Source organism: Pholcus phalangioides, unplaced genomic scaffold (assembly GCF_987345545.1).
Source record: "Pholcus phalangioides strain wild (caught in Gottingen) unplaced genomic scaffold, Ppha-v1.0 ptg000014l_1, whole genome shotgun sequence".
NCBI classification, from domain to species: Eukaryota; Metazoa; Arthropoda; class Arachnida; order Araneae; family Pholcidae; genus Pholcus; species Pholcus phalangioides.
The window spans coordinates 6,114,799-6,185,975 of NW_028301607.1; the positions used below are offsets into that span (position 1 = coordinate 6,114,799).

The 71,177-nt window shown below is 37.7% G+C and overlaps 2 protein-coding genes across 2 annotated transcripts; one reads left to right on the top strand and one right to left on the bottom strand.

Moving 5' to 3' along the window:
• Nucleotides 1-1,260: 1,260 nt before the first annotated feature.
• Nucleotides 1,261-21,334, top strand: LOC149078036 (uncharacterized). The gene is made up of 2 exons (XM_089241605.1): nt 1,261-1,672; nt 18,709-21,334. The coding sequence occupies exons 1-2, from the start codon at nt 1,628-1,630 to the stop codon at nt 20,608-20,610; spliced, it is 1,947 nt and encodes a 648-aa protein (XP_089097731.1). The 5' UTR covers nt 1,261-1,627; the 3' UTR covers nt 20,611-21,334.
• Nucleotides 21,335-27,350: 6,016 nt separating this feature from the next.
• Dhx15 (DEAH-box helicase 15) lies at nt 27,351-52,398 on the bottom strand. Its single transcript, XM_089241604.1, has 13 exons — nt 52,248-52,398; nt 48,558-48,795; nt 45,434-45,604; nt 45,080-45,270; nt 44,756-44,957; nt 41,893-42,069; nt 39,391-39,645; nt 38,828-39,086; nt 37,418-37,609; nt 32,592-32,714; nt 32,228-32,418; nt 31,540-31,709; nt 27,351-27,734 (listed from the first exon to the last, which is right to left on the bottom strand). The coding sequence occupies exons 1-13, from the start codon at nt 52,310-52,312 to the stop codon at nt 27,614-27,616; spliced, it is 2,355 nt and encodes a 784-aa protein (XP_089097730.1). The 5' UTR covers nt 52,313-52,398; the 3' UTR covers nt 27,351-27,613.
• Nucleotides 52,399-71,177: the final 18,779 nt, after the last annotated feature.

Sequence of the window (71,177 nt, forward strand, 5' to 3'; positions counted from 1 at the left end):
AATCATTTCTTTTATCAGGACAAATCGATTCCTCGATAAATTACAGAATACTTGGCCTATTTTATTAGTTTACGCCCACTCATAAAATAACCGGATGTAGTGAAATATCGGTTAATACGATGTCTCTCCTGCCTTCATGAGAGCCTCAACCACTGAAAATTACGTTTTAAAACTTAGTTGCACAAGTCAACGGTTGCAGAGATATCTGCTGCGCAAACAATTTGCAACATCCTGTGCATCTAGTAGTGCTCATTAGTTTGTTTTGCGATACTTTCAATAAATTTATAATTAAAATGAAGCATCAGTTTTTTACCCGTGTTTACTGGAAATGTATATATCCCATATACTGTATTAACTTACTCAATTTAATCTGTTAAACTTACTCCCGAAAATCATAGTACCAAATCTCATTATTACGAGGCAGCCTATTCACTTGAGGCCCCAGGGCCGTGTCAGGGTTGATTTTTGCTTGAGTCATACCACTTCTCCCCCAGAATATCGCAGGGCCACTTGACCTTCGGTTTAGAAAATTACTAAGCTAATTGGAATCTTTACATCAGCTGTGATGATGGATATGAGCTTCCTAATCTATGGCAGGGGGTCTTCAACCATTCTGACATTGAGGGCCAAAAAAAAAAAATTTGTTCATGAAGCCCTAGGACCAACTGGTCATTTGTGGTATTCACAGAGTGGCGTCGCAATGGATGGGCTCGTTGAAATTATTTCTCTCATTAGTTCTGAAAATGTTTTCTATAAAGGTAATTCAGAAATTACTCCTTTTACCAAAGCTGCAATAAATTTCGTCATTTGGGTTTTTTTCTCGGTTGTTTGTACGAGTTCTATAATATGGAAAGTGTTTTCGTCGGCGGGCCACTGCGAAATGTTTCGAGGGCCCACGCGCTGACTAATCAATAGGGATATAAACCACACGTAATCGTCGGATTCGCTTTCAATGGGAAAGAGATCATCGGAGACAGCGTGGCCCATCATGGCTCCTTCTTTCCTCCACCGGAGCCCCGATATTGAGAAATTAAAAACGAAAAGTGAATACATATAAAAGTCCTCTTTAAGGGGGAAAAAGTAACAGCAAAAAAGTGGTCCGTCGTTTGCTGGTTTTTCCGTCTTCTTGAACAAGAAAGAACTGGGGCTCGGGTCACTGGCAGTTGAGCCGTTGTTCCACATTTTCACCTGTTTTCTTGATGCAGCAAAGAAACCTAGCTCCAGGCTATAAGAACAATAATACACTCACGAGGAAGCCCGAACACAAGAAGGTGGCGGTGAAAAAGCTAGACCGTAGTGTGCCCGAGATCTCGTTTTATTTTATTTTTCTCTCTCCCTCTTTCTCTCAACAAAACACACATCATCATTTACCGAAAGTGGAGAGAGAGAGAGAGAGAGTGAGTGACTGAGTAACAAGTGAGCCATAGCACACGAATAACATACTCTAGGACCGAGCCCGTCTTGGAAAGTTTCTCTTCTTTTTATCGATCTATCAGAGAGAAATTAGGAGAAAAGAATTGTCTTCGAGAAAAGAAGTCTCAGTGACTATATCAATAGTGTCGAAAAGAAATGGAAAAGGTTCGTCGGTGAAATATGGTGCAACATCGATTTGGTACATGGATATGAAATGCGGTGGTTCGAATTCGTAAAGCGGCAAAGGAAGAAGAGACAGGTATGATTTTTCTGTGAATTTCGGTAAATTTGTACGACCGACGTTCATTTAGAATCGATTGACCAAGATATTACGGTGAAAAGACGGTAGTATTGATTGGACTGAGCTATTCTAGTTAGAAGTCTACTTTCTTGGTAAATCGATGAAACCAAACTAGTATCAATGATTTTGATGTTTGGTACATGGCCGTTCTCATCAAATGTCTATAATAGGTGAATTCATTTGGCTGAAAAAGTCTGTATTTGGTGGATCGGTTTGATAGGAACAGTCTGTAGTCTGGCCCACCGATGAAAGCGCTTACAAAGATTCAGGGCCGCCCTTACAGACGCTGGGCCCCAGTGGCGTCTCAACAATTTCTAGCCACCAAAAATTGTTTGGGACCCCCCCCCCTTGTCCGGATTTTATATGTTTTTTGAGCTGATTAGCGGAAAAAAAACGAAAATTCCGAGAATAATGAAAATTTTAGAATTTATGAATCAAAAGATGAAATAAATAATTCCATCACCAACGAAAAATTCAGAATTTACGGGAGAAAAAGTTCCAGAGTTGATGAAAATTCAGAATTAATGCAACAAGTAATTTCAGAATGTGGGTGAAAGCTGCCAATCATTTACCGTGAGTGTGGGACCTAACAGAACGTAGGGTACAGCGCGACCGCACCTGAATTGGTTTGCTAGAAATAGTTGACATTCGATACATTGATTTGGCCAATAAGATGTGTACCAGTGAAACCTCCCAACAACGGGATCGAGAAAACGTCACCATCAGTAAAGATTCAGTATTTCTGAAGAAAAATAAATTACTATACGTTTTCGATTCCGTGTGAAACTAAAATAATCCATTCTATGCAACACGACCTTTATTTTGCATTGGATATGCGTCAATTTCATCGTCAGCAATCACTTACGAAACCCCGAGGCATGGATTGTATTTAAGAAACCACAGTAACGGTGCCAACAGGGCCGTCTTAAAAGCATCGTGGGCCCCCGGGCCGAGTGATTTTTCTGAGGCCCCCCCACCATTAGGCTCGTTTACATGCATACTCTCGAAAATTTCAACCAGATCTCCTTTTTGTGAGGCCATCCTCTTCTCTTGAGGCCCGGATGGGCCCAGTTAATGAGACGGCACTGGATGCCAAATCAGTGGTAAAAGAGAAATATAAATTGCAAAAAGAAGAAAAAAAAATGTTTTGCCTGTGACATTTCAAACTATGAATGTATTAGATTAGTGCTTCCCAACGTGGTCGTTAACGGCCCTTGGGGGGGGGGCGATGGAATGTTCCACGGGGGCGGTAGAAGCTACGGGTATAACATAGGATCCAATGGGTTGGATTGCGTTGGGGGCGATGGGAGAAAAAAATTTCTGAAGAAGGAGGCGATGGGAAAAAAAAAGGTTGGGAAACTATGTATTAGATGAAGTGATTCGTAGAGGAAATTGCAATTTTTGATGCATTTCATCTTGCTGGGAGTTTTCGTGGTCATTTACACTGATGCGACTTATACACCCGAGAGGCACCGGCACGATACCTCGCATGGGTCTTGAGCCGCCCCCCGTGACATAGGGGAGAACCCATACGTAATTTTTATGTTCGTAGGGTTTTAAGGAAGAAAAACCTCTCTTCATAGCAAATATTGAAGGCTATTTTTCCTGTGATATATTTATGTTCACGTCCGAAAAATGGTCATTATTCGGAAATCATTATTCGGAGGTTAACCTTAATGTTAATCCAATGGAATGCGTTCTGTTGCAAGAAAATGTGGGCGTTGTTTATAGGTTATTGTTTATAATTATAGGTTACTGTTATTATAAATTTTTTGCTGTTGCAACTCTAGAAAGCACAGGGTTATCATCTACACAAATTTAAGAATATTTTTATTTTTTCCTCTACACTTAGAGCTTTTCTTTTCAACTTGACTCGAAATGTGCTCGGCAACACTTTTATTGCTTCATTTTCCGAAATTTCAAAGGTCATGAAAGCATCGAATTGTGTGGCTGTTCTGTGAAGAATCAAATTCCAAGGAGTACAGTTGGGAAATCCGACTTTTCTTATCCGAAAAAGCCGCCTTTAAATAGTAGTTGATGCTGGCGTCTTAAAAATCTGTCATGTTGTTTATATTTTGTGTCCATGTCACTCTTTTTTACGGCTTGATTTTGTGTCAATAAATTCAGAAGTGGATGCGAAAGACTCACCGTTACTCCTTGACGTCGTCTAACACCACTACGGGAATAATTTTTTGGACGTCATTTTTTGGAATCGATCTAGCGCGGCAAATTTGAATAAGACCGCAGAGGAAAAAAAAAAATTAACCCCCTTCTCAGAACTTTCTAGTTCTTATCTGTTATATTCTCCCTGTTCAGTGACATGACTTTGATCACTCAGTTGTATGTGAACAGTGGCAAGGGCAGTTTACGCTCTGCACGCTATTGTTGGACGAAGTGTTTGTGCCGGAAACATAACGGACTTCCGAAAAGTCATTACAACAAAAAGCCCCCCCCCCTCCCCCACCCACCTTTAGTTTTCACATAATAGTTAATCACTGGCACATAAACACACACACCTTTTTTTTTTCTTTACCTATGAAAAAGGCGAAAAAGGACGCTGTTTTCAAGGGAGGAAAAAGCCCGATGTGTATTTTTCGAACGTTGTAAGCGGGAATAGCAAAAATTACAAACGTTGTATCCGGGGAAAATCAACATTATCAATATAGGAAAAAAAAATTAAATTCGCAAAAATTAGTCGTACTAAGCGGGAAAACGTTCTAAGTGGGAACGTTATGAGTAGAATCGACTGTACCAACGAAGTGCCGAATAAACCTCAGGACCCGACTCTTTTCGAATTACGAATCAAACTATTTGCAGCCTTTGGCGAATTCCAGATCGAATCTAGCGACATTCGACAAAAATGTTTTATGCATGACAACTCTTCCTGCTCTTTCTATTTTCGTTCTGTACTGTTTAAAACTTACTTATGCACCATGGCCCTCTGAATGTCCCAGAGCCTCAAGGTAGGACATACGTTCCCCAGATTGAATGCGCCCCAATAGGTACGTAGTATAAGATTTCTGCAGATTTCAATAGAGGAAATTGACCCGAAAATAAGGTGAAGGTGACCGCTAATTGCACAAGGGTAAGTGCTAATTGAAAAACCATCACTAAATCCGTATCAGGGATGAAGTGTGTCTTCTCGGTGCCTCGGGGCAAACTTTTCCTTGGTGGCCCCTCTTGAATAGGTATTATTATGCAAAATAAATGTCAACTTTTGTGGGCCCCAATTCGGCTTGAGGCCCAGGGGCAGTGCCCCGGTTGCCAAGCCTAGTTACGGCTCTGGTCCGTATGGTTCCCCATTGTGACGGAAGTTATCGCCACAATCTATAGTAGGAGCGCACAACCTTTTCAGGCCGCGGACCAGATATGCGGTACGTATTTCTGCCGCTCACAGGCCAGACTTTTATAAGTAAAAGGTGACCATATGACCCGTACTATACGGGGTATTCCAATAATTTTGTCCGTTACAACTTTTTTTTTTATAAAATGTCCCTTTTTCCCCCTATTTTCGACGAGACTTAGTTGAATTTCTAAGATCAATAATTAAGATTAATTTCATGACTAATATTTTATCAATTATATTATGATAATTATGACTTCACCATAATTACTTATAGTCAAATAAATGTATATTCATCGGACACAGTGTTTCCCAAAGTGGGCGATAGAATGGTTCAGGGGGGCGATAGAAGCTACGGGTATAACATGGGATTCCATGGGCTTTTTTGAGCTGGGGGCGATAAGAGAAAAAAAATTCTAAAGAAGGGGGCATGGTTCCCACACCCTAGAGCAGGGCCCCTAGGCTGGGATCTTTTGCGCCGGGCCCCCCCCCCGACCACACTTTCACTGGCCCCTTTATGATGAATTTATAGCGTGAAAAAGTTAAAAAATAGTAAAAATCGTCCCGGGCCCCAGGGCTGGAGCCTTGTCAGCCCACCTCTTGTGGGGGGCCATGGAAGGGGGTGATGGAACAAAAAAGTTTGGAAAACTATGATCTGACACATATTTGTCAAACCATACACTTTTTTTGGTGAATTAAATATTGCCTTGCACTACCCATTATTTTACATTATTTTTGCACCCGTATTTACGGTAGGTTGCCACCTACCGCTAAAATTGCTGAAAAATCGCAAATGGCGGAAAATCTCGGCAACTTTTCTGAACACTTTGCTTTCACTCGCCTTTATCAATTTTTTCGTCTGTAAATGGAAACTTGCATTTGGAACTTTTTTTAGTGATGTCCTGTATTTTTATGAAGGAAATATGGTTAGCTTAGGTATTTATCGCGTTGTATGTATTGATATACCGGGGAACAACTTTCGCTGGCCGGATGGAACCCTTTGGCAGGCCGCATTTGGCTCGCGGGCTCGAGGTTGTGCAGATGTGGTCCACTCGGGGGCCACAGCCCAATAGATTATCACAATCGAAGACAGAACATGACGCTGTATCGAGAGGGACTTCCCTAACCCCGTTAAATATCAGAATATTCGTCTCGATTACCTCTATCGGAATTTGCAGAAATCTTACACTGCGTACATATTGGGACACTCTGTACGTCTGGAGGATAGCTGCCATTCTTAATACATAAAAACAGGGTCACCGCTAATATCTTCTTGGCAACCCGCTAGATGTCATCACGCACACAACGGGAATAGTATAATTAATTATAGAAAACAATACACAAAAGAAGAGACCAATCTCTCTTCATGTTGTTACTGAATATAGGATATTGTTAATTCCCCCCTACAATATACAATGCAAAGAACAATAGCAACCAGAATAGGGTGGAATTAATTACGAGACGGACCTACGGAAAGCTATAAATACAGTACGAAAATGAAAGTAGGCCTATCCGTACTTTTATAAGGTCATTAATCTCACGGGTATCGAACATTGCGTAGGGCGAGGCCGGTTTCTTCGAGTCGTTTAATTAAGAAAAGACTTATTTTCTTGTAAGATGGAGGAAACCATGTCGCAGACATTTTACGACCGGCTTCTATACGTGAAAGGCTGACGGGAGAGAGGCCTAGAGACCCAGTGAATAGGCCTTTTAATTTTTTGATGTTTTAGGAAAAACAATGTAGTTTCCTCTATCTTTTAGGATCCTAGAAATTGTGGGGGCTACCAAACCTCTGGCCCACCAAAAAGCTCCATCCTGCCCGTGAGAGATGTTCTTGTAGAAAAGTATCAATACATTCCAACATTTAAAAAAAAATTGTTGAGTTGAAAATTGTAGCTAGAAAGATAGTTAAAAGCGAGTGAGTTGGCAGTTACAGGCAAAAAGTTTCAAAAGTTTGTGAAGTTGCAACTATAGCTAAATATCATCGAAAAAGCGGTAATAACGAGAAAACACAAGGGGCTACTGCGATTCGTAATGCGTTAAAATGTAATTCACCAAAGGAAAAAAAAAGCGTATATGTTTGTCAAAAATATGTGAATGTAATTAAAGAGAGTCAAAAAATGTAATTAAAGAGAGAGTCAAAATTTTGTCACAACTCATGAAATAATAAAGTCATGACTATAATAATTATAAGTCATGGAAATTACCTTAATTCTTGATTTCAGTAAAGGGTAGAAATTCAAGCGAGCCTCCATGAAAATACGGTGAAAAACGGCCTTTCATGCTACATAAACACAGATTTTTGGTGTTCGTATTTTTTACATGTAGTTCGTTTGTAGATTATTCATTAATGCTTAATTAAATTTTTAGGAGTAAAAAACAGTTAAAAGATATGAAAATATGCATTAAAATGATTAACAGGATTTGGTTTAATTAATAAGCAGTCAGTTAATTTTAATCAAAAAAATCAGATTTGTTCATATCCTGCTTTTTAAAATAGCCTATCGTTCAAGTCAAGTCGGGTCCCATTAGGTATATATGCAAAATTTTTAGTGACGGTCGATCTAAAATTGTAGATTTGCATAGAGAACACGCACACACACACACAGACAGAAAATCAATTTTATGTACATAGATTTCCTATATGTAATTCATTTCGAAAAATGTTATATAATCGATTTGCGGAGTCGATGACCCATATGTCAAATTGCGTTGTTAGAAACGCACGAGCAGTTTACAGACCGGAAAAAAAAAATCGATTTTTTGCACCAAGAGAATGAAATCTAGATTGATATCGACAAAAAATTAATGATTTTTTTCCCCCTTTATTCGAGAAAATTCCAATTTTTATATGTCCATTAATCTGGTTTTTTCGGTCACCATCACAGACAGGTATCTACCCTTAATTAACCCTCCTTTATAGGAGATTAGCTCAACTGCGGATTTATGGTTTTGCTGTGTGTGTGGGCTATAAAAAATTCTGCCACCCTTCTCTCATTCTAGTCTAACTGTCGTGTCTACTCATTTCCCAAATTTGGTGACCCTGCGCCATAGCACACTTAGCACCCCCCACCTCCCCTCCTTCCGCAAAATATACCTCAGTCTCTAAGTTACTCTTTCAGTCGCTCCGATACTTGCACACTCTCTCTCTCTCTCTAGGACAGTGTTTCTCAACCGCCGTGCCGCGGCACGCTACCGGGCCCTGACATCAATCCGGACCGTGAATGGTTAATCGTTTAATTTTTACCCATTTATTTCGTTATTAATTCCATGGCTTCCTAAGGTTGAGAACCATTGCTGTAGGACACTCTTTTGTTCCCACACCCACGCTTACACACTATTTTGTTCTCTCCCATGCTTATACACACTCTCTCTAGGACACGCTTTTGTTCCCACTCACATGCTTACATACACACTCTCTAGGTACACACTCTCCCATGCTTACACGCTCTCTCACTAATACACTCTTTTGTTTCCATTCCGAGCTTACATGCTCACTCTAGGGCACTCTTTTGTTCCTACTCTCACACTGAAGGCTGCAGTTGGGGGAGGGCGGAAGGGGAGTCTAGTGCCCCAAGCGCTGGATCAGGAATGGCAAACTGAGTTGAATTGTTTTTCACATCAACTTCTGGAGAGCGATAAAATGGACCCTGGCTCCCAGAGTAAATTTTCATTTTATTTCACTGTTTTGGCGGCCCTGTACACACTCCCTAGTTCACTCCTGCCTGTGGTTCCAAACTCCCTAGTACACTCTTGTGCTTGTAACACATTCATTCCTGTGCTGACACACTCTTTGTTGTGTGTGTGTGTGTCACATGTGTCAGAAAGTGTCACACACTTTTAGTCACTCTTCCATGCTTGCACACCTTCTACTTCACTCCTGTGCTTGCAACACATTCATTTCTGTGCTAACACGCTCTCTAGGTTACTCTTTTAGTCACTCCCGTGCTTGCACTCTTTCTCACTCCCATGCTCAGATCACTGTTGTGACAGTGATCGTTCAATTTTTATAAATTTTTAAACTATTTACGAATTTATGCCGTGACGTGGGAGCCGGGGTGCTCGCGCAGCCACAGTAATTTGTGACACGGGTCTGAGCACCCCCAGATTTGATTGAGAAATCGAAATTTCCAATATAAAGCTCAAGATGAGCACCCACAGGTTCGAAACACTTTCGACGCCCCTGAATGTATGGGACAACGTGTATTTATACCCCATTTTACGGCCCGGAGTGCCACATCGGCTACTTCATGGCTGCCTTATCCAATTCCGCCCGCACAGTGAATCAGACATAACCTGTGAACCGAGTCTACCATAATACGCACTCTTGAAAGTAGTGGTTGTTTGGCGAGCATGACCTCGAGCGCACGAGCACTCTTGGGTGCTTAAGCGAGCACCACGTCGAAGATGAATTTTCAAGATCGTTGCCTCTTCAAGCTGCAATATATCGAGAGAAAAAAAAACACCCGCAATCTCAGAAGCGGATTTCCTCAAAACACAAAGTACAGTCGAAAAAAAGAGTTAAATAAAGACCCCGAACCCAATAGTCACCAGAGAGAATAGCCCAGTTTTTCGAAATCCCTTTAAAAGGCGGCTATTTTTGCTTCAGAACTGACCCTGAGGCGATGGCCGATCATCACGTGACAACCATCACCCTCTATTCCCCCCCCCCACACTTCGATCACGGCTTGAGAGAAAAACTCTACTTTCTTCGTACCCGTTTTATTTTTACTTTCAGCGCGATATCAACTTCCTCGTATCATCACATGACACCGGCCAATTACGACGAAACATCTCTCTCTGAACGGGGCCACCTCCCAATCAGCACCGTCTTAACGTATGGGCCTACCCGAGGGATCCGGAAATTTCGATACGCGCCGCCTCTTCAGTGGCAGATCTACACCTTTGATCAATAACACATCAACCCTATACGCAGTGGAGTTTTCATTGAGGGAGGGAGGGAGAGCTTAGTGGGCTATAGCCAGGGCGGCAAATATATTTGAGGAATTAGTGGCCAAGGAAGTTTGTACAATGGGAGAAGGGTGGCAAAATTTGTATAAATCTCAATAAATCTGTCTCTGTGCAGATAGCAAGGGCAAGGGTTAGTGAGTGACCCAAAAAAAAAAAGTGGCATAGACGGAGTTAGCAATCACATCAGAGTGAGCAAAAGAGTGATTTAGAGCATGTGCAGGCTTGTGAATGACCAAAATAGTGACCTAGTGCATGTGTAAATGATCAAAAGAGTGACCTATAAAGCAAGGAACACTGTCAGTGAGCTGCCAAAAGAGTGATCCTAGAGTGTGTGCAAGCATGCGTGACGAAAACAGTGTGCAAGCATGCGTGACGAAAACAGTGTGCAAGCGTGTGAGTGACCAAAATATTGTGCAAGCATGCGAATGATTGAAACATTGACTTAGAGAGTGTGATCATGGGAGTGACCAGAAGAGTGACTTAAAGACACGGGTGTACTTGCAAGAATACGGGGAGGCCAAGCGGGTTATAGCACAATATAGGGACGCATTCGAGGAAAGAGTAGTCAAGAAAATCAGACCAGAATGGGAGAAGGGAGGCTAAATTCGTGTAGCCGATATTTTATCAAACTTTTTGTTCCATCGCCCCCCGACTCAAATGAAACCATAGGATCCTATGTTATACTCACAGCTTCTATCGCTCCCCCTCCCCGGACCATTCCGTCACCCACCATGAGGCGATATTGCCCACTTTGGGAAACACTTGTGTACCTATACAAGATGATAATCCGACACACTCCTGTACGCATCGTCCCTGTGGATGCACAAAAACAGGTGTGATCGTATAGTGCTTGAAAAACGACAGCAAAATAAATATTTGAGAAGTTATGCAAGCGCCATGGTTCTTGCGTTATATTGGTGTTAACGATGTGCGGGGACAGAGGCGGATTTAACAGCGGGCCCCGACTAACCCAAACTTCATATTTTTCTCTAATTTAAGTGGCCCGATATTTCCTTTTGCGCCCGGGGTCTCGACCGACATTAATCCGCCACTGTGTGCGGATACGTCAAGAGCTTAGCGAAAAGGTTCTTTGACAAGATGGACAGCAGTGTTGCCAACTATTCCGATCTGGTCTTTTTTTTTCGGCCATCTAGTTGTTTTTATAGTTTTTTTTCAAAAAAATTTCCTGTGTAGTCTATAATTAAATTACGTGAAAATACGGGAATGTCCCGGGAAATACGGGACGTATGTTCATGAAAATAGTGATTATAATTAATTTTGGTTGTTTTTTTTAGCCCGGTTTCTAGTTGTTTTCGATGAAGAATCTGGTTAGAAAAATTTTTCATTGTTCGCAACACTGATGGACAGCTCGGACTTCTCGGAAATCTCCCCCCCCCGCCCCCCTATAGTCCAAGTTCCCCAAACCCAGTCCTCTTGATGGTCAGGCCGGGCACAAAAAGATCGTAAATATACTGTTGATGGTTTTTCCTCTAACTGATGTCATCTGAATCAGTGGTTCCCAACTGGGGGTGCCTGGACCCCAAGGGGCAAGAGCGTCGGAGCTAAAGGTGCTCAGAACTCGCGGTAATATGTGACTCCCAGAATTGATTCAGAAATCGAAATTCTCTACATAAACCTGAAAACGAGCACCCACAGGTTCGAAATATTTCTGAATCCTTCCCTGCCAAGGGGGATTTACGGTTCCAATTGTAAGATTCTTGAAAAAACTAATACTGAGATGAAACTCTTGAAAAGAAAACTCAAGCAATACATGTTCTCACTTGATGGTATAGAAAATTTGTTTTAAAGTTTTTCTGTTGCTCGTGTAATTAATTCTTAAATAACGTAACAGTTTAATTTAATTACATGCTGCATCCGCGAATCAAAAGAAGATTGGGAATCGGTGCTCTGACGAATTTGTACATGTTGAAAATGTGCGTGTATATATGTTGAGAACCAAAAACGTGAAGCTTGCTTCTGCGTAATGCTTGTGTTTGTGCTGCCATCTGCATCGTTTACCATTACTGGATGGAATGTCCTCCATTTTTCGAGAACATTCTCGCTGATCGACGACTGTAGTTTCAGTTGCAGTAAATGGGAATCCGCGTGGCGGAACAGCAAGATTTTCGAGGAGTCCAAGACTTAAAAACATTTGGGAACCCCGCTGATCTAAATCATACCATGGTGGAGGTATATATACTTAAATTTCATATTCAATCATCATCATCATATCCATAATGGTTAAGGGGCTTATCCTTCATATTCCCTTATCAAAATATTTCATGACATGTTTTTTGGTCAGACTGACCCTTTAATATAAGCGCATTCTTGGGTCACGCCCCACTTTTCTTTTCCTCTACACCAGCGGTTCTCAACCTTTTTCTGTTTTTCGGAGCCCTGTTTGACTCGAGGAGCCCTTTTCAGTATATAGTTTTTATGGCGGACCCCCTGCAGACCTCTTTTTTTTTTATTTATCTATCAAATTTACTGATTTATTTTATTTTCCTTGAGTCGCCGTGGAGCCCCTGAGAAGTGTACGCGGAGCACCGGTTGAGAACCGCTGCTCTACACAGCTCTCTCACGTTCCCCCCAACGTGCTAAATATTGCAAAAAAAAAAAAATTAACCACATCTATACCCATGATGGCAATTTTTAGCGCAACTACAAAAACAATCGCCAGAGCAATGATGAAGAAGGTACCTCAGAAAGACCACAATTATGGCTAAAACCCTTGTAGGCATAAAGGACGTGAAATAAAACGTCGATGTCAAGCAATTATGGCTTTGGCTGAGTTTGCCTGCGTTTCCCCCTTACATGTTTAGTGGGAATTGAATCCCGGTATTTGTGGGGGGGGGGGGGAATGCGAAAACGCAAAATTCCTATTCGCGACTCGGAAATACTAAGAATACACCTGCCATAGATAGAAGTTGTGGGACTACCTTTTGCCACTACGTTATAGGGTAATACGTGCCCACCAACACTTTTTTTCATTTAAACACAGTTTTCCACGAATAAATCCCATCATAATCGGCATAGGATTTTGCGGCTTGAAATCATTTTCTTCTGGCCCCAATTCATATCCGTATAAAATAGGAAAGAGGTCTCGACACGCAATTTATAATTGCTTTCCTTTACTTTCCCTCTTCCTCGAAAAAACGAACCGGATTTTTACAACCTAATGAACTTTAAAAATGTTTCATTTTTTTCCCCTTTATCTTATAAACTAGATTGGAATTTCACGTGACCCGTTTGATCGCTGCTGATAGTGGTTTTGAAATCACTTGTGGTCATACATAATAAACACGAATTAAGGGTAAAAATTCCACCCTGTTCTGAAGCGGGAGAATAAAAATTGCGATCTTATTCCATTTCGTGTGAAATAATGTTTCCCAAAATGATGATGTGTCGTGAAATCATGCTCGTATGTATCAAACGTGATGGGGCAATGTACAAGGTGTCCCATGAATTCGTAAATAGTTTAAAAATTCATGACAATTAAAGGAAGAGAAAATTTTGAATGCGGTTTTTGAGAAAAAAAAATGTTTTCTCACAAACTGGGATTTTTTTGTTTGGTATAGGAAAAATAAGTTCAAATGTTTGTCGATAGAGGGCACTGCATGATAGTTCGAGAGCTACTGGACATGAATCTTTCTTCAATCTCTGCTGTGTTCGAAACGCTCGTGAAGCTTCAGCTGCCGATTCGTGGTTGAGGTAAAACAACTTCACCAGTAGCGCTTTATCCATCACAATGTCAATCAACATCGCAATAAAACCTTATGTAAGCACCGGTAACAGGAAAATTCAGGAACGAGTTGTTAATAATCGTTCACCCTGCATTTTACAGGACTCTGATTTGCGTATTTCCAGTGATTTTCTACCTTACAGTGTCCTCCATCGATAAAAATTTGAACTAAAAATTTATTTACTGTACTAAAAAAAAAAATCATCCTTCGTGAGAACAACTTTTCGCAAAGTTTTACCCTTGGGCAGCGTTTTTGGACCTCTTTTGAACATGTGAACGCTTGGAATAATTTCCATGTTCTCTACGATATCACTAGAACTACATTGAGTGTATTTTACTACTTTTTTCGAGGAGGGATTCGGGTCGAAAACATTTCCTATAGCAGAGGTTCCCAGCCTGTGAACTACGACAAGCCATACAATGTTATTCGAAATATGAGCAACTGCTGAGAGAAAACCAGTGAAAAAATTTTATGGCACAATATACAACGGGTACAAAGACTAGCACGAATGTCTATGGCTGTGCACACAGCCCCCCTCCAACGCATTTCTTGGGGGTTACGTAAGCAATTGCTGAAATACCAAGATATATGCTTCCAAGGTGGAGTCGACTGATTTAATGTATATAAGAATTCACATCATAATGGCCGTGCCCCCCACACTTCCAAGTCTATCTCCGCTTATGAGACTCCTACGGCTTTCTTTGGACACAGTGCCTTTTGTCCGTCAGTTTATGCTGCTCTTTTCAAACTTTTCTCCGATTTTTGTGAATTCAAATATCTAAGTGAATGTTACTTTTAGAAGTGTGGGGAATGTTTTTTGTTGGCCTCAGGAAGGACCGGGCAACAACTTTCTGATTGAGTTTTTGAAGACAGGGTGTCCGTATGAAAAGTTAATTTCTATATTTTAGTAACTATAAAAATTGCACCTTGTGCAAATCACACGGGACAGTTATAAAAAGTTGATTTTGCCATTTTAATAGGCAGCACCTGCAACACGAATGAAGTGTCCGAGTTCTTCACGTTACTTGAATAATTTTTCTAGTAGGAAGTATGCTTCTAGAATCAACGGGCCGCCAACAAAATGCGGCACTACAACGATACAATTATTCAATAATTACACTTCACTCATAGTTAGAAAAATTAATGGCAGCACTACACACAGCCGCTGTGGTGGTCGAGTGGTCATAGTGACGGACTCACGTCGCGAGGTTCCGGGTTCGAACCCCACGGTGGTGGTCGGCTGAAGTTGGTTTTCTGTGGTTTCCAACTTCAAGGCGCGAATGCGAGCCGATCTCCCCTTTAAAACCTCGCCACAGAGATCAACAGACCTACAAATAACAGTACAAATGTAATTCACATCACTCACCTCACTTCAGAAATATAGATGGCGGCACTGAAAAATCAAGCACAACACCTATACACACAGTTACACTTCCGGCGCAATTCACTGGGCAGTAAATCGCCCATATATGGTGATGGACCCGAGTTGTGCTCGGTTTGAAAGAAAGAAAAGCACTACACACAACAAGCATTACACAGAAACAAACTTCACGTCAGATTTCACTACACATACACGCACATTGGCCTAATGGATAAGACGATGGACTCGAGAGAATATATCCGGAGGCAGATAATGGTATTTTATATATTGTTGCGCCGAACATATCACGTCGTATATTTATCGTCTGGTAGGAAGTATTGTTGCGAAGCTATACCTTACCTAGGGTTGTTAATAAATGGAATAGCTTACCCCCGGAGGTAGTAAATTGTAACACAATTGACACGTTCAAAACGAAATACGATAAACATGTTGGGGTAAATCGAGAAGCTATCCATTCTTAGAATAAGACAACCATAAGTATTCTTTATGGGCATTGTATAATATTTTATGTGTATATATATTGTTTATAATTTTTATTAATTGCATTTTTAGTTGGGTTGCTGTATTTGTTGAAATATATGACATCCATATTTTTATGGGCATTTTGCCTGTTGTGGCGTTGTATTTCAACATGTACCAATTCGTTAGAAGTTCCGCATTTGTGGTTTAGCAGTAAAATGCGGCAAGGGGAATCATCCTGTATATATAGAAGCTTTTCAAACCCGAATTTTTTTTTTTTTTTTTCGAATCCCGGTTCGGGCATGGATGTCTACTGACACTAACAAATTCCCTGGACGGATCATGCTGATCCCTCGGGAATACGTGAGGGGATCACGTTATTTAAAAAAAGAAAAACGAATTTTCCTGCTGATGCCGAGCGGCGTCCTGGCACTTTCGCGTTTAAATACATAATTTTTTTTTTTAATTTTTCGAGTATTAAAATGTCCACGACTCTGTCAATGTAACACAAGCTAACATTGTTGTTTTTGAGCCATACCTTGACAACGAAAATGTTGAGAGAACAGGCAGGGCCTGGGGCAGTATGACCGGGATTACCCTATAAAAGTTTTACAAAATATGAAAAATTCAACTAATAAGCTTATCGGTTGCATTTTCTCGAATGTAAGCTATAAACTTTATTGGTTGGATTCTTTAAAGTTTTATAAGAGGGATTTTATCGTTTACTTTTATAGTGTAATAACGGCCTAATAGCCAAAAACAAGAATGTACTCTGTCACACGGGGCAAGTGTGTATTGTGGTTCTCCCACACAGAGGCGGCTTTATGGTTTTACATGATTCTAGTGTTTTTTTTTACCATTCATTTACCAAATTTGCCGCCCCGATGAACTTGTCTGATCCCCGGTATAAATACGCCACTGTCCCCAACCAGAAATTTTTCGTGAAGTCCAGAGGACATGGAGCGAACAGAAACCCCTCGCTCTGGGAACCTTGTGGTCGGTATCTTGACGTTAATAAGGTCCAACTCTATTTAAAAAAAAAAAAATAGAATTAAAAAATTTAATCCTAAAAAGGAAGAAAAATGTGGGGAATATGAAGAGCTGTAACGTGGAAAACTTATCCGGCATAATTAAGAACGGTAGAATAATTCTACACAAAAAAAAAAAATTGCATGCAAAACGATGGTGCTGCTGGTTCGGACGGGTAAAAAAATCAGACTCCCCTTGGATTTCAGCCTCCCACCAGGGCGTCTTCCAGGGAGGAAACCGAGGGGAGACACTCGAGATGTGGGGATTTGAGCAACTTGATGACACTTATCCAATTATTACGCGTCATCGCGAATTCTCTCTCTTCCTCAACAACTTCCTTTTTTCCTCACCTTAACGTTTTTCCCAAATAGTACCGATAATTAATCATCACAAAATTTGAGACATTCCAAGAAAAATGATCGAATTCTAATATATAAAGGTGGAACGCAATTATTATTCTGCTCGGTTGGCAGAGCGAATAAATAATTGCTTAAGATATCTGTGCTGAGATGGTTAAAGGGGTCCTCCTTTCTGGGAGTTAAAAAAAAAAAAGGTGTACATTAACATTAGGAAAAATCACAAGATGAAACAAAATCGATGTTGAAGGCACGCTCCGTTGTGCGTGAAAATCACTCACTTTTAATCTCATTCGAGTCTCGCTGACGAACTTGTCAAGGAAGCTCCTAGTTTCCGCTTCAATAATAAAGCCCATTAAAGATGATAGTCGATCATTAAGTGCCCCACTGACGAATTGGTCTTAGCGATACGACCATGCAAGCTTTCTGGACACACAAGTCGTATATATAAATATATTTATACCTGGACAAGAGGTAAAAGAGCTTCAGCATATTTTCGTTACCTTACTCCAAGAACTTGATATGGTCATCATGGGGCCCGACCGATTTCTACATAGTCAAGTGTGGGGGGGGGGGGCAAGGGCACCGTAATTTGAGAAGCAACAGCATGTGCACGATATAATTATTGGGGAGGGGGGCATATAGGGAATCTCTTCCACAAAAAGTAACTAACCTTAAAAAATTGGTACTTCAAATTGCGTAATTTATTAAAATAGTAAATTTTTTCACAGTTTTTTTATATAATATCTCAACAAATTTTCATCCCCTTGGTGTGTACACCCGTGTCATTTTCCAAACTGGGTCGCATGACAAAACTATCTCGTATCCAAGCACGGTATACTAGTCGCCAAAAGAACCTTCTGGTCAAAGTTGGGGCCCTACGTTTATTTACAGAAGTGGTGGAATGGAACGAACCAAGGGGCGGTAGAAGATACAACATAGAAATCTATGGGTTGGAAAAAAGGGGAACCGCCGACAAATTAGTTTGGGAGACTGATATAGAGGATGTCGGCAAACTCTTGAACGACTTCCACCAAAGCTCTTGCAAATTAGCAGTCTATGCAGGAAAGCGTGGAATGGTTAGCCGCGTTCCCCTTAGTATGTATGCGGTGATTTTCTCCCACCCCCGTTCGAGAGAAGTTTTTGTCAATTTTTGGACCACCGATTTTTTTTTTTGTCAGCAGCGGCTCTCTGCACTGGCCAACATGTATCCACGGCTCCTTAGAATACTCTAACAAAGAGCCACTTCAAAGACCAAACAAGCGCACAACAATATTGTCATCTTTCCGTGACGCACACTCGTCCACATTCCTCTGCACAATTTCTAACGAATTGGTACATGTTGGAATGTGCGTGTATGCGTTGTGAAACCTGGCGTGGTGTTTGTGTAATGCTTGTTACGTGTATAGTGCTGCCATCTGCCACCAGTTTTTCTAACCACGAGTGAAGTGTAATGACTGAATGATTTAGTCCAAACGTCTTTATGCAAGTCAGGCAAATAATCGCTACACCGCATGCAACCAATCGTAGGATTTTAGGATACATGTATATTGTTCAAATTCATGTTCAATTGTTGATACGAGTATTCACAATTAAACATGAATTTGCACATATGATTTTTGGTTAAATTCGAAATTTCATTACACATGAATTTTAAGATTTATATGTCTCGATGTAAATTTTGATGAATCTGAAATTGAATTATTCCACAGGACATGGACGTGCCATGCTGGGCACTGGGCCTACTAGTGCTGTGCAGCATCTCCAGTACCGGGTCGTCAGACTTCCTCGATGCAATGAGCAAAGAGTTTTTCGGAGTGCAAGGCCAGGGACACCACCCTTCGCAACATGGTTCTCCACCGCCGAACGAAGACGCTCTCTCCCGCATGTTTGCCTCGTCGACTAATCAAGGTCCACCACCACCGCAGGGAGTACAGTACCACAGGCACCACCCGCAACCACCACCACCCAGATACGAACAACCGGCATCGACGGAACATTACCCCCAACATCATCGAAGGCTGCCCCCACAAGAGAGCGTCTACCGCCAAGGGTACTACCCACCGCCTCCCGCTGTTCACTATGGACACGCGCATGTACCTAGCCACCCACACTACGCTGTACCAGCGTACTTGCCACCATCTCACGGGTACCCACACGTTCCTTCGAACGAAACGGCACCGACTCAGAGTCCCGCGAACGCCAACCCGAACCAAACTTACCAATTCCCACCTCATGACCACCATCATCACCAACAAAAAGTCCATCATTACGAGCCGTATGGTGTACATGCTGCTGCTCCTCCTCATCATCACTACCTAGCAGAGCCCGAATACCACGTTCCCCCACCCGAAGAGCTCCACGCAGTCCATGTCGAGAAACATCACTATCCTCCCCCGGACGTGCAGGAGCTCCATTTGGGTAGGCCCGAGAAGCCGAGGCGGTTCCACCTGTCACTCAACCAGAACCCCGATTTCACCATCGTGGACAAACACCTGAAACTGCCGCCGGTCAAATTCCGTTTCCACGTGAACCCGAAAATAGTTATCACGACGAACACAAGGGACCCGCTGGAAAAGAAAGAGAAGGAAGAGGACCACGACTACGACGCGTTCCCACCCCCAGACGCATATTCGGATCCCGCGGCACCACCTTCGTACGACTCCAGGGTGGTAGAGCAGTACCCGAATCACCACCATCACTACGCCATCGACCCGTACGCCGTGGCGCACCACTACGGCGGCGAACATTACAAAGGCCATCCCGTACACGAGATAGCCCACGGACACAGCTACTTCAATCCCCATCGCAGCAGTCATTACGAACCAACCTTCCGAGTGAAGACGAAGCCAACGATATTCACCGAGCCACCGCCCACTAGGCCGCCGACGACCCCGAGGCCATCCACCACCCCAGCGAGCACCACGACGACGACGCGCAGGCCGAGGACTACGAGGCCCCGATCAAGATCCAGGTTGAACGCTAGAGATCCAGATTTCTCGGTGGCATTCTCACAGGTTACGCAATCCACAACGACCTCACCAGAGACCACAACCAGGAGGTTGAATTTCAGAGAGAGAAGACGCCAGAGGGAGAGGGAAGCAGCGGCAGCTGCTGCTGCAACTACCGACATGTCGGCTCAAGAATCCAAAACCTCTCCACAGGAAGAACCAACAACTACAAGCACAACAACAACCACCACTACTACTACAACGACGACACCCAAACCCACGACGACAACCACCACCACTACAACAACTACTCCCAAGCCAACAACTCAGAGCACAACAACTACAACCACGCCAAGGCCGTCGACACCAGCAGAGATGACAACACGGCGGAGGAATCCGCCAGAAACCTCCAACGAGATAGATATGGGCAAGGCAACGGATTCTCCAAGGAGGCGACTCGAACCTCTCCTGGAGCAATCCGAATCCGGCATATCTACAATCGAAAGCTCAGAATCCGTGAAAGTCATAGAGACAACGATGATGATCGATGGCAAGAACCAAACTGTACGTTTCTACTACATCACTCAACCTGTGAAACTGCCACCGGAAATATTCCAACACATGATAGGCAAGAAGACGGCTGTCACTATGGAAGACCGGTGAACAACTGTGTGTGGATGGGAAAACAATCCCCTAAACATGAATCTGGACATATCAAAAATACTTGAGACCAGAGATGGTGGCAAAGAAACTTGGTCGATATCCTGCGGGTAACAGGATACAATTTCGAAAGCTGGTTACTGGATTCACAACACTGTTCGAAACATCTCTGCTGCCACCTTGAGAGAAACTCTTAGATAATCCCATATATCCTTATTATATGCAGTGAAAACCTCTGAATAAGCGATGCTCAGAATAAGTGACAGATGCCTTGATCAGTGTCCTTTGATATAAGAACTAGTTTATCTCTCTGAATTAAAGAACAAAAAGTCCCTTATTTTTATGGGGGGAAAGTCTGTTACCATTAGCATCCCTCAATGAGAGTTTTCACTAACGTCGACTAGCATTGAAGTGTCATGTTTCTTCTAGATATATGGATGTGGCTCAGGTTCAGAATAGCATCAAATGCTCCAGAAAATGCGGTGGTTCATACAGCAAAATGTGGTACATACAATATAAGAAACTTATTTAGAAGTATTTCACTGGGAAAAGAGAAGACAAGATATTGTTCATACAAGTTTCAAGTTTAGACGTGTGACATTCCACATTGTCTGCGCCATTCTTATGCCAAGTATTTAAAACAAAAACTATACACAAATTGAGACTTGTACATACAAAGAGTAATGAAAATAAATTGCTGATGAGAAAAAAAACCCATATAGCATGATTTTGGCCAATGTCTTTACTTTAGTTCGTTCATTGCATAGTAAGCACGTGAAAGCCAGAAAAAAAATCATTAATCAAATCAGCCAAATGTCAAATTTGAAATTTTTTTTATCAGCAAATATCAGATTTGAAATTAAACAAAATGAATCATGTAAATGCAGCCACAGCTCTATATATTGGGACGAAATCCCATCTTTTTAGACAACTTTGTGAGTGAATGAAACCTTTTGCCATGTTATGTGACAGCAGAGTTGTGGATGCACACACATTCACATGAACTATTATAAAAATACATTATATAATTTTATACTATTATATTGCAGTCACAATGAATGAATAATAACAAGAATGAATTGAGAATTCAGGGTGTCTGCAATTAAAGTTGATGCGTTCTGAGCTGTCTACAGCCTTAACTACCCATCAGAAAATTATGAAACTTCAGCAACATATTAATGAAGGGATAGGAAGAAATTTCAAAGCCCCTTTAACTGCTGACGAAATCTTATACGATCTGCTCCCCTGTGCCACCCTTTTTCGCTCACATACTGTAAAAACGTACAAATATGCCCGTGGCAGTTAAGGCACAGACTCCAAATCCCTATGTTGAAAAAAAAAAAGTTTCACCAGCAAAAAATGCTCACTCTTGTAAACTTAATGCCATACTCTTTATTGAAGTAAATGAATAGAAATGATTACGGTCGTATGTTTAAGATACCTTGTTATATAGCTTGATCAGTTCAGTCATATGCTTATAAAAAAATTAGCATGTGCATTACAAATTAACATAGAAAATACCTCCAGGTGATGAAATGAAGGAACCCATTTATTTTGCTCTCAATGTCTTTCTTGGGCCTACATTATGACCTTCCAAAAATTTCTGGCAGGTAATTAAGACTGTAGAAACCACTCAGAACATACAATTATAGACACCTTATATAAATTGGTCTAAAAATTTTTCTAGAAACTGACATGGCATTTGAAATGTCAGAAAATGATTTCATAAATCAGTTTATAGAATTCAACTAAATTAACAAGATTTCTCAAATTAATTTTCTTCCCAATACATGGCAGACAAAACAAGACTAAAAATTACCTATTTTAATTCCCATGATGATTTTTTTTAAAATAAAGAATACGCCAGAACTCTATCGAATCCACAAAGCTAAAAAATGATTAAACTACGAGCGACAAAAGAATGGAGAGAGAGAAGAAAGTACCCCCACAACATTAGATTTTTTCCCTGCTTGTTTACACAGTTCTGCATATTTATAGTCCTCCAATCATTAGATGAGACTTGATTTATGTCATCAGGCCGGACAATTCTTTTTTTCCCGGTAAAATGATTGCATGTTAAGCAAATAGCTCGCCCGCAAACTAAGCTTTCAAGTTTGGCTTGCACTTCAAGAAAACAATGGAATTGTCCAACATGATGTAGCCAAGTCTGATAGAACATACTATACTGTTATTTCCAAGATACTTTTTAAAGGAAAAACAACACAACCCTTACCCCTCAAACACACACCAAAGTTTACTTTACCACTTATCTCAAGAATATAAATTCTGAGATGATTGGTTGAACTCGTAAACTGGGAGGGGGGGGGGGGGGGGGTGGGGCGAAAGAAATCCCCAATCAATACAAAATTTATACTAAATTACATAATTCAGCAAAGAAATCACTAAAAGGGTGCAAATCTTTCATCACACATTGCAATTGCAATAACGTTCCTTTATGTTGCACAGAACATCTGCAGTAATATGAATTTGAAGAATGAATCATGGTAATGAACTATATGAATCCAATTTGTTCGATAAATACAATAATTAACAATAGTTTTTAATAATCGGCTCATAAATTTTGTGAATTCTTTTTGTGTATGTAATCCCTGTCTAAAATCATACATATGCAGTCAAACCTCGTTAATGAGTCACTCTTGGGAGAGCAAAAGTATGACTTGATAAGCAGAGGACTCGTTAAACGGAGTAAGCCATAGCTGTGCCAATTCCTGCCTCGGGATAACTGGGACTTGCAAAAAGTGATCCGGTAAGCGGAGTGACGTGTTAAACGGGTGACGCACTAACGAGGTTTCACTGCACTTACATTTCTCAACAACACAAATTCAGAATAATTGTTTGCTTATCCTAACTTGGCATACATATCAACAAAAATTATTAAAAAATTACAAACTCGCTTTTCCCCTTCCAAAAAAAAAACTTTGGCAATTTCCTGTCTACAATTTGCACCTGAAAATTTTGCTACATCGAGAAAAGTGTCCCACGCATGCAAATTCAATTTCACCTTTATGAAATTGAAACCTTTATATAACTTGAATTACGAACAATGAAATCCTAAGGGATGGGTGGTGATGGATGGTAAATAAGGGATGGTCAATTTTGTTTTTTTTAGAGGGAAAAATATTGATTCTTCTACTCACATTGATACATTATCTGTTGCCTTCAAAGAAGTTATTTTATGAATTCTTTTTTCAATTATTAAAAACATAAATCCACAGATGATATGCAGTACTCTATAATCTTAAGCTGCACTAAAAAATTCACATGTTTATTAATGTACAATACACAAATTGTATTAAGGAAAATATGATGATCCGAGATTGATCTATGGTTAACAGTACTTCAGATAAAGTGATACAGTACTGCTTATATTGTCTTCTTGCCACTGAAAAAATTTATCTTCAATCGAAATACAGCTTCAAATTTATAAATGAGGCTGTGAATTTATGGCTCATGAGTGAAAGTCATCCAGACTAATCAGTACCCAACACGCTCATCCCCAGCAGGATAGTTCCCAGTGTTGATTATTACAAATACTGTTGAAATACTTTATTTGAAAAGCAAAAAAAAGTTCTAATTTGCCAAATAACAAGCAATAATATCGTCACAAGCATACTAATTTGTGGCTCTAATGTTTATATATATATCCCATTAAACAAATCATTACAAAAGTCAGTTGTAGGAAAACTGCTCATTAGACTGAAAAATTCACGGACAATCGAGATCATAAGAACACACGCGTTTACCTTTAGATAGATTGCAATTCATATCACAGTAATATTCCAAGGATTAAACTACATCAGGATCTTGATCAACCGAGTTTCGGGTTATCCACAAGATAATATTTCATAAAATGATCTTAGAAAAGTAGGCACAATAGTAGGATGTACAAAATACTTTTGGCCGTATTCACTGTGCCACAGAGTTTTTAAACTACAATTGCAGGTTAAAGGATTAGTTTAAAATCCTCAATTTAACCAATCAGTCTCAATCTTCAATCCTTTCACCTGCGATTGTAGGTTAAACTGTGTTGGTGAATACTTGTTCCAGACTCTGCCACGAAGCCGGGCTGGAAGAGATCTCGGCAACAGGATAAGACCAGTGGCAAAGTTCTGGCGTTCATTCATTCATGTTGGTGAATACGGCCGTAAGTGTTGCAGCCACAGTGGTGGTTGGCTGAAGTTGGTCTTCTGTGGTTCCCAACTTTGAGGCGCGAATGTGAGTATTTCCCCTTTAAAAAGTCTCGCCACAGACCCTACAATTATTCCATCACTACATTTCACTCATAGTTTGAGAAACTGATGACAGCACTACACATAACAAGCATTACACAGAAACAAACTTCACATTAGGTTCACAATATGTACATGCACATTCCGGCATGTACGGTTTAGTATAGTAGCCAACTATTCAATACAACTGGCGTATGTAAATAGCCATTTGTATCATGAGAATGTAGAGGTTGGTTCAAAAGACATTTAAAAACTATTTTGAAATGCGTTCAGAATTTTAATATTGTTGTAAATTGCAAGTAAAAAACAGTACTTTACGTAATTCATTTCCAATGCTTGTACCTTTATTTTATTTAACTTTAATATCAAATAGCGCTATGCAAGATAGATCTGGTCCACATTAGCTCAGATAATCAAGGAAATGTACTGCATGCAGGATACTTTATAATTTACATTCAAATGGTTTTGCAGAAAAACGTTTGCTTCTGTGAAAGTTCTTTTATCGCAATAAGTCTTCTTACAGCAAGACCTTTCACAAGCATATTTGCCATTAATGAACTCTGGCCAGGGAATCCTATTCAGCCTTTAAAAGAGTACCAAGTTAACTTCAAGAGACGTTGATGGACTTTTTCTTACAGCCATAGGCATTTTAATGCATATTCAGATAATCCCATAGAGCAGGGGTTCTCAAACTGTGTGCCTACAACCTTTGTCAGGGGCACTGTGAAGGTTTTTCAAAGAGATTCTTTGTTAAACAGCTCTGGGGGAGCTGGCAGAGCTAGAGGATAACATTGAATAGGGGGAAAGGGACTCAGAAGGTGAAAAAAATTGAGAATCTCTGCCATAGAGCAAGAGTTCTTTTTAACGAATGGCTGGCTGAACCATGTTATGGTCTCGCTAACCACTTTGAAAATTAATATAGCCATATACATATAACACCTATATATATATAAAATTGACTTTGTGTGTATGTGATATAAATCTACAATTTTAGACTGATCGCAAAATTTTACACGTGTACCAAACGGGACCTGACTTTGAACGATAGGCTACTTTAAAAGTTTGTCAGAGCAGGACAAATACCCAAAATGGGCAAAAAACCATCTGGCAACAATGGTTTCTTTGCCCCAACAATCACGTTCGAAATGTTTACTGTGGTTACTTAGCAATGCGTTTCAGACATGCATATGCCTTCACAATGGTTTGTCACTTCTCTAATGCTGCCAATATTATGCATAATAGTTCATTCCTTTATAATGGTTTATCACTTTTACAACCTTCCCAGTAAAAAAACCGGGCAGTGCCGGGTATTATAGCTTGTAACTTATATAATGGCATACAAATTTTCTATGTAGCCAATGGAAAAAAGTTTATGCCTGCCGTAGAGTAAAGATATACAACGGATATTTTGGAAAGTAACATTACTTAAGTATAGATAGAAAAGTAATGTTTCATTGTGTATATATAACTTGTGGCAACAACTGCTTAACTTACTTTAACCTTGATCCTTTAGCTTCTCCCTCATGGTATTTTGTCATTGCTACCATAAGTCTGGTTCGAATAATAAGAGTTTACAATGATGGTGATTCAGAATCTAGCTAATTGTTAAGTGGGCTCTGTCACGCGTTTCCTCAAATGCGAGCTACCAGCCGATGTACCCACAAAGAAATTGTCTCAGTTTATAGGAACCTAATCCACAAAATCTAACAATGTGGTGTGCTTGTGAATTCTTTTCAGGTAAGGACCAATGTCCATGTACCTAAGCAACAATTATGGTGTCATACACATTCATCAAAAGCCAGAAAATTTAAAACCTTGATATCAGAAAAAATCACTTCTGAAACCTGATTTCTGGGACAGAGGAAGCATTTTTTTATTTTTCTGATTAACCTGATACTTCCCAGCAGCGTAATTAATGCTGTTGTGTATCGCCAAACCTTTACACTGCATTGGACGGGCTATTCAAAAGAAACAGTGTAATGTTGACAGGTGATGTTCTATTGCTCAGGCTCACACAGCTAGTGTCACTAACGCAGTTCTCAAGCAGATCCAAGTCGTATATTTTGACCATACAGCACAAACCTGGTGCCATTTATTCGTTTCCCTAATGAAGAAGCATCTTGAGGACAAACAGTCATGACGATTATGCAATAAAAATGAAGTCAGATATGGTCCCAGTAGCCAGCAGCACAATTCTACAATACTGGGATATAGAAACTAGTACAGAGACCAAATAAATATAAGGGAAAAATGGTGGCAATTATGTAGAAAAAATAATGCATGAACTAAGTGAATAATTTGTAATAGATGTTTTGTCAAATAAAAATATTTTAAACAAGTAATACCTGTTGTATTTTAAGTTTCCAACCCCCCCCCCCCGTTCCATATATAATTTCGAAGTACTTACCATACCGAGGAACTTTTATTTTCAAAAAAATGATGAAAATTGATTCAACAGCAAAAAAAGGAAAAAAAAGCCAGGTAGACAAAATATACAATAAAAATGCATTCAATTCTTCTGTGTGCAACAAAATATTCATACATGGTAAAAAGAAAAAAAAAACAAACAAAACTATGAAAACTATGATGTTCAAAAGAGATGAGTATTATACCACGTTACACTTACAGAGTGAAAAATTGTTATTTGTACATGAATTTAGAGTCCTTTTTTACGTCATTTTCTATCGCAGGCTCCATAGTGCCATGATAAATATGAAATTGGTAGATGTAGTCAAATAAATACAAAAAACGATAGTTCAGAATCCCTTTTGATACTCCCTTGTTTCCATTTTGGACTGCAGGATCTCGAGTTGTCTCTTTGCTTCACATTGTGGGAAATTGGAAAGTTCATAGTAATTAGGTGCTATTTTCAAAAGCCTGCAAATATAGGAATACATATCATTTGACACAATTAGAAAGCAAAACACTATTTAGAGCAGGAGAAGCACAGCCTGGGAGCCAAATCAGGGTTGTTGAAAGTCAAACTGAAAAAAATAACTCCCTGATTATCAAATAACCAAATATTTTCTAAAACATCAAATTGTTGAAATATTATCCCTACCAAAAGTTACTATGTTTATATATATAAAATTGATTTTCTATCTGTGTGTGTTCTCTATACAAATATAAAATTTTAAATTGATCGCCACCAAATTTTGCATATATATATCAAAGAGAACCAGACTTGAACGATAGGCTACTTTAAAAGTTTGCCAGAGCAGGACAAATGCCTGAAATGGGCAAAAAACTGCTGGGCAACAATGGTTTCTGGGCCTAAACAATCACTTTCATAATGTTTATTTTAGTCACCGTGCAATGTTAGCAATGCGCTTCAGACGTGTATATGCCTTTACAATGGTTTGCCACTTCTTCAATGCTGCCAGTATATGTATAATATGTTACGGCTTTTATAATGGTTTGCCACATTTTCAATACTCCCAGTAATGAGGCTTTTTGAATAGACATCAGCATCGCTTTGAGGGTCAGACAACGGGTGATCCTGATAGAAATCAGTGTTAAAATTACTGATTTTACTATAGGAAAGTGGAAATTTAATGGAGGTTTTCCGCCACATCAATAATTTTAAAAATTGAATTCTCAATTCTTGAAATATTCAGTTCGCATAGAGATATGAAGCCCAGAAAATTAAATATGAAGTAATTAGCCTGTACCTACTTTTCAGTTGCATATCCATGCAATAACATTGATTTCAACTTTTTATTTCTATCCTCTCAAGCATGAAAATTAATGTCTCTGTATTGTCTTTTGATATTCAACTGCATAAATTCATATAGTTTAGAATGTTTTAAAATTAATTATGGGCCCGTAAAGTACATCAAAGAAATTTCAAAGCTTTAATTAAGCATTTTTTGAAGCAGAAACAGGCAGATGGATAACTTGAAGCTCAGGGAGGGGGGGTTGAAATCAAAATACCTAGCGCCCCTTAAGAAAAAAGGGGGAAAAAAAATAATTTCATTTCTACGTTTCCTTAAATCTACATTTGTTTCTTTCATGAATCACGCAAGAAGTCACCATATTGGTTAACTTGGGCACAGTTTGTATGTCTCTCAAAGAAAGAGGGAGATATCACGTGATCCAAAAAGCCTCATTGAAGAAAACTCGGGCAGCGCCAGGTATTATATAGATAGTACAATAATAATACTCATTTTAAAAAAATGGAGAGCTTATTAAGATTTACATTTGATTAAAACAGCAAATGTTATCTCTTAATGCTGCCTGGCAGTCGAGTGGTTAGGGAACTAGCTTCTCACTGTGCAGGTCTGGGTTCGAATCCCGGTTCGGGCATGGATGTTTACTAACACCAACAAATTCCCTGGACGGATCATGATGATCCCTTGGGAATGGGTGAGTATCACATTATTTATTTTATCCAAAACAATGCATGTGTGTGTGTGTGTATGAATGATACTACTCATGAACATATATATTTTAACCAGTTTAATTTTGAGATGAAAAATTTTTATTCCTGCATTATCTAGCATGCCGGGAAATACACGCTACAGATTCGAAGCAATTCTTAAATATCTGGACTCTAAGAATAGATTGAAGTGGCAGACTTAACACTTAAACCTTGTTTCTCTGCATCTTAATATGTCCTGTTTTTCTATTTTCATTTCAATTTTTTAAGTTTTTTTTATAGCTTTACAATACTTTAATATTTTAAATTAGAAACTAATGCAATTTGAGTTAAAAATTGAGATATGAACAGAACTAGAAAGAATTTTTTGATTCCTCGATCAAATGTGCAAAACTAGATTGAGCGGGGCAGCAGTGAGATATTTTGTTAGATAAAGCAAGCACACATTTTGGCGTCCCCGTGTAATATAGAAGGAATAGTTGAAGTGTAGATTTAGTGCACCATCTATCCTCTAGTCCTGCTCCCCTCCTAGATTTTTTTTTTTCAAACCAAGCACAACTCGGGTCTATCGCCATGGCAATTTACTACCTAGTGGGTTATGCAGGAACTAAATGTGCGTACCTAAGTCTGAGTGCGTACTTAGTGTTGTATCTGATTTTTCAGTGCTGCCATCTATATTTCAGAAGTGAAGTGTAATGACTGAATACTTGTACTGTTTGTAGGCCTGTTCCCCTCTGTTGCAAGACACTTTAATGGGGAGATCGGCTCACATTTGCATTTCAGAGATGGCCCCCTCCTAGTTGCGGGATTGAGTAGTGATTTTAACATGCAAAAAATTTGTCAAATGTTCTAAAATGGGCATTTTTTAGTTCATATGGACAAAGAAAAACAACTTGTAAATAAAACTTAATGAAATACTAAGAACTCCGTAAAACAAATGCGAAATCAAACATTTATGAACAGAATAGCTTGCAAATGAGATCGATTTCACGAAATCCCAAAAAAAAAAAAAAAACACACACACACTGATCCGTTTCATGGCTAATGATAGTTGAAATAAGTAAAAAGGCTGCTTTGAACAAAAAAGTATCTCTTGAAGAAATATTCCAGTGTTTTGAAATTTTCCCGACTTTCTAGATTGTAGGAACTCTTCAAATGCAGTCAGAAAAAGATATTCCTTAAAAAATAATAAAGTACCAAAGCACAACAGCTTGTGGTCCATCTCATACGTCTGGTTCACAGATTGAAAGGGTCGAATACTCGATTTTAAAAAACAAAAACAGCAGAAACAATACTATCGCAGTGCTTCCCTTATCTGTGACAAAAAAAGGACCAAACCCATTTCGTTGTGAATATGAGCAAATATTCCAACCTTTAAATTTTTCCCATAGCTAATAGATGATCCCAGTATCTAAATTGCTGAAAGATTTATTATATGAATTGAAAATAAAGAAAATTTTTCACTTGTTCGCACAGAGAAGAGATGTATCTCTGGCTATTTGCACAAGTTACAGGGCGATGGGGTAAACACAATACCCTAATGAAATTCATTTACGGTTGGACTATTCTGTAAACATTTCAAATGACATCCAAGTATTCTTTCTATGTCACACTACTATTGCTAAACTGCACATGCACCTTGTAATCATTCCACTGGGGCGAGTGCACACACAAAATGGGAGTTTCTCTGAATACTGGGCTGACATAAAAGTTAGGATTTTCTCAAGGAAATTCTTCAGAAATTGCTGCATGCTAGAAAGTGTGTGTCCATTATTTGTGGCCAACATATTTATGATGTTGAAGTTATACATGTTTCATATTTAAGAGATGCTGTTAAGTCAGGGCTTGACAAATCCCATGTTTGCAAGGTCTATTAAAGAAATTGGTATTGGCCCTAGATTTTTTTCTCAATTTGTCAAGCTCTGATGCATAATCATGTCTGCCTGCTCTCAGACTGTTTTAAACGAAATTTAACAGACTGTTTAAAAAAAAAGACGACTAGCCTGCATTCATGCTCAAAATTGATAAATCAATCTCAGCTGGCTACCAATTTGCCACATGCCATAAGCGAACCCAGGTTCTTGTGATGCGAATCAATCGCAATGTTCCAGTAATTGCTACAACTACTGTATAATACACTGAAAAGACATCCGTCAACTGTATGCAAGGGCTTACTCAGCTAGCATATACTTCGGGATGTGCACACGTAAAATTATTTCGGCTGTTCTGGATATGAGAGATTTGGAAATGGGAAGTTACACAGTATTTGAAATATAGGCTGAAATTTTTCAAAAAAGGATTTACCATTCGGGCTTGATGTCTGTCACAGTGCGAATATAATTCTTTGTCGTTAGCACAAACTCGTTGTAAACAACCCATTCTGGCTTATGGTCTAGGCAGGTACTCGGATGCAACTGCACAATCTGGTTGTCCTTAATGGTTAAATAATGGCCCGTCCGTTCCAAATGTGCTACCTGTAAAATATACTAGATCTCAGTAACCAGATTTTTGACAGAAAAATCATACAAAACTGATACAAAAGCAGAAAAAAATAAAATAAAAAATAAATCAATCATTGCTAACCAGTTAGGTTAAATTACCTGTCATTACTACTCTCAAGTCAAATAATGGAAATGAAAAATAGCCATTCTGCTCAAAACGGGACAAATGGTCAAAGCAGATACAACTCATCTTGCCAATGTCAAAAGGACAAATTGATGCTAGATGTTCTGCAAATTTTTTTCTTCTCCCCGAAAATTAATTTTTTTGCGATTTGATGCAACTGTGATAATTACACTTGTGACATCATTCATGGATTAAAAACGATAAGTTTTTTGTCAATTCTTTCAGAATGATTTTTCTCCAAAAAGAAAGGATTTTTTAAAATCGAGGTCAAAATTCTGGAGATTCTTCTTCTGGAGAATCCTCTCGGAAATCTGGGAGACTTGGCAGATGTGAGAAAAATATTAAAGAATATTTTTATGCATTTTACCTGCATGAAAAATCCAGCTACAAGTGCTTTTCTGATGTTGATGTAATAGTCTTTGCTGCTGAACTCAGTTGAAGTCCTTCTCAAACTAAACCGATCCATTATCCTAGACAACTGCTGTCTGACATTGTCTGCGCTCTTTAGCGACCTGTAGTTAACGAAGTTATCATAACACCATTGTGGGTCCTCACGATCTGTAATTTGCAAAAATGAATATATAATTTCAAAATTTTTCAAATAGACATGGATATATGAAAATTTCAAACAATTTTTTTTTTTTATCAGTCTTTCTCACATTAATAATACTTAGAATGCTTGACAGCATTTCACAATAGCTGTCAAGCTTAAAAAAACCCAATTAACTTACTCTGCTTGAAAGCATGGTAGACATTCAAAAGAGTCAGGTGGTCTCCATCGATGTGTGCAAACCGCATCTTGGCATCGTCAGCAGCTTTCTTGGCTTCATTTGGTCTCACAAAGCACTGTGGAACTAAAGAGTATTGGTGGGGGGGACGCAAAAAAACGTACCAGCGACCCCACATCCACACAATTTAGCACAAAACAAAAACTTAAACCAACCATGGCTAGCCTATACTTCATGACAAGGAAGGCTGCCCACACACACATTCATACACATGCATCCCATACACATACATGGTGAAACACGGCCTTACAGCAGTAGCAGAGGGCATTTAAGTTTACAGTTACAGAGGTCCGATTCATTTAGTCTTTTAATACCTCCTTCTTGATTTCTATCTTCTCTGAGGTGTGACTAGGCTTAAACATATTTAATTTCACTAGAAGATAATCAGTTCTTTGAGTGGCCCTGTTTATGGGCCTATGAAGTTCTCGGACAAATAACATACCAGATTGAATGTGCTACAATTAAGGAAAAATTTTTTAAAAATCTTTTATCTTAAAATCCAGTAGGAATCAAGTAGGATTCAATGGATTAATTCAATACAAGTTTTAGAAAAAAATTAAAAAGTTATTGCTAATAAAAATTTACAAGCCATACTCTCTCATTGATGCTAATATATATAATCAAACACATTTTACAGGAATAGCCTATCAAGTTTTGCAGTAAATATAAACATAACAATGATTTTGATGGTCGCCACATCAGAATCATTGCTAAAATTTGAACTTTTCACAACACAAAAAGAGGGGGAGGTATACAAATAGTCCAATTTTATTGTAAAAAAAAACTAATTTGTCACATTAGATAAGTGCAAACATAGAAAACATCATTCAAATAACATTTTTACTTAATGTAATGAAACATTTTAAACTGCATAAAATGCTAGTTTTGTTTCACTTGAGAATAAAAAAAGGAAACAGGAAAATTCAATCCTAGCTCAAATTAGCAAATAGGATTAAATTTTCCTATTTTCAAAATGATGAGCCTTTATTTATTTGGAGAAGACGAGTGCCTTTTCTCACATCCTATGCACTTTTTGGTTTTTAAACTGAGAAACATCATACGTAATATGTCATTAAATATTTTGCTCATGTTTTCACTTAGACAACCATTGTGAATGACTAACATCCAATTGGCTAACCCCTTGACAGTGTCGCCAGAGTCCAGTTTAGGCAACTCAAATGTGCAGTATTTGTGATGCCCGAACTGACTTCGGGCGGAAGAAAAAATTGATGAATATTCTATTCCGTTAATTAGTTTTTAGGTTATTCCTGCTCACACACAGATACAGACATTTCTATAGGCTATGAATCTATGGAAAGTGATGAAAATGATATTGATATTACTGTAAAGAGTGTGATGTGGGCGTGTGTGCAGTACTATGTTTCTGTACATATATTGTGAAAGATTTGTGACAATATGATTTTGAATATGCAAATTTCACAATCAAAAATTTAACATTACAATATTAACATATTACAATTAGCTTCAAAATTTGGATTATTTTGCTGTATAATTGAGTAAAATATTACTGTAATTTAACATTTTACGTACACGTCAAAATAGTAAATATAGTTATTATACACACACAACGAAGACAAATTTGAAAGCATATAGCTCAGAGCAAAACCAAATCAATTGATTAAGCAGAAAAATAAATTAATTTTTTAATGCATTTTTTTTAAATATATGGTCACTGCCAAGGAGTTAACATAACTTGACAAAAAAAAGTAGTACTAGAACAATGGAAGTCATCAATTGCCCTAAATGGACATGCGATTGCACCCGAAAAGGTTTATCTCATGTTGTTGAAATTTCCTGACTTTCTCATCTTGCTCAGAAAATTAAATTCCTAAAGTATGAATATTTTAGGTTTCTTAGTTTAGCGTAAAAATGAAATACTACCTAGAGCAATAGTATGGAGAAATTTAACTAATATGATTACAAAACATGTTGAAATGGACAGTCTTACACGAACACTATTATTGGGAGAACACAGATGTTCTATCATGTTTGCTTTTCTTCATTACTCATTTTCTACAATTTAAAGATACACTTTTGAAAAAGCTTGTCGTTGTATAGTATTCAATTTATTTAGCATTTATATGGATCTTTGTACCAGAGAATGCACTGCAGTAGAAACGCAATGTCTTGCAACAAAAACAATCTTAATTTTTCTCCTATTTTACCCCCTGACAGGGGCCAGAGACTCCAGCCCAGAGGGAAAGACAATTCTTATCATTTTTTTGTTTCTTCACATTATCAATTCAATGTAGAAAGGCCCTGGAGTCCTTACCAAAGATACCAGCCTAGAAACCCTGTTGAGTGACGTGGGAAACTATTCTTTTACAACATATGTTTTTGACTGAGCACAAAAAATAATTCTGCAGTTGGCAAGCAGAGGAAAATCCAAGTACTGTGTACACATGAAATTGAAATCGCGGACAAAGGAAATTTCTAACAGAAATTATGAAATTTTATTGCTCTACTAATGAATGCTGTTGATGTTTTCAACAAAATGAATTCATTCAGTGCACAATGAGATTGACATCAAAAAGCTGTCTTACGTATGTATTTTACATTGCTTAGAACTTGGCGGATATACATCTTTTATAATTACATAATCTTTCATAACTATATTATTTACAGTGTTTTTTTCCCTCCACACATTTCTCAGCAGTATTATACTTCAAAACAATGGTATTATACTTCTTGTCAATGGATTGCCAAATGAAGCCATGAGTTACAAGAAGTGAAAAAACCATTGTCAAACCTCTTTTTAAAGTAACTAAAAAATAAGGGATTGGTCTTCATCACAATAAGCCCTTTTGTCTGAAATTCCAAAAAAATTGGCACACGAACAAGAGTTTATTGCAAAAATAAGTCAAAGAGACTGCATAGATACTTTTTTAAGAAGTTTCGGAACACAAAAATAATTTGTTAATTTTTTCCTATAGTGGTCAAAGCTACCGTCATTTTAGTATTAAGTCATTCCATTTCCAATATGACCATTGATAAAATTTCTTGATTATTTGGCTTCACTTACTGCACGTAGCATGTGTTTCAAATCCTTGGTCATTTTATGCAGACAAGGAATAAATTACAAGAGCCTACAACTTTAAAAGGATTGTAAACTACAATAGAATCTTGATAACTCGACTACCCTGGTAACTCAACACATTATTCCCATGATTGGCACAACACTAAATTCATTAGAGGAAAGACCTCTCTAACTTGACATATGATGACTAAATCCAGTTCAAGCAGACTAAGATTGGCACTTGTAATCACGCAACTAATTTTCGGATAGCTTTAATTCCAATACAATTCCTGCAGTTTGAAATCTGAAAACTCAACCTATGGACTACAAAAGCCACAAATAGATGGGGACAATTTCTGAAATTTTTGAGCGAGATGGTTGTGAAAGTATAACAAAATTAATCAAGTGAGAATAGTGAAGTTTTCCTAATTTTCGGGCAATTAAACTACACATTTGCAGATAACAGCTCTTTCGAAAATCAAGATACACTCTTTTCATCCAATGCAGGATTGTTCTCAGTATGGAAACTTTTCATGAAAGATTACAAACCAAAACATTCCCTGGGGGGTGTCGAGTTATCAAGGTTCCAATGTATTATCCCACATCACTTCTTGATTTTTTCAAACCTGATAGAATATGAGTTTATGGTGCACTAAACACTCTACTGTCAGGTCATGCATTAATTCAAGTAGGCCCAATACAGCAAAATGACAGTTTCCAGATTGTGCTCAAATTACTATTACACACCTGCTAACCTTCAAAAGGTAAAAACCCTATAACTTCTTTATGAAAATCCTGCAACCCACTTTAAAATACAGAAAATATACTTTTGCATGTCAAATTATTTTTTGGCCATAATGAGAACCAGCGTAACAAGCACTATATAAGGCCACCCGATTACCCATATTTTCCGCATTCCCACATTCTTTGCTATCCGACTATTCTAAAGGAATGCCCATTTTTTTCAACAACGCTAGTTTAAATGATACTTACTAGACATTGTTTTTATTTTCATGAAATAATTCTAATTAACAGATTTATAGAAGGATTCAATTTCCCTTCTCTGCAATAAAAAACTTTTCCCACAACTAGTGATGTCCCATATTTTTCAGCATACCGATTTTGTGTAATTTCCGCCATAAAATATGGCTGGCATAGTAACCTATTGAAATCTACCAGCGTCTTACAATCAAACACAAGTAATAAAAAAACACTTTAAACATGAACAGGCTGCCATGGGGGGAGGGGGGGGGGTCACTCTCTAAAGAAAAGAAACAGTGGCAACGGAAAACAGCAGCCTCAATACTTTTCTCTTTATTTTTTCATATTTATGACAGTAATTGAAACCCAGAAATATGATTTCATAATATGGAAGCCCTGTAAACATTGCAAACTGGCTAAATCTGGAAAGTTGGTAGGTCTGCTATTACGTAATAAAAGCAATTTTTCACACAAGCAAAAGCAATCCGACACAAAATTTCAAGCCAAATGGGAGGAAAAGTCAGTTGAATTAATGCCCCATTCAGCAAATGGACACACATTCTTAAGAAAATATAGCTCATGTCAGTGCCCCCTCTTCTTAATAATTATAGATAATTCTCAGTAAGATTTAAACTCCTCTTTTATCCCAATACTTGAACTTATTTTGATAACTGAAAATCAAGATCCCAAATTTGATACTTTAAGCTTCGACTAAAACTAAGTTTGCACTCAAATAATACTCTAAATATACCTGATAACATGGCCGTTATTGAGAGTATCTCATTGGAGCAGTTGAAGTCACATGAGGAAATCAGCATTTTTGCCAACTGTGGATCTAATGGAAATTCTGCCATGACTGCACCCATGTCTGTTATGTCACCTTCATCATTTAAACTCTGTAGGTAATTCAGTAGTTCTAAGGCTCGCATCAGCGTTTCTGGAGCTGAAAGAAACAATGTCAACAATTTACAGGATGATTTTTTTTGATACGGTGAACTTTTGCAAATTCAAAATTGATCCACAGTAAGAAAACTGAATCAAAATACTTAAGAAAATTTTGCAACGAAGTATATAAAAACACTGTTCATGGATTGAGTTCTTTGGGACAAAAGGCTATTATTGGGACATGGTTTATTTTCTTTATTACTCAATGCTAGTGAATGGTATAAAGATATCTCAGTTACATTAACTCTTACTGCGGCAATGTCCCAGAGCTGCTCTCAGCGTCTGGGGCTGATACTCGAGATACCAATTAATACCACTCAATTATTCAACCCTTGTCCTCAGGTCGGAGTAAATTATTATTTATTTACAGTATAACAAATAATGTATATATGAGGATGTATTTAAATTACATACTTATAAATCAGTACATATGTTTTATGCTACTACTCCTTGAGCGAGAGAGGAATGGAGAAAGCAATAGGTCAAGACTTACCCCAGACTTTCGTCTTCTTCCGCTCCTTCCACTTTCCTCCAAAAAAAAAACCCCCGGACAACCACAACCAAGTGGAAGGAGCGGAAGAAGACAAAAGTCTGGGGTAAGTCTTGACCTATTGCTTTCTCCATTCCTCTCTCGCTCAAGGAGTAGTAGCACAAAACATATGTACTGATTTATAAGTATGTAATTTAAATACATCCTCATATATACATTATTTGTTATAGCTGTAAATAAATAATAATTTACTCCGACCTGAGGACAAGGATTGAATAAATGAGTGGTATTAATTGGTATCTCGAGTATCAGCCCCAGACGCTGAGAGCAGCTCTGGGACAGCAATATTACAAGACATCTAGTCTAATTTAGAAATAAAGCACTTGATGTGCTTTTATTTCGGCTCCTTAAAACTCTCTCACGCAACCATGAGCCCAGCTACTGCGTTGAAATCGTTTTTACAAACATTTCCCTCATCCCCCAACCTGTGTCCACAGCCAGTGGGGGAGGAGAAGTCAGATTATGTTCAAATTAAAAAAAAGAATGTTTTTACTCCTCTTATTTTCCGTATAGTAGTATAGGAATATACGTTCAGAATAGAAAAAAGATAGAGTATTTTCTCTTCCTTGTTTTATTATTCTTTCAGGTACATTAGATGTGTTAGATTATATTTCATAGTACATTAGATAAGACAAACAATTTTTATTTAAAAAAAAGATATCTAACCTGGCGGATCCATGAAGTCAAAATGTACAAGATCATCAATACCAAGTTTCTTCAGCTGAAGCACTACTGTGCCCAAGTTGGAACGCAAGATTTCTGGGTATGTCTGGTCCTGCATCTCGGTCTTGTATGCTTTTTCTGTATACAATCTGAAGCATTTACCAGGCCTCGTCCTGCCAGCACGGCCAGCCCTCTGCTGAGCACTAGCTTTACTTATGGGCGATACCAGCAGAGATTCCACTCTGATTCTGGGGTTGTATACCTGAAATTTTATATTGTTAATAAATATAATTTGTAATATCTATACCATAAAAAAAGTCTCATTCACTGGTCCAGCTTAGAAAATTGCAAATTAGAGCAATAAGACTGAAAATAACGATTTGTTCTACTGAATATCTCTACCATCTATTGGGAGCAATGTCTTTATTATTTGAATGCATAAAAAATTCCCATTTGGACAGAAAGATTAATATAAAAAGGCTTAATTATAATATAATATAACCGATAAACAGGCTTAATTACAAATCTAAAAAAAATAAAATAAATAAATAATAATAAAAACTAACCTTTTGCTTTGCAAATCCAGGATCAATCACGAAAACCACCCCATCAATGGTCAATGATGTCTCTGCAATGTTGGTCGAAACGACGACTTTCCGCCCAATCCCACCATTGGGCTTGTTAGGTGGCGGAGGTTCGAAAATCTTTTGCTGCAGGTTCGGAGGCAGCGTGGAATAAAGAGGAATGCATTTCAGTTCACCGATCTCTGGGCCCAAGTTGTCCACTTCTCTTTTGATCCGTTTGCAAGCTTCTTCGATTTCCTTGATTTTGAAATAAAATCATTTTTAAGGTGGCAGAAATATTTTAGGAAATGCAAGTTGCTGTAAATTTATGTTGCAAAATGGTTAAGGAAAACAAAATCACGTATTTCCTTTACGCAGGGTGTCCTGTAAGTGCTAATGTGGCCTTTATCTCATTAACCGCCCGTCATAGAGGTATGCTTACAATTTAAAAAATGCTCGAAAGGCACTTAAAAATTACCCTGTACCAGTTTTGAGAGTGAAAATAGTGTTACAAAATCTAAATATTTATACAGTCCCTGTCCTATAACTTCCAATCAGGAAGTTGTTGCCCTGTCTCTCCTGAGGCTAACAAAATAAAATTCAAGCTTCTTAGTGAATATAAGAAGCTTTTTAATATTCACTGAGATATTCAAACTTGAAATACAGAGGGAAAGTTGGGAAAGGGCAGCATAAATGAGGAAAACGACATTGTGTTGTTCTTATAATTTTTCTCCAATTTTGAATTCAAATAACCTAGTCAATATTTCAGTTAAAATGACAGTAATCCAGTTTCACTTAATAAACCTAACAATTTAGTGTAAAGAGGTTTTAAAGACGTATTCACATTGAAAACTGTGGCTGTGGTATTAAAACAACCGCCACCCATTTTTTACAATTTTTGAAAAATATTTTTATTCCAACATTTAAAAAATTTTACATTTGAGGCCATTTAAGTATTACGTCAGCAGATTTTTTTAGAGATTTTTAGCCCCCTACCTTATTAGCAAACATCAGCAAAACACTGACCCCCTCCCTTGTCAGCTAAATTTTGTAAGCAGCTTAGAATATTTCATATCTTCAAAAAAAGGTGGTTGATGACGTAAGCAATCTTCAAACTCCCCCCCCCCCCAATCATCAAAAGTCAGCAAATCTGAACCCCACGATTATGATGTTATACTTGAATGACCTCATTCGCAAATAATATGTACCAATCTAGCTACTAGCTTCATATTAAGACATTCAGACTTTTTATGTATAAATTTCTAGATTATATGCAGGAAAAAATTAATATAATAAAAATCTGTCTCATGGGCATGTGCTCTCACGTAATGGATCATTAGATTCCTTAACCCAGGGGTGACCAACCTTTTCCCAAGCCATATATGCAACAATCCAGATTATTTTTGATGTGTGCGCCATTATATCAATTTTAACAAACAGACCATGTCCCGCTTTAAAGGACACAATTCTCCATTCTTGTAAAATATTGTTCGGCCGTCCTTTTATTTTTATTAAAATGTTCAGTTTCACTCTTTTGAGCTCTAAATTGTTTTTATGTTTGAGTCATAAATTTGATTATATCACAATGCAGATTATATGTATGTACGTATATCATAGAAGTTCATCTTACCTACACCATGTTGGGTATAGACACCGGAACCTGAGGACTACGGATGGTTTGGGCCCCCATAAACTGTAAGAAGGCCTAACCTCCACCTTCAAGAATTCATGAATATACAATGCATGTCCCCCACCCCACACCAACAATCCTGAATCTTATACACATGGGACATCCAGCAACTATGCCCAAAGGTGAAAAACCGAACAGAAATGCTCTTTGAACACACACACCAAAGTCCTCTCTGTCTGTTATTATTTTAAGAGTGCCCACCATACTAGATATAGGTTTGGCAGCTTGAAAGACTATCATTCGCAAGAGGATTATTTAAAAGTTAGAGGGAACTGCTTTTCTTTATTGGAAAATGGAATATAGTTTCTCTAGCTTTTGAAAAGTGTTAGGGTATCACTCCTGATATCATGACATGTTACTTATGGCACGCATGCTCTGGGTTGGCTACCCCTGCAACAACCCACCAATCGCATATAATTTTTCAAAAGTTCGTAATAAATGTTCACATTTACAGAACGGGGAAAAACACAAAATCATCTACCATACAAATAACCAAATTCACGAAACTGCGTTTTGTCCCGGACACTAAATCTCAACTAAAAACAATAACTTGTCAGAATTTCCCCACTCTTAATATAAACAATTTTGAATTACCACTGAATGAATTCACAGTTGACATCTCAATGTTACCAGGAATTAATATTCCTATATGTCGCTAAAAATTACGTAACAGAACTGATTCATAGTGAGCAAGATAAAAAATTATTCCTAAATGTTAAAAATTTGAGTCACAGAAGTTTAATCGTATACAACTGAAATTTTGGTACTAACAATTTTTCAAATTTAAAACTCAAGACTCAATGTGCATTACATACTTCTTGTCCAGTGAGGAACAGCAATATGTCTCCTTCAGTTTCTTCACACATATGAATTTGTATAACTGTTCTGATAGCAGCCTCAAGATAATCTCTCTCCGGCTCAGGTGTGTAAAATATTTCGACTGGATGCGTTCTGCCAGGAACGGTCATCAGCGGGCAATCATCAAAATAATGCTAAAAATTTAGAAACATCATATTAAAGAAATTATCTAATAACATTAAATAAAGTATTCTCATGCTATTACTATTTTCAGGAATACTTGTTCATGCCATACACCAGTGTTTCTCAACCGCTGGTAGCTTTGCACAGAAAAATAAAAGTCACAAGTCCGTGGAACCAGTGAATACGAGAATCTACTGGTCTGCCAACATCATGACTATTATACCACATACCAACTCTGGTCATAAAAGGCCATACAACAATTTCCTACCAGAGGAGTTGGGTGAGAAATGAAGGCTCCATCGGTGGTCACCCCAGACTCAGTAGGCAAAGAACTAGTTTTTAATGTTCTATGCCCCCATTTTATCCCATGGACTTGATGGTAACCTTCATAGTGGAAGACGAGCATCTTACCATGGTGTCACTCGGGTGCAGAGTGATGCCAACAGCACGTGGTGTTCCCAGGTGGTCACCCTTCCAAGTACTATTACTTTACAGCACACCCACTCCACTCATGTATTGCCATACAACAATTTCCAACCAGTGGAGCTGGATGGGAAATGAAGGCTCCATCCATCAGCAATTGCCCCAAATTCTGTAAGTAAAGAACTTGCCTCTTATGTTCAATGCCCGGATTTGAACCCATGAACCTTGATGGTAACCTTCATAGTGGAAGACGAGCATCTTACCACTGTACCACTCAGGCTCCCAAGTACTAACAGCACCCAATGCTGCTTAACTTTGGTGATCGGATGGGAACTAGTGTTTTCAGCATGGTATAGCCGTTGGCACATCATATCAGACATGACTACTTCACCAAACATTAACTCTGGACATATTGGTATATTGCAATTTACTGCCATTAACGAGAGGGGTTGGAAATGAAGGTGCTATCTATCGGTGGTCGCCTCTATAGCTTGTTAGGGAAAAATCTTATCTATATCCTCTCTTGGGTTCCTACCCGGGACCGTGGCAACAACCTTCTTGGTGATAGACGAGCATCTTACCACTACGCCACTCTGACAAGACAGACAGACATGACTGGTCTGCTAGATGAAATAGACCACCACAATTTTTTTCTCGATGGTCCGATTGTTTAATCGGTGGTCTCGGAACAGCAGACCACCAATGATTTCAAACACTGGCCGGGCACTGATACCAGTCTCACGGGGTCGTGAGTGATTCAGTGTCATTTTTCCATTAATTTCTCGTTAGTTGTGTGTATGACCGGGCCTTTCACATGCACAAGAGAGATTTACCAGGCCACAGGATTTCAAAGGTTGAGAAACATCGCTATATACAGTAGAAGCTAAATTAACCAGGAATTGCAGATTGATGATCAGATAACAAGATCCTCGGTTAATAGGATGCCAAGGAAAATGTGAAACATACATATATTTTTGAAGCATAAATCAGCGCTTCTGTAGTGGTTCAGGGCAGTGGTGACTCTAATGACGTCATCCCCAGGTTCTTAACCTGGGGGCATTGGTCCTGGGATATTTTAAGGGAGCTATGGGTGAAAATCAGATAAAAAGAGGAGCCACGACAAGTGATGAAGCATATCACAGAAAGCTGCGAAGTTTTTGAATGAAATATGGAAAAATGTGACTACTTTCATAATCTAGCAAAGCTGTTCATGGAGCCAGGGACATCTTAAACCATGTTGAAATGGCCCGGGACCTTATATTCACAGGGAGCCTACATGATGAGATTTGGTACTATGATTTTCACAACAAGTGTAAGTGTACAAATATGTAAGCTGAGTATACATACTTCCAGATAAGTAGGAGGCCTCAGAACATATTGATGGTGAACGACCATTCACAGAACTCCCTCAAAAAGGAAGTTCACTGAACTTTAGCACAGGGTAGGCGCAAACCCACGGTGATGACTGAGGGGTTATTATGTAGGTTTGTTGGACCATCTTGTATATTACACAGGCTACTTTCCCATATACAGTAAAACCTTTCTTAATGGTTGCCCCCTCTTTTACGGCCAAATAATAATTTCTAGATTCTATTTTGAGTACGCATTTTGAACTCATGCTTAACACTCACACCTCTTTTTCGGGACTAATTTTTATTTTTGTCTTGCCGGTTTTCCCAAAAGAGGGGATTTTACTTTAATTCTGCAGTTGTGAGTGTGTGTGTGTGTGGGGGGGGGGGGGACTTCTCCCACCTTCTGGATTTTTTACCTGGTCCAGGGGGTTCCAGAGATCAATGTTATTTATAAAATTTTTGTTTATTATAAATTTAGCTTTGAGTGAATTCAGTTCAATAAGTAGAAAGGGTCTTGCTCTTGGATGAGGGTGAATGGGACCCGAGCAGAAAATATAGTTCAAAGGGTGGCCACGGGGATAAAAAAGGTTGAGAACTATTGGATTAGAGCAATCACCCAGAATTGCAAGGGGGTTGGTGGTTTGATTCCTCAGAGGTTTGTAATTGTAAAATTTTCCTCCTAAATATTTATCTATGTTTTGCATGAATAGCAGAACCTGACAAAATGTTTATCTTTATATGTTTCATCGTGTACACCACCAAACTTTGTGGTATTTTGCTTAATAAATTACTAGCTACAGAACCGAATGCCTCGTTATTTTATGCCATGCTCACTTAGTACATCATAATATGGAACTATAAGTAATAACAAATAAAAATACAAATAATCAGTTTATCAATATAAGCATGCTGTGACACTCACCTGGAATTTTCCAGCATCCAAAGTTGCACTCATGATAACGATCTTCATGTCTGCACGCTTCGACACAACTTGTTTCAGGACACCCATCAGAATGTCAGTAGCCAGAGTTCGCTCATGGGCCTCGTCAAGGAGAACAACACCATAGGCTTCCAGAAGAGGATCACTCATGGCTTCTCGCAGCAACATACCATCTGTCATGTACCTATCATGGGAAAACATCAGAATACATTTGAATAACCCCATTATGAAAAATCATTTTCATGAAATGTAAGAGAAAAAGAGAAGAAATCAACCATGTGATTCTGATGCAATCCAAAGACTTACTTAAGTATGGTTTTCATTGAAGAACAGTCTTCAAAACGAATGCTGTAGCCAACTTCTTGACCAAGCATCACGTCCATCTCTTCAGCAACGCGAGCAGCAACACTCATTGCAGCTACTCTACGAGGTTGGGTACACGCTACCCCTCTTCTTATTTTCTTTTCTCGCAACCATTCTACACACCACTGAGGAATCTGCAACAAACAAATTTATCACTGTTGGTATTAAAAGCTAAAAAACTTTTGGAACAGTGAAAAAAGCAAACAAAATCACATCATGCCGGGCAATAATTATTAAAAAATAATGTGTTTTCCTGGAGGAGTCACACACTGAATTTTAAAGAACAAAATAGCATACTTGGGTCGTTTTTCCAGAACCGGTTTCACCGACCAACACCATCATTTGGTGCTTGTTCAGCATGTCAAAGAATTTGGTTTTGTATTCCCATACTGGCAAGGTGATTCTCTTCTTGAAAAGCTCAAAATATCGTTGAGTATGAGGCAAGCCATTGAACGGGTTGATAGAAGCCTAAAAATAAAAATACTCATTAGAGATGTAAAATTCTCGAGAATAATCTTTCGAAGAATATTTTTGAGAATATTCTCATCGAGGAGAATAGGACTACCATAAATAACTTCACAATATTCTTATAAGTTCTTGATGAGAATATTATCTTATTTATAATATAGTTACATATAATATCCTTGAGAATATTCTCTGGAAGGACCCCAAAGCAGAATGTTTGGCACTGTTCTGCGACGAGCCATCCTGACTGGAAATGTTCTGCGGTAAAAATCCCCATACATGTAATAGTGGTTTTTTGCACTTTTTCTTCCAAATTGTTCTGCAGTAGCGCTAATTGCTCCGGGACGTACGTCGCAGATTTTCCCACATTCTGCGTTGGGGTGGAAGGACTACTTTCATAAATTACTGGGGAATATTCTTATAGAAAATAATAAGAATTATTCTGAAGTTATTAATAATAGTTCTTCCAGAGAATATTCTCCTTGATGAGAATATTCTTCAGTTACCGAAATCTTTTCAGAGAATATTATCAAGAATATATGTAATAACATGTATTATAATAAATAATATCAATAAATAACTTAATTATTTTTAATAAGAATATTCTCTAGTATAATTCATAATAGTAGTCCTTTGAGAGAATATTCTTGAGAATGTTCTCTGGAGAATGTCCCTGTATCTCTTCCCTTCAAGAAGATGGGTATATTGAAGTTTGTAGACCACAATATTAAAGTTTGAAAGCAAGAAAATTAAACAAACAGGGCTGAATTGCACAACTTTTAAAGAAATGTGAGTGATACAGAATTTCAGTGTATGTGCATTGAAAAAACAACAGTTCTGTATCTTCTTAGAATGAAGGTGATTGTATAATTGCTTCCTTTATCAATCAACTTTGATTTGTTGTTTGAAAATTTATCTAATTTTAAAATAATTTTTTAATTTAATGGTTTCTAAAATCTTTGTAACCAAACTTTTAAAACATCTCATCATGACCTAGAGAATATTCTTGAACTAAAAGTTGTCATTGGGGAGTGATTATACAAAAAATTTGTTTTGTTGTAAATGTTTCAGGTAATGGAAAACTGATTTATATTTCACAATATAAACAAAATTAGTAAAAAAATTTAAATTATTTAAAAGAAAAATGAATATTCTTGATTATTCTCTAATTTTTACATCCAGGAGAATATTCTCGTTCTCCGAGAATATTCTCACCTCACATCTCTAATACTCATCAATCGATGGTTCATGCTCAAAAACTGCTTTCCACAAATACAATTTTTAATTCTATTACTCAATACCAGAGGCAAATTCAGTTTTGTAGCCCTTTACTCATTCTAGTTCAATTTTCTTCATTGATTTCACAATTTGCTACTTATTTACACTCCCTCTCCCTGTAAATATGTTCCTGTCTCTAAATCAGGGCTGAACAAATCACAGAAAAATCTTGGTACAGAAAAAATTTTTACCCATATAAAAAGGTCCAAAATAATGTTTCTTTTGACTTTTTCAGGGCATAGTGATCCTCTCACATGTAGGTAGATGTGTTGATATAAAATACAAACATTTTGTTCTGCTCTGAGCATGCAATTTAATAAATCTGAGAAAAGTTTAGCCGCCCACAGTCCCATATTTTATAACTTGGTCACTGTTTTGGTTGCTTAATGACATAATTCCTTGATCTCCAGTCACTCCCATGCTTGTACACTTTTTAGGTCTATTTATTAGTCACTCACTGGCCAGACTCTTCACTCTCTGGTTATTCCTATGCTTGCACACTTTTTAGGCCAATCTCTCACTCATTCATTCATCTGACCACTTGCTCTCTGCCACCCTTTCGGTCTCACACACTGACTGAGTCCCTCATGCTCAAGGTCACTCTTGTGATCACTTATTGACCTGCCCCTCTTTTGGTCATTCACATGACTGCACACTCTCTAGGTCAATCCCTTAGTCACTCACTGAACCCTCAAGGTCACTCTCCTGATCTCACCCGACTCCTCACTCCCTGGTTACTCCCATAACCCTTTAAGCAGTACAGAAACCCCTTAAACCCCTCTTCAAAATGCTATATCGTTTTTAATGAAATAGACTTTCACCTTGATTTTTAACAGGTGCAAACTAAGAAATATAATGAAAAGTACTCCACTGAGAAATGAACTTAAAATATCTAGGCTTGTCAATGCCGATTAAAGGGATATTTTCATGCTTTTTAGGTCACTCTCTGGCTCACTAATTTATCTCTCCCCCCCCCCCCCCCCACCAGGCCTAAAACTACTCTATTTCACAGTTTTGATCATATACATGCTTGCACACTCCCTATGACTCTTTTGGTCAAGCACTGACCTAGGCCCCCTCATTGCCACTCTTTTTGTTGTTAACATACTTGCTTACTCCCTGAGTCACTCTTATGATCACTCACAAACATGGTCCCTCTTTTGGTTTGGTCACTCGCATCACATGATTGCACACACTCCCTAGCAGAGCTGTAGCTAGAAATTAATTTGGGGGGGGGGGGGAAGGAATTAATAATTTTTAACATTTCACTACCCTGGTGTAAAGCCCGCTTGCCCCCCCCCCTGAAAATACGCCTCTGCTCAATACTTCTTCATTTTTCATTTCTTTTCCATGTACAGTCGAATACTGTTATAGCAAAAATCTAATTTTATATATATATATATATAATGAACATTTTTCTAATCCTCCAAATAAGTTTACATAGGAAGAATGTGAACACCTGAAATTCCTTTACAATGAAATTTCATTATAGAGAAGTGAAAGTGAGAGTGATTTCTCTGGTCTCTTAGAGTTCGTTATAATGGGATTCTGCTGTATTTAGAAAAATAATTAAAAACAACTTCTATAAACAATATCCCACAAACATAATTTTAATAACAAAGGCAATTTGATAAAGAGGACTCTTCATAGGAAAAGAGAACGGGGAGCACAAACTTACCACGGGCGTGACAGATGGAGGTGTTTCTAAATAAGGATTTTCGTAAGCAGAGATCTTCTGCGGGACCTCTCTAGGTAACTGTCTGTCTTCGTCGTTTTCCTTCATCTTGCGGTTGCTTTCTAACGGATCTCTCCTGTCTCTCTCGCTGTCGTTTTCTTTGTCTCTAGATTTTTTCCTATTCTTGTCTTTTAGATATTCATCCCTTTCTTCGTCATCTTTGGGATAGTCTTCTCTCTTGCTGAAACAGATCGAACCAAATTATTTTAAATAACATTTTCTCATTTTATTCAGTATTAATACTTTAAACAGATTCACATACACACACATTCATAATATTGCTTGGCTGAAGCTCATTCAAGAGGCTGCAGCGATCCATAATAATCAACACAGTTTTGGATAATTGTTTCATTGAAGAAACTACAGCAAAAGCTGTTTATAATAATACTGTAGGGCAAGGTTTAAGCTGGATAAAAAATTCCTTTCGCAAAAAAGCAAAAATGGGGGGAAAAGCTTTAGCAAAATGCTACAATGCTAAAGGGCCATTCAAGTATTACATCAGCAGATTTTTAACCACTTTTGACCCCTCCCCCCCTTATCAGCAAAACACTGACCACCTCCACCCCTTGTCAGCAAAATTTAGTCAGCAGCTTAGAATATTTCATATCTTCAAAAAGGGTGGTTGATGACGTAAGCAACCTTCAAACCCCCCACCCCAGATGCTGACGCAATACTTGAATGACCCCTAATGTAATAATTGATGGTTGGATGTCTACTCATTGCATACCTCCTGTATGCATTTTTGCGAAAGTGGCTACTACTTTTTTCGCATTCTACGATTTTCTTTCGCATTTTGCAAAAAAATGCGACCGTAGCTTAAACCCTGCTGTAGGGACCTGGAAAAAAATATTGTCATAGAGAATATTTTGCACCCAGATGATTTCTTTCGGCGTCCGTAGTGTCTGACAGCCTTGGTGACATTTTGTCGGGCCATCAGACATGTTTGGTGCCAAAAATTGCCAAGTGGTGACCATACGACCGCTGCACTATTTTCTCAACCAACATCATTTTCATTGTTTATTCTCAATACACTGTACACCTTTTCGTTGTGAAGTTTTTGATTATGTCAAAGCAGCGATATGCCATCAACATGATTCTCTTTAGGAAAATTTTTAAACAACGGGTGTTCCTATCCTTCTGCCAATAACCCAAGCAAATAGCACCAAATTAGGTCAATCAATGAAAAAATAGCCGCCCAAGCATTATGGGGCTGTTCAAGTATTACGTCATCATCTATGGGGGGGGGGGGGTTCCGATTTGCTGACTTTTGGTGACAAGTGGGAAGAGAGTTTGGATAATGCTTATGTCAGCAACCACCCTTTATGAAAATATGAGTTAGGATTAAGAGGGGCAGAGCTGATGACAAACTACAAACTTTTGCTAGGGGGGGGGGGGGAATTTATCCATTAAAGATACAAACACGAAAACAACACAATTCGCCGCCACATGAGATACGAGTTTCCAGTCATTTCTACGCAACACTCCCAGGTCAAAACCATGGCAACTAAAATTTATATTGGCACCTAAAACTCTCAACGCGTAATTCCTAGCTAGGAAAAAAAAATATGTCTGGCTCCAAAAATATAGCCAACGCCTAGATTTTTTTTGTTATAAAAGATCTGGTATAAACTGCCCCTAATCAAGGGTAGATTACATATATATAAAATTTATTTTCTGTATGTCTCTGTGTGTGTATGTTCTCTATACAAATCTACAATTTGAGATCGATCGTTGCCAAATTTTGCATATATACCAAATGGGTCCCGACTTGAACGACAGGCTACTTTAAAATTTCGTCAGAGCAGGACAAATGCCTCGAATGGGCAAAAAACAGTCGGGCAATAATGATATTTGGGCATCAACAATCACTTTTCGAACCTTTACTTTGATTACTGTGGGGAACAGCTGTCGTATGGTCCGCCACTTGGCGATTATTTGGCGCCACACGTCTGATGGCCCGACGAAGAGTCACCAAGGCTGTCAGACACTACGGAAGCCGAAAAAAAAACAGCGTGCAAAACATAATAGAAACCACCAAGCATAAAAATAGAAAAAAAATATCAGGTAAAAAAAATTACACCTGGCCCATTTTTTTAATAAAAAAATCGGGCATAAGGAATTCCGGGCATAAATATTCTATGTATTAAAACTAAAACCCAGACCCTTTTTTTTAAATAAACGGATCCGGGCATGAAAAATTCTGTAGGTTCATTTTAAATAATAAACCGATAAAACAGAAGGCATGGCAATGGATGAATAACTAATAAATACAACGAAATAATAAAATGGTAGGATACAACCTGAGCAGTAGATAATCCAAATAACTAGAGCTACAGAAGGGAGGAATAATAATGAGAGAGAGAGACGCGCTGGAAATGGAATAACGGCTGCTTAGAATTTTTGAAAAAACACGGTGAACAAAAGAAAAATCCTGTTTGGTGAGGCCAGCGCCATCTAGTATCACCCAACGAAACCAGAAAAGTTGTAAAAAATATGGCAACCCAGAGAAGCATTATGACGGTCTTGGCGACTTATCGAGAGAAAAAAGTCACCAAAGTCGTGGCGGACCATACTGCATCTGTTCCGCATCACTTTGAGGGTAAGGCAAAAGATGATCCCCTTAGAAATCAGTGTTAAAATTGCTGATTTTACTGTAGAAAGGCGGAAATTTGTGGGATTTTTCACCACATGAATAATTTTAAAAATTGTACTAAATACTCGATTTTTAAAACATTGAGTTCGCTTAGTAGAGATAGTCTTTATATTAGAGATACGAAGCTCAGAAAATTAAATATGAAGTAATTAGCTGGACCTACTTGGGAGTTGGATATTTGTGCAATAACATTGATTTCAACCTTTCATTTATATCTTCTCAAGCATGAAAAATAGTCTTCATATTGTGTTTTAATTCATTCATTTCTACGTTTCTTTAAATCTAGACTTGTTTATTTCATGAGTAGCGCAGGAAGTCCTCATATTGATTAGACAGTTTGTATGTCCCTCAAAGAGGGGGATATCACGTGATCAAAAAAACCTCATTGAAGAAAACCCGGGCAGCGCCAGATATTATAACTAGTATCCTATAAACAAGAAAGTTTAGATATCAGAAACAAGCCTTACACCCAGTGACAGATTAAAGTCAATAGAGGCCCCCGGGCACAAAAGCAAATATTGGGCCCCTTAAATTAGAAAAAAAGTGTAAAGTTTTGGTTTTTCTGGGCCCTTTAGAAGTCGGGTGCCCGGTGTACCCACCGTTAAATCCGCCTCCACCTAAACCTGCCTCAACTAAATAAATATACTGCTAAGAAAGCCGAATGGCTAAAAAAAATACCATATAGCCGTTAATTAAAAAATCGAACACCAAAGATTCAACGGCTTTTTTTTTTTTTCTTACCCTGTGCCGGGAAGGGTCATGAAGAGCATGTGGCTAAAGCATTGGCATTTATCGGATAATATATTTAGAATAATAATTACAGACTACAGTTCAATAGCCTTAGTGAACGATAAATTAAATGGGAATAAATAAATGCAAAATAAAGCAGGATTAACAACTAAATATGGATGCCCTGTGGAAAAAGGGCTAACTAATGACCACATAATAAGTAACCATGAAATAAACTAAGGAAGTCTAACCTGCTATTTCTTTTAATAGCTTGGAGATCTCCCACGTCTATTTTCCTTTTCTGTTTCGAGGACATATTTCTTCTCTACAATTAGTTTAAGCTAAATAATCGGTATGAGAGTTGAACGCAAGGCAGCACAATTGAGTATTTTTGTTTTTAATGCCTCTACTCGAGGTTAGGGCCTTTCATCTACAAAAAAAAAATAAATACCTGGAATAATTTTTTTTTTTTTACTGAAAATTATTTTAAAACTCTATTGAATGATTTTTTTTCGTGATTTAATGAATTCTATCGGTAAATATTTTAATTTAAGACGGAATGCATTTTTCATCAAGAAGTGTATGATGAATTAAACAAGACCATATTTTATCGAAAATAATATGGGACATCACAAAACTTGCGGGATTATTTAAGCTGGGTTTTCCTAGGAATAGGTTTGTCGCGCAGCGTGAACCGAATTGGACTATTTCGCGTCGACAGAATCGTGTTACATAATCACGCTACGCGTTTGTGTTTTCCTAGCGAGGCGCATCAGATCAGGGCGGCTATATAAAGTATATGGCTTATATAGCCAGCTACCAGCCATAAGTATCAGCTACTCTGTCGTCTGCATGCTCTTGTTTGAAGGGAAGGAAAAGAAAACACACAAGAGTGAAGAGAATATCGGCAAAACCGCGGCGCACGACGCATTTGACTCCTCCAGAAGGAGTCCGCCAATAACGCCCAACGTAAAGCGCTGTCGTGAGCCGTATTGCTCTCTGTAGGAAAACAGTCATGCTGTTTTTCTTACTAATGAGTGGACGGCGTGTCGCGCTGGGCGAATCCCGTTGCGCGCGCCACAGGAAACCTGCTCCTAGGAAAACCCGGCTTTAAGAGCCGGGAAAATATAGTAATATAATTATAAATATAATTTGTTGCGTTATTTATAATTATCGAAAAAAAAAGTTTTTAAAAATTCATTTTTTTAAGCTTAATGAATTCGTTGCATCTTTTTGAATTTTTGACAGATTTCACAGATCTTCTGATCGTCCGTAAAAAACATGACATGGACGCAATTATAATTTATATAACGTACGTTGATAAATTTATATGAACAATTACTCATCGAAAAATTTTGCATTTCCATTCAAAACGAAATCGCAATTAAAAGTACTTCATTTATCTTGTGACAACCAGTAACGAATAGGCCTAGGGTAATTTTGAAACATCCTCTGAAGGTTCATTAACAAACATTTTGGATAATTTTGATATTTTCATCTGGAACAGAATTTTTCAGTTGGAAAGAAATTCGTGATGTTTATGACGCAAAATCGTTTACGCTATAAAAAAATCACGTCATTTCATGACCTTCATGGCTATTAAGGTCATGAAATGACCTGATATTTCATTTGGGTCATCAAGAATCACGTTATTTCCTGACCTTTATTGTTGGTGGTCATTAACGGCCGTATTCACCAACACAGTTTCAACTGCAATCGCAAGTGAAAGGATTGAAGATCAAAACGGATTGGTTAAATGAAGGATTTTAACCAATCCGTGTCGATCGCTGATCGTTTAACCTGCGATTGCAGTTGGAACTGTGTCGGTGAATACGGCCGTAAATGACTTTGAAATGGCGTGATTTTTTTTTTATTGACGTCATTCAGAGAAAATGACCAAATTTTCACGTCATATTTGACGTCAGGTGACTACTTGGGGAGTAGCTGATGCCAAAGTCGCATATACAATACTTTATATAGCCACCCTGATCTGATGCGCCTCGCTAGGAAAACGCAAACGCGTAGCGTGATTATGTAACACTTTTCTGCCGGCGCAAAATGATCTCATTCGGTTCAAGCGGCGCAAAAAACCTTTTCCTGAGAATAGGTGTTTGTTGAGCAGCGTGAACCGAATTAGACTATTTCGCGCCGACAGAAACGTGTTAGATAAACACGCTACGCGTTTGTGTTTTCCTAGCATGGCGCATCAGATCAGGGCGGCTATATAAAGTACTGTATATGCGACTTTGGCATCAGCTACTCTGTCGTCTGCATTCTCCGGTTTGAAGGGAAGGGAAAGAAAACACAGAGTGAAAGAAAAAACAGAAGAGTGAAGAGAATATCGGCAAAACCGCGGCACACGACGCATTTGACTCCTCCAGAAACAGTCGGCCAATCACGCTCGACGTAAAGCGCTGTCGTGAGCCGTATTGTGCTCTGGAGGAAAACGGTCATGCTGCTTTTCTTACTGGTGAGTGGACGGCGTGTCGCGCTGGGCGAATCACGTTGCGCGCGGCACAGAAAACCTGCTCCTAGGAAAACCCGGCTTAAATGCACTGCAATGCTTCTCAGAAAAAGACTATATAACTAGTTAATACTTTCATTAACAGAGTACAGCACAGTCGTTTTGCATTTCTCTGACCATATATTAGAAAACGGGACTTGAGCTCAAACATTTTTGAGAAAATCCAAATCGTTCAGCTTCTAAACAAACCTCTTTGCTCCTAAATTCCAGAAACTAAACCTTTGTTGACTTTGTATAAAAATGTAGGGAAACACTACGAAATTATTTCTTCGGTTATCGTGTGAAATATTCTTATGTATTGTGTGTAAACTCTTCACAGCTTCATAAGAAATGGATCTCTCCAAAGAAGAGGCGTATGAAGTTTTTAGTTTGCCAGTTGGTACGTAATTTAAGTTGTAACACGGCTGATGTTTGTGTTTCCACCTTGATTGTTTATGAAGCATTGCAATAAACTTATGCGGCATGTTGTGTCGTGTTATAAGAAATGTATGTCAAGAAATTCAATGCTAGTACTGTATTCCCCCCTTTTTTTTGTGCTCTTCTAACTTTTTAAAATATTAAGTAATAGCGGTTCTATTTGAAGAGAATGGTTTATGAGTTGAAGTTATTCAAATAATGGACTCAACAGCTTTGGTATAAGGGACAAGTTGGCGATTTTCGGCGCCGAATATGTCCGACGACCCCATCAAAGTCGCCAAGGCCGTTAGACACATTACCGGCGCCGAAAAAAAAACGCCAGCACAGAAAACAGTTATGAAAACAATATAATAAATATCATGAAACACAAGAGAAATGGAAACATTTGAGCTATCATATAAATGCTAAAACCAACAAGCATAGTTATAATAATAAAAAAAATAATAATAATAATAAAACCCGGGCTCACTTTCCGGGTATCCAGATTCTTTTAAATAAAATAAAAAGGATGCAGGGGTACTCTTTATGTAGAAAACAATAAATATTGGAAAATATTAAAGGTACAACCTGAGGGAAGAGATATCCAAAATAATTAATCCGACACACACGCTACATTATATATACGGAAGGAAGAGAAAATGAATAAAATATGACTTATCTCCCTACGGTTTTTCAAAATGCCGTGGCTATGAGGTGAGGTCATTTGGGAGAAAAAACAGAGAATAGAAAAGAGAAAACCAGTTTGAAAATGGCAGTTGGAAGTTTCAAAAGACGTGCTACATACTACAAAGAGAGAGAATAGAAAAAAGGGAGAAGACCCGTTTGAGAAAGACGCGCTAGGAACACGGAAAACAACAACCAGTGCTACCACCCTGCAGAATTCAGAACAGCTTTAGAATAGGATAGAACATTCTGGAACGACAATCAGCAGAACAACAATGAGCCAGAGCACGCAACGATGTCAACTTATCGCTGGAAAAAAGTCGCCAATTTGGCTTGTCCCTTATACCAAAGCTGTTCGGCGAAATGATATAAAGTTCAATTGTGAAGAAAGCATTCCGTCCGAACGCTAACATATCTGCAGGCAAATGAGGCCAACCTAGAAAAAATGCTGCAGCTGCAACCATAGGTGTGATTTCTCCCTTTTTATTTTATGATAGCTAATGACCCGGGATATAAAAGGCTTATATCCCAGGAGAGACAGCGTCTGGGTCGTGTCTGGTCTGACGGCTAATGACCACCCCCCTCCCCATCACCTCTGAGTATAAATAGTAAAAAGTGAATCAGAAATGCTTAAAACGGCTTATCACTGTGCAAATGTATTGGAGGTTAATTTTTCCATAAGCGTGGTCACCGACGTGGCAACGTTTTTCTGCTTCAACCAATCGTCTCTTTGTGGTGGTCAATTCAAGATGGCCAACAAAGAACAGATATAATTGCACAAAAAGTGCAATTTATTACATGAAATCGATCTAATACGCGGTAACGTGATAATCAATTGAAATATGTGGCAAATGTGGAAACTGAAAAAATTGTACATTAATTGAAAAAAAAAACTAAAAAAAAAAGAGGCGATGGGTTATGCTGGTACGAGCGGTACGGTCCCAGGTGTATCTATCGATCCGGTCCATCCAATCTGTCGGAACTGAAAGATGCGATCCACTGAGAGGTGCATGTTTTACATCCAGACCTGCTTCACTCTGTCGTTGCTGGATTTATGACTCGCCTGCAATGTGTTATCCCCTGTGGTAGTCATGTGGAACACATACCTCTGTAATAAATGATTTGTAGGCATTCTGTTTGTTATTTACATATCTTTTCTATCACTTGTGTATGTCAGCATTACCTATTGGCTGTTTTGAGGGTTTTTTTACTGTCTTAAAAAAATTCCAGTTACCTAGCAATGCTAACTTTGCAAACTGTTTTCTATTTCGGTTGCTTTTCCGGTTTTTATAAATTTTTAAAGTTCCTACAGACTTTTTGCCCACCCTGTATAAAAGGTTCTTCATGGATGTGATAACATTGAACTCGTACGTGTGGTCCGAAACAGAAAAAAAAAAAAAAAAAAAGCCAAGAAAAAATTAATAACCAAGGAAATTATATAAAGAATAAATTGCGAAGAAAAGTTGTACAAAAAATACCCAATATAATATCTAGAAAATGGAAGTTCAGGCAAAATGTCAAATGTCTTTTTTTTTGCCCGTTCTCAAACTTTTTTTTTGTAAAAATGGTTGTTTTTTTTCTAATTTTTCCGGTCATAAATGCTTTTTTAACATTATTTTAAGTTTTTTCTCTTGAATTTCAGAGGCGATATATTCTGTAGAACTTGGATATTTTTAGCTTGAAATATAGCTCTGAGAATGAGAACTTTCTCATTCGAGTATTAATTCTTATCAGAAAGCCTTCCTCATCCTGGTTCCATTTAAACTCAAATAGGCATAAATGTGTGAGAGGTAGAAAAATCGGTGTTGGGAATAGAAGTGACAGACTTTTCATCTCTGCCATACGTAGCTCTCAGATAGAAATCAACATACCATTGAATTCACATCAGGATTGTACGCAGGGGCGGTTAGAGTTTACCTGTTGCCCAGGTGCAAAGCCTCATGTGCTGCCCCTAGAGTTGACTCTGGCAGGGTGGGGCTGACAGAGCTCTGGTCTCAGTGGAGATAGACCTTTTTTTTCTCGGAAGAAAGCAGCATTGTGCAAAATAGTTTGTGACCATACATTTCGCTTTTAAAGCAGATTTTTCTGCTTTTTTAGGTCCAGTATCCTTTTATCGTTCTTAGCCAGGTAACTTAATCCTCAAACCAGCACTTATTGGTAAGCCATCATCACTTGCACTTATCTTTTAAAGATGATGTATAACGAGGTTAATTTTTATTAAAAAATTCACTTCAAATGTGTTTCTGTGGATCCATTGCGGCCGCATGCTCCTAACAAAAAAATGTTTTTGTTAGGTTATTTATTACACTTGCTTTGGCCTGAGTAGAAATTTAATATAAATTATTTTTGACCTTCTGGAAGGACAAGCAGTCCCTTGAAGGTCACAAAGAGGTTGTATGAGTATGTCCAGTTTTGTTTAGCTCTGTTTATTTTTTGTGTACTTTTGTTTTGTCATGTGTCTTTCTTCTGTATTTTGTAACCTGGTTTGTCCAATAAAAAAAATTCTGAACTTGGTTACGTGCCAGCATTAAGAATGAACCACGTTTAACTTGTGCAACAGTATAAAAAAAATTGTGAAATTTTTTTTTGTACATCTGTAGTATCCCTTTTTGGTGATGTGTTGTTGATTTTTTTTCCTTTATCGAGAAAAATGTCTCGAAGTATGATGGGAAGTCGCAAAGAGAAACAGAGTCATGCTTTTGGACAACTTTTTTTGCCAAAGAAAAAAAATGGCTAACACATCACCGAAAAGAAAAGCTACTACAGCAGTTAAACTGATTAAATGGCGATAAAAGAAAAAAAACTGAATGAAATCAAATACATTGAAAAATGCAGAATTCCTAATGCGTCTCGGTACCCTGTGAGCATAGTCTTCAGAGTATAAATGCATATGTATAAATTTTTTCTTCTGTGTGTTCCCTATACAAATCTGCAATTTTAAATCTATCGTTGCCAAATTTTGCATATATACCAAATGGAACCCGACTTGAATGATAGCCTATGTTTAAAGTTCTCCAGAACAGGGCAAATGCCCATAATGGGTAAAAAACCGTCAACAACAATGGTTTGTGGGTCCCATCAGTCACTTTCGGAATGTTTACTTTGGTTACAGTGGTTCCCAGCAATGCGTTCCAGACATGCATATTCCTTTATATCGCCATTTCTTTAATGCTGCCAGTATTATGCATGAGATGCCTGAGTGGCATAGTGGTAAGATGCTTGTCTACCACCATGAACGTTGCTCTCACGGTCCCGGGTTCGAATCCAAAAGAGAATATAGATAAGATATTTTCCCTAACGAACTTGAGGCGATCACCTATAGACAGCACTTTTATTTCCAACTCATCTTATTAATGGCAGTAAATTGCAATATAGTGATCTAACCAGAGTTGGTGTTTGGTGAAGCAGTAGTATTATGCATGACAGTTCATGCCTTTGTAATGGTTGGTCACCTTTTCAGTGTTCAATTGGAAAGTGAATTCAATTGAAGAAAACCTGGGCAATGTCGGGTATTATAGAAAATTATAGCTATTGTAATATAAGCACTATCCGAGGATCCCACTTGGATGGGATACTGCCCGGTTGCTTAGCAGAAAAAGACATTTTGCTTAACCCTTTGAGCAAGTTTTTTTAATTTCTCTGATCCGTATTATAACTGCCACATTTTGAATTGGGAAACCTTCACAAATTGGCACCCATTTTCAAGATGAATATTTTTTCCCCGATTATGAGAGCCGATAAATGCTCCCCCCAACAAAAAAATATACTCCGCCCATTGTTTTATTTTCCTCACTTGTTCACTATGATACAAAGATTCTTGCCATGAAATGTACGTGTGTGTGGCTTTCTAGGAAGAGAAATATACAGTCGATTCTGCTTATAATGTTTTTCAAGAAACCATAATTAAACACGTTATAAGCGGGAAGTGTCTATAAGAATATTATAAGACACTGTTTTACACCTATCATAGCTTTCTGCCCTTTTTAATTTATTAACAAACATTACGGTACATATAGAGATTTAATAAAAAGTAATTATTTTGTTATAACAAACTATAACAGTCAAGTTTCTGTAAAATCTGGATGACATCACATGTGGCACATTTTCTTGCCTTTCTGCAAAATATTGAAAAGTTTCCAGTCATTCAATTGCTTTTGCAAACATTGCAACTGGAGGTGACTGGTTATCATCTACAAATTTAATAATTTTAATTTTTTTTCTCTAATTTTAGAGCTTTTCTTTTTAACTTGCTCTGAGTTTGCCAAAATCAAAGGCTTTTGCTACTTTATTTTTCAAAATTTCAAAGAAAGCATCGTATTGGCGTATTAATTCTGTGAAGAATTGAAGTTGGAAAATCAGATTTTTCTTATCCGAAAAAGCCGCCTTTAAATACTATTTGATGCTGGCGTCTAAAAATCTGTTGAGTTATTTATATTTTGTGACCGTGTCACTCTTTTGTGGCTTGATTTTGTATCAATAAATTCAGAAGTGGATGCGAAAGACTGCCGTTCATTCCTTTGTTATATGCAGTCATCTATAACAGTGGTGGGCGAACTTTTGGTGGTGTGACCCCCCCCCCCCTTGTGACTAAAAACGTTTTCCAGCGACCACTACATGAGCTGACCATATGTCCTGGTTTCCCGGGACATCACAATTTTTTGCTAGTAAACGTGCTAACCCGAAAGCCCTTTTCAGAACGCTTATTTTGACTTTGATTAGGCAATATTGACTTCTGAAAACATTCAATTTTTTTTTAAATATATAAAGATTTACTTAGTTTTTTTATATACTTTAAGAATCATCCGATTTCAAAATGATTCTATACTTTAAATCAACCATTAACAAAAATTGTTCATAAAACTAGACACCCCCCTCCTGTGTATTCACATATCACATAATTTATTCTGTTTTTAATTTTTTAAAAATATACATATTAATTTTGAAATTGGGTGATTCTCTCCAAGTCACCCTTTAAAAGTACTAACTTGATATCGTCCGCCGCATCCCAGAAGCATGAATGTACAAATTTTCTTCTTTTATCAGCTGTTTGGCTACCCTGTTTTGCTATCTAAGTTGTGCCTGAAACGTGAATGTAACACATGTGTTTTTTTCAATAATGCCCTATTGAAACACACGTTACACAACATTTTAGGAACTTCCATAGAGTAACCATTCAAATGTCATTTGCCATGTTTCCCTTTTTTGCAAGGATATTGCACATTTGTGATTCTGGCATGATGGAGGCGATATATTTATTATTGTACAAGTAGAATTTGATAAAATTGCATTGTATAATACATGGTAATTAGCTCAGCTGGATAAAGGCGTTCTTTAGTTTTGACATATTTTTATTTTGGAGAATCTCTCGTGACCCTCCTAGTTCATTGAAACAATGACTCACAGTTTACACCACTGTTAGAAGATTCATTTTTTGGAATCGATCTAATGTGGCAAATTTGAATAAAATTGCAATGGAGGAAAAAGTAACCTCTCTCCTGAGAACTTTTTCTATATCTTATTTGTTGTGTGGTCTTCCTATTCAGCGACATAACTTTTTGATTTTCTGTTGGGTATTTGAACACCGATAACGGTAATTATGCTCTGCACATTATTAGAGAACAGGGGGAAAAAATGTTCAATGCACACACATAATCACCATTTTCGTTTCTTTACATGAAAAGAAGGCAAAAAAGTATGCTGATTTCAGGGGAGGAAAAATTCGGACGTGAATTTTCTGAATGTTGTGAGCACAAGAATAGCAAAAAACTTAAATGTTGTATCTGGGAGAAGTTAACATTATCAAATATAAGAGAAAAGTAAATTTCATGAAAATTAGTCATACTAAGTGGGGAAACGTTATAAGCAGGATGGACTATGTATTTTTGGAAAAGAAAGTCTTTTTGCATTATTTATACTGAGCATATATTTCTTGACAGTGCTGAAAGAAAGGTGGAGGGTGGGGGAAACGCAGTCTATTTTTCTTGCTGCTCCTATCTAACCTTGAACAAGAGTTGACTCGCCCACTGCTAGTTGATTGATTGGCGGGGGGGGGGGGGGGGGGAATGGAAAACATGTTTTACTGTAAAAACAACTTCAACATGCTTTTAGCAGACTAGATATTTGGAGGTCGCTGAAATAAAGCAGATAAATTCTGATGAGATATCTCGGGATTGTGGCACTGAAAGGGCGCATTGGTCACAATGAAGCTGAACGTGTAAGTCTCTAAAGCTATGTCCTGATTGGTTGCTTGAGAAATGGAGCTATTTCATTGGTGTATTAAAATTTTCTTAGTTCCCACACACTCATAATAAAACTAAGTCATGGTGCTGCAATCGGTGGTGTTGATTTATAATTTTTTAATAATGTATTTTTGAAGGCACAAAAATATGTGCCTTCGTAGAAGTCCAAATCAGCTGTGGACGTTAACCTGGTGAAAAACTCTTGTCTTCATCAAATTTGAATCTGGCCGCCTTGCCAGCAATGAAAGACGATGGTCGATTGCTCACATTCTTGATTCGTTACACAACAAGCGTGCTGAGCACTTGAATTCTAGAACTTTGAAGTGAGTACAATACCTTAATACAATTTGTACAATACTTAGTACAATACCAGGCAGGGCAGGACTTAGGCAAGTGTGAAAGGTGCGGCAGAGCATCGGGCCGCAAAAATGGGATAGAAGTACGTAGATTACATTTTGACTTCAACCTTCTTAACAAAGCAAATAGCTTAAAATTCTGTCAGAGAACTCTAAAATTCAGACATCTATGCCTCTAGCCTAAGGTTTCCACAGAACCCTCCGTGCCCCCCTCTGAAGCCAAGAGAAGGATGCAAGTGGCAGGGTTGTCTTGAGAGCGTCATGACCCCCCCCCCTCCCTCCCGAGCCAGTTTATTTTTCTGATGCCTTACTAGACAAATTCTTCAAAGTTTGAACCAAATCTCATCTTTGTGAGGCCCGGATGGGCCCATGTGTGAAGATGGCACTGGGTCAGATGTTAAACTTTTTCAAAGTCATTCAAATTTACACGAGCTGAAAGAGTATCTGGTTTCAAGCCATGGGCAGATAATCGGTTCTCTTATTCCCCCCCCCCCCTACAATTAAAGTGCATGGGGATGCACTTGAAATTTTTTTGCTAGAGACCTGGCACTATCGTCCAAATTCATTGTCAAATGGCTTTTTTTATGACTAAGAAATAGCAGTTTGATATTCATTATCGGGTGCCACTGGCGTATGCACTAGGGTGTTCATGGTTATTGGGGCGATTGAAAAACTTCATTTTAGAGGGCAGCAAAGCTGTTTTTGCACCGGGCCGCAAAATACTTGAGCCCGTCTCTGAATACAGGGTGTTAAGGAATGGTAAAAAAAAAAAGTTAATTAATTAAAGAAAATGGCATGTTTGAATGTGGTTTGCTTAAAAGTTATTCTCATAAAGGGGTGGAGGCACAGAATAAAATTTAGTTTACGTTTTTGTCGATGGAGGCGCTGCGTGAAAGTAAATCATTAGAACTGGGCAAATCAGATTCTCCTATGAAATGCAGGGTAGGCGATTAACTACGAAGGGCCTATACGATTAACTGCTCAATTCTGAATTTTCTTTTCGCTGGCACTTATATATAAGGTTTTCATTGTGATGTTGACGTTGATAAATAAAGCATTATTGGTGAAGTGGTTTTATCTTAGCCAGGAACTGCCAGCTGAAGTTTTATGAGTGTTTTTTGCACAGAAGAGATGGAAGAATGATTTGGGTCCAATCACTTCTGCCCAACTGGCATGCAGCGCCCTCCATCGACAAAAATTTGAGCTAAATTTTTTTCTCCTCAACAAAAAAAACATCCCCTTTCACCAGAACTTTTTTCAGACCACATTCAAATGTATCAATCACTTCAATTTTTTTTAAATTTTAAAATATTTAAAGAATTTATGGAACACCCTGTATACATGGCCCAAAATAAATAGTGTCATTGGTTTTGTGATTAAATGCAAAATTTTTCATTTGAATTTTTTTTCGGATGAACGTAAAATTTGTAATCAAATTTTTTATCAAATTTTTTTTGATTTAATGTCAAATTTCTCCAATTTGAATTTTTTTTCCGTTGAATTTGAATTTTGGTTTATATGTAAAATTTGCGTAATTATAATCATTGGGTTTCATGCTTACCCTGATAATATTAAAGGTGGTTATGATTATGAAACACAGAGGGAGCTGCTGTCTGGAGCTGAGCATTTGACTCAACTGGTAGGTATGCAGTTGTTGGGAAATATGTTTTGGTTCCAGTTCGTAACAGGAAGTGAGAGAGAGAGAGAGAGAGAGATAAAGCTTTGGCCTATGTCTGTATTAATTTTTCATCATGCATTGATCATTGGTTTTATCATTTATTGATTGTTGAAAATACAGGTTAGTTTTATCTCTAATTTAAATTCTGTAATACTTTTCTTTTTATCTGAGGTTGTATTTGTGTGAACCTATACTATAATCATAAGAGCTCATTGTATTTCCTCTTCCCAGTAATTCCATATTTATTGATTCATTACTTTAATAATTTAATTTAAAATTAATATCTAGAGAAAGGATTTTTCTGCTACATAGGCATTGCTTATATAGATGTGAGTTTTATTCTTGAAAATTTGTGTGGGTTTATCTGTAGACATTGTGCATGAGCACAAATAAATAAATAAATGAGTAGTGGTAGCTGCAGAAAAGATCTATCCATGCAGGACCTGTTTTTGGTACCACTGCGCTTTTTGGTCAATAATTTCTTTTTAGCTCTTTCATCTCAGAATTTTGCGCTCCTTCCGTGAGCGGTGCCCCGGTCACACAGCTCTAAAGCCACCACTGTGCATGAGATTGGTATATTCTCACAGATAAGACAGGATAAAACAGTCTTCTCCCAAAATGTGAAAAATTAATGAGAAGTAAAAATATTGAGGTTAGAGTTGCAGATTTGAGATAATTACCTTCTATCTATAAGTTCATTGCCCCGCCCTTTCGTGAAAAAATTCTTTAATTTGATGTCTTTTTTTTTTATGGCACAGGATAGAATGATTTTGTGTGAGTGTTAATTGTAGGGATTGAGTTTTATAGTGCACTTGCACATTTCTTCATGGCAAGGTCCATATATCCTTGATACTACATTGTCATAATGACTTAAACAATAGTATTGGGTAAGAATTCTTCATGTGTGATTTTGTCAGATGATAAAATGGGCCCGTAATTTATGTTGGCAGGCCTATCAATATGGAATAAGGTCCAATTTCTGAAAAAGTAAACATATATAATATACATATAGGGTGTTGCCTTGAAGTGGCGATAGACTCAGATGGGTGATATTAGGCATCAAAAGGAACAAAAATTGCCATAGAACATGGTATCACAAACTACATTTAGTCGGTGAAAATCACAAAAATACTTGTGAAGGGTGTGACATGAAGTGGGACAAAAAGGCCAATAATAAGTGGAGAAAACATTTATTTGATAGCATTACAACACAGCCTGTGGTCTCCAAAGCAGAATGTGCCAAAACGTGCGAAGTACATTGCAAAACAATCAGTACTGCTACAGAACCATCTGGCAGAATTTTAAGGAAAGTGCAGAAAAATGATTATTATGGGAATTTTTACTGCAGAACATTTTCAGTCAGCTGAGCTGAGGGCCTGTTGCAGAACAATGCAAAACATTCTGCTATGTGACCTGTTGTGTACAAAATAAAGTGTATAAATAAGTACAAAATAACTACAAAAAGATTAAAATAAATAAGTACAAAAACCATTTACTTGACAGCATGAGTAGAGTACAGACGAAGAACAATGATTACAGGAGTTGTTCGAAATTGCGGCAGCATAGATCATTGCACATTTGACAGAGTAACGATTGTCTGATGCTCTCAAAGGTACCGGGTGTGCTGGTGATGTCTACCAATTTTTGCGATTTTCACCAACTAAATGGGGTTTGTGACACTATTTTCTATGGCAATTTTTGTTCCCCTTGATCGCCTTTCTGAGTTTTTTGCCAGTTCAAGGCATATAGGCCTACAAGGTGATTCATTATGCAAAAACTCAACGTGCAAAGTTTTAGGGGTGGTAGAAGACACAAAACAGAATCACATAGAAATGTATGACCGGAAACCTCAACCTGATCAGTTGGAGGATAAACAAAGATGCAGAAATGACAAGCCAATAATGGGCAGAAATTCCGCCCTCCAGCATATAACAGCACCCTAAAGCGTGCATAACTGTGGATAGTACTTGAGGACTTGTTGTGAAACTTAACGTGCGTATACATAGTGTTCTCGTGTAAAGTATCACTAAATAAAGAGTTTTTCCACCCATTATTGTCTTGTCATTTCTGTATCTTTATTTATCCTCCAGCTGATCAGGTTGGGGTTTCTGGTCATACATTCCTATCTTATTCTGTTTTATTTTTGTGTTTTCTACCTCCCCTAAAAGTTTTTATGTTGAATTTTGAATCACCTTGTATATATATAGGTCTACTTGGCTCCTAAAAAATTTGGCTGGTGCCTGATTTATTTTAGATCTGTCAGGTCCTGCTGTATAGATTGATAAGTGTCGTAGAGTTGTCTGCAGATATATAATAACATGGGTTGTGTGGTGGTTTAATTCTCTTTTGTATTGCTTGATACAAACATTAACTCTAATAATTAATTTTCTGTGTATAATAGTGCTGGGAGGAAACAGTAAAGCCAATAATGAAAATGAAATAAGTATGTTGTTTCTCTAATGACTTAGGTGCACCCATTGAGGATATCATCAAGCAATACAAATGTGCAGCCTTAGAATGGTTTCCAGAAAATCATTCCTACTCCAAGACCTCAATAGATGTAAGTTTATGAATTTTTTCTCGTATTTTTAATTTTTAATTCTCGTTATAAAAAAGGTACAGTAAAAGTAGTAAATACAATGATACCTCGGTTTTTGTCAATAATCCGTCCGAAAACAACCTGCAAAAATCCAAACTGAAGCAATTATTTCCATATAAATCAATTTAAATCCAATTAATTCATTCTAGACTCTCTAAAATTACACCAAAAACACATTTTTATAGGGAATAAATATAGTGTTTAATACTAAATAAAAGCGATACAAAATTAATATGAAAGACTAATGTAAAGAATAAATGAACATTTAACATGGAATTTACATTTTTATGCCTTTCTGAAGACTCCTGTTGGCATACAGAAGATGGCGAGATGGGGGGAGAGGTGCAGATATTATTGTTTGAAAGGGAGAAATCGCCCTCCATAAGGACCTTAGGTATCAAGGCAGTATCCAAGGTCACTTCCTGGTGGCACTGAGTTCACTTGAATTCAGACACAAAATTTTTCAGCCCCAGACATGTTCGAACTCGCACTCTTGCACTGTGCCTAGTAACATTGTGTATGCCAGTGCACCTCTTGAATTTTTTGAACCAGTGTAGCATCTGTTATTAGCTACGTCCCGTGATTCTTTCATCCATTATATAAGCCTCAGGCAACTCAAAGAAACCATTGGCAATTTCTAGACTGTCATTTATTAACACATAATTCCACATACTTTGGTTACTTTACATTTGTAAATTCAAATTTTACGGTTGCAAATATAATAGTCATGATCTCGATGTATAAAACATGAAAAGATCTCACCAAATTATGTTGTCGGCAATCCACTAAGATCAGGGTTGGTAAAAAAACCTGGTTTTTTTTTTTTGGTTTAAACTGGTTTTTTTTTGTTTTAAATAGCATTAACATTAAAAATAATAAAATTTCTGAAAATCATTCAAGCTTCTAATAATTAATTAAAATGAAATGTTTATTATTCCCATAGTAATTAATCAATTAATATCTCTTACATTTTAATAAAAACCAACTTTTGCAATTAAATTATTTTTTGCTTAGCTCAATGGATTACTTTGTGTTTGAAAATTCTTTTAATTTTATTAATCATATATAATATAAAGATGTTTTCTCCAGTTACTTTCAGTATACTTAATTAAGAAGCTATTTTGCAAAAATTATGATAAAAATTAGGTGAATATAATGTATTTGATGAAGCATAAATAATGCAGATTAATTAGCGATGATTTAGGATATGCAGGGTGATTATAACTAAAGTTGATTTCAAAACACTGTAAAAAAAGAACAGTTGTCAGAATGACTAGAAAATTGACATGAATATTCCTGAAGCAATGTAATTTTATTTGGCAAAGGAGAAAAAAATATTTAAGAATTTAAAATTAATGACACTGAACGCATCCAACACGTGGGAAATTTTCTCGCAGAATGGAAACAATAGCCAGTCATGGCAAAATAACTTAATTATAGCATTGCACGATTTCATAATTTATGGAAACATCACAAAAACGAAGTAATTGAACAAAGAACTACAACTTACTCAAGAAATGTTAAATATGTTGTCCACCGTGTTCTGGCTATGAGGTGAAAGCACAAAAACTCTTGTTCAACAACAGATCAGAGTATGCCATGGTCATGATATGGATGCACTTGCAGTTCACCTTTATTAAAACAAACGCACCCCCATGTTAATATTCCTGAGGAACTTCTATCGTATAGGGGATGCATTGGAGCTTGCAATTTACCAAAGTTTGCAATCCGACCACTGTTCATAACCTTTTGAGGTACCCCCGTACAGCCAGAAGTTGCAAGTATTAAGGTCAGGTGAACTGGCGGCCAGCCAGGTGTCATGTCATCCTGTCAAAATAGTTTTTCAGCAGCTGTTTTGCTGGTATTGCAATGTGCATCTTGAAAGAAGTTGTTTTATCCACACACAAGTGCCGAAATGATGTGATTGCACAAAATAGATTATACTACTGGCCAAGTACAGCATCACCTACTTGCATATTTTGCATTACTTGCATTTTTTTTTTCTTTTGCCAAACAAATTTCCATTATACAAATACAACGCCACAACAGACAAAATGCCCAACGAGGTGGCTGATAAAAAGATGCCCATAAAAATATGGTTGTCATATATTTCAAAAATACAGCAACCCAATTAAAAATGCAATTAACAGGAGTATTTTCCATTGGTTCAGGAGTATCCATGCAAATTTTCAAGTCATTCTGACCAGTATTGTATAATTTTGTAATCAAAACTTTATTTATAATCACTCTGTGTGTGTATAGCTGATTATTTTTCATAAATCTGTTACTACTATACAGTAGAACCTTTATTAACTGGGCTTAACAGCATAAAAAGCAATTATTGAGTATTAAGACTGGGAGATAGGCTATGCAGTATGAGATGTGCTACTTCTTATGGGAAAGAAAACGAAAATGTCTGTGAGGTAATCTAACTACTAGTACACTAGTCTTTGTCCTTTAGGGACAGCTGGTGTCTTTATTGGATTTTAGGACCACCTGCCCCTAGCAGGATAGTGTCACTACTGTTGCTGCTTCTTTGTGAAGGGGGAAAAAACCCCTGTGAGATAATGCACCACAACATTGAGATGTGTGATGCAATCCTTATTCATGAATTTGCTAATGATATATAGAGCATCGGAATTTAGCCTAAGGTTGAAAATGTAGTAAGAATGAAAAATTTTGGCTTCTGTATATAACTTTAAATAACTAAGATACTTCATATGAAAAAAAAAAAAATCTATATTCACACACACACACACACACCCCTCAAGAATATAAAATGTGGTAAAAATGAAAAATTTTGGCTAATAATGATCCAATATGATATTTTTCAAGGAAAAAATTATATTTAGGCCACTTTTATTTAGATTTTTTTGAAAAAAAAAAAACACTTGGTTAAAACCAAGGTTTAAACAAAACAACCCTGACTAAGAAAATCATTACTTCTCTGGGGAATCTCACTGGTGGTCAGTTCAATCCGAATGATGAAACTTCATGATCACAGTTCGTGAATCAGCACATCAATGATGAGACACGCTATTAGCAGGAAGATCATGATTAGCAAATCAGCAGGTCAAAGATATCTTGTCATTGTTACTGTAAGGGTTAACCCATTAACTGCACAAGAAAAAAATCTTGTTTTTTCCCTGCCCCTTATCACAAATCATCAGGAAGCGATTTGACAGACTACCAAACTTATCTACAGCAGTTTCCCATAACTTTTTGGGTTACTAAGCACTAATTATCACTTGGCACGTTTCCGATCTCTGTTACACTGCAATAAAATTATGGATAGGCTTTGGGAGTGGTTCTAACCCAGTAACCGAGAGCACCCTGACACCAAATGAGAAATCAACACCTGGTGCCATGCCCAGTTTAACCACACATTGATGCAGTGAACTGAGCAAAAACCTGTTTGTGTAGGAGTGGTTTCAGCCTAGCTATCATAAAAATGAGTCGAATTATTTGATCTACGTATACCCTGTGGATCATTTTAGATTTTTTTTACACAGATTTGCTTGAGGGTGATGAACACACTCATAATCATCTCTTAATCATGCTAGTTTTTGGAGTTCATCTAACAATTAGTCTCGGAAATCAAATTAGGCATTATAAGCTCTAAATATCAACATGTTTCTGAAATGGACATGTTAGTTTTTATCTTCAACATTAACATTTTTTAAAAATCAGAAATCAATGCCCTATTAAATTGCTATCCTATATTTGTGTTTTTGTCTTTATGTTTTGCAGCACTTTCAACAAATTAGTCAAGCGTTGCTGATTCTATACTTTGTTGATTCACCATACAGATTGGGTCCTTTGAATCGAATGTTAAATATGGTGAGTTTATTATCAATTGTTTTTTTTTTTGTTTTTGTAATGATGAAACATATGGATTTAAAGTATGTTTCAAACTAACTGGTTGGGTAATAAAGTGACATATTGGTTGAGCAATCGCGCTGGTTGCAAATTAGTGTGTGAACGACGGGTCTAACTAATTCTATGAAACTAATAAAATAAAGTTCCGAAATTTCAATTGAAATTATAGATCAGTTTTAAAAGGTGGTCTGCAGACCCTTCCCAGAGAAGAGTTTACTAAAGGGCTCACAAGATGAGTTTTGGAATAAAGTAGAAATTATATGTAATGATAATAGAACAAGTACAGTAGACTCTCACTAATCTGGCACATATCAGATCAGAGTCATGCTGGATTGCTAGAAGGCAATTGAAAATAACCCATTTAAATAATTTAAACTTCTGTGCAAAGCCTCGTACAGAGCCCGATTTCTGTTTGGGCTGCTTGGTTTTTGGGGCTCTAAAATTTGAACAACATACATATACTAACCTAACATCTTTGACACCTTAATCACTGGAGCTAGTTAATTTCTGTTTTGCCCAGTGCCGTCTTGTATTAAAGTCTGGCTTTTAACATGTTTACATGTTTTTCTCCTTTTCCATACTTCGAAGGGGCCAGTCTGAAAACTCTGGTGGATTACTGGAAGGGCTGGACTAGTACATGGCAAGTTTATACTATACAAGAATCTACTGTAATTATTACGGGGGGGGGGGCGGCATGGTTCCCCTGTATTCAACTACATGTCTTCAGCTAAGTGCCAATCGCAAAAAATAAAACAAAAGACTTTTGCAAACTATGATACTTTTTAAATTTTTGATAATTTTTTTCAAATATTTCATAATAATTAGT

Excerpts from the sequence above, each read along its gene's own strand:
- LOC149078036 (XM_089241605.1), top strand. The coding sequence starts at position 1,628 with ATGCGGTGGTTCGAATTCGTAAAGCGGCAAAGGAAGAAGAGACAG. Across the intron at positions 1,673-18,708 it reads GGCAAAGGAAGAAGAGACAG|GACATGGACGTGCCATGCTG; the intron begins GTATGATTTTTC and ends ATTATTCCACAG.
- Dhx15 (XM_089241604.1), bottom strand. The coding sequence starts at position 52,312 with ATGTCCTCGAAACAGAAAAGGAAAATAGACGTGGGAGATCTCCAAGCT. Across the intron at positions 48,796-52,247 it reads GCTATTAAAAGAAATAGCAG|CAAGAGAGAAGACTATCCCA; the intron begins GTTAGACTTCCT and ends GATCTGTTTCAG. Across the intron at positions 45,605-48,557 it reads CTCCATCTGTCACGCCCGTG|GCTTCTATCAACCCGTTCAA; the intron begins GTAAGTTTGTGC and ends TTTTATTTTTAG.